This window comes from Lolium perenne, chromosome 2 (assembly GCF_019359855.2).
Source record: "Lolium perenne isolate Kyuss_39 chromosome 2, Kyuss_2.0, whole genome shotgun sequence".
Lineage (NCBI taxonomy): Eukaryota > Viridiplantae > Streptophyta > Magnoliopsida > Poales > Poaceae > Lolium > Lolium perenne.
The window spans coordinates 16721087-16790729 of NC_067245.2; the positions used below are offsets into that span (position 1 = coordinate 16721087).

Genomic DNA, 69643 nt, shown 5'->3' on the forward strand with positions numbered 1-69643 from the left:
TCGGCAAGGGTTAGTTCATCACGACTGTATAACAAGGTGTCTTGAAAATTCGCAAAATAATTAGGCAACGAGACTAACAGTATAAGAGATAGATCCTCATCATCATATTTTACCTCCATGGACAGCAAATCAGAAACGATCTCTTTAAAGATCGAAAGATGATTCATCATTGACGCACCTTCTTGCAGCTTGTGCGAAAACAACTTCATCTTCACGTGCATCTTACTGGTTAGATCTTTGGACATACAGATTGATTCCAGTTTCAACCATAGCGCCGCTGCGGATTTCTCAGCCAGCACTTCCTGCAAGATATTGTTGGATACATGAAGCTGAATTAATGAAAAAGCCTTACGATCTTTCCTCTTTTCATCGTCGGTCCAGGTCTTGGCATCTTTCTTGCCAAAACCATCAAGAGCTTCATCCATATCAGAAGATTGGTTTAGTATCGCCCTCATCTTCACTTGCCACAGAGAAAATCTCGTGGTATAATCCAGCTACGGTAGATCAAACTTCAAGGAAGACATGTTGCAAAACCCTAGATTGAAACACGGGCTCTGATACCACTTGTTATAAAAGCGACAAGCAAATAACGAAGAACGAAACAAGAATACACGCAGGGGACACAAGATTTAACGTGGAAAACCCCTTCCAACACAGAAGGGGAAAAACCACGGGCGCCAGCCAGCAAAACTTCACTATATCGGGAGGTGTTTACAAACGCCGTGGGTTATCTTATAATCTGATAAACCCTAGCCGGCGGCTTACAAGATGTATATATAGGCGGTGCCAACGATCCGTCGCTCGTCAGAAGTTAGCCTCCCTTTAGTATATGAGTTTGGATCACAATACAACATAGTTGCCCGGACAAGGTGAGCGATTTCATATCGGATGAAGGGGGTACGTGTAATGAGGAGATGGTCCACCATCACTTCTTCGATCTGGATGCCGCTGACATGGGTATCTGTGGGAATTGCGGTGACTGGATTTTGTTATCCGGACGGGATCCTTCATCATCAACAAAGCGTGGATCATATCCGGCTGTATTGTCTACTGAAGCCAGTCTAATCTCGTTAAGAAGCCGTTCATCCGTCGTCGCTGATGATGGTCAGATCGGTTTGTTCGCCGCTCAACTTGTCGACAATACACTGCATCGACTTCGTGAAGAGACACATCGGGTTCTGCACCAATACTGCCCCCGCGTGTGGAGGCTATCAAGTCTGCGCTATACGTGTCTGCGCTATACGTGCGGTGGTCAAGTTACCATACAGTTGTGTCACGTGCGCAGGAAAAAAGACATATTTCATATGGACGGGAGTACATGGAAGAAAATGGCTTGATCGTACATCTTTCATGGCTGCGCGAGTTAGGCTAGCAAGGCCAATTTTTTCTTTAAAAAAAAACGAATCATTCAAATCACCTGCACTTGGTGACATCCAACATCAACAATCATCAGAACGGAGTAAAGTTTCGACGACTTCGCCGCGTACAGTCGCCACACTTGGGGGCTTATCCGTCGCGGATCCGTTGGATCGACTACGTTATCTTCATCGACTATGTCAGTCACATCTACTACTTCGGTTAGGCGTCGCGTAACTACACTGCGTCCGAGGCATGACTTGTGTCCACATCGGCTTCGCCGCACCCGATAAAAAGCTAAATTTTCCTCTTCCTCCAAGATTTAATTATTTATTTACTTTCGCCATACCCGAATATTCGGGGGGCTGCAACATTGCATCATTACAGCAAATTCACCCGACATCCGGCGCTGTGCCATTATATTGTTACCGCAAATACACTCGATTACTCGGTGAATTTATTTTGTTCGGCTTAGTAAAATTATATTCTTCGGCTCAGTGGATTTATCTTCTTCGGCTTACTGGGTTTTTCTTCTTCGGATTCCTTTTATAAGGTTATCGTTGGTTTCCTCTAATATAATACTATCCAACGCATTTCTGGGACAGTGGATTTATCATCTATGATTATTTTCTTGGGTCAATAAATTTATTTTATTCGGATTCATCTATATGGATATTATTCTAAAATACTACCCGATGAGTTTCCGGGACAATGGATTCATCTTCTATGGTTATTACTGGATCTATTTTCTTTGGGTCAATGGATTTATCCTCTATGATATCGGCGGATCCATCTTCAATATATGCTTCATGTTTAATGGCGTAATCTTTAATATGGATTCATATCAAATATTTCATCTTGGATTCATCTTCAATGACTTTATCTCTCATGGCGTAATCTTCAATGGCTTAATATTCAAATGTCTTCAGCTTCAATGGGGTCGACAATTTCATTGAATTCTCTAGCGGAAGTAAAAAAATGAGTTGAAGATGTCGCAACTTTCGTCGTGACCCAGACGTGTATGTGGTCATGATTCTCTAGGTGAAATAAAAAAAAGGTCACATAGCCATGGAGCAAACACTCGGGGCTCGACAACAACTTCGCCCCCGGGTCACAACTGTGACACGGCGTCTAAGCAACAATCATGATGTCACCCTACCAGCGCTCGGGGCCTCGGCTATTTCTTCATCAACAATTCGGCGCCATCTATTTTCGCTATTTCATGGTTTCTACTTCGGCTCGACTCCTTCTCTGCACTCGAAGACTTCATCGTGCGTCGACTCCGTCGTACCCAATAAGCTAAGTGTTCTTTTATTTTACACAAAGTTGATTATCATTTACTTTCACCACACCCGACACTCGGGGGCTGCGCCATACTTCTTCACTTTACATCTCAGGTCGACAAAAGAAGAACTACTCTTACAAAAAATTCTTCAAGGATGAACCCGACGAAATCTTCTTCAGGGAGGAACCCGATGAAATTGTCTTCAAGTATGAACCCGACAAAATCTTCTTCAGGGAGGAACCCGATGAAATTATCTTCAAGGATGAACCCGACGAGATCTTCTTCAGGGAGGAACCCGACGAAATCTTTTTTAGGGAGGAACCCGATGAAATTTTCCTCAAGGAAGATGATGACCCACAAGTATAGGGGATTGCAACAGTCTTCGAGGGAAGTAAAACCCAATTTATTGATTCGACACAAGGGGAGCCAAAGAATATTTGTAAGCCTTAACAGCGGAGTTGTCAATTCAGCTGCACCTGAAAACAGACTTGCTCGCAAGAGTTTATCAGTAGCAACAGTTTTATAGCAGTAGGAGTAGAGAAATATAAACAGCAGTGTAATAAAGACAGCATTACTGATTATAGTAAACAACATGATTAAAATACTGTAGGCATAGGGATGGATGAACGGGCGTTGCATGGATAAGATAACTCGTGTAATAATCAAGACAAGGCATTTGCAGACAATAATAAAACCATATCCAAGTACTAAATAACCATAGGCATGTGTTCCGTATATACTCGTACGTGCTCGCAATGAGAAACTTGCACAACATCTTCTGTCCTACCAGCCGGTGGCAGCCGGGCCTCTAGGGAAACTACTGGTAATTAAGGTACTCCTTTTAATAGAGTACCGGAGCAAAGCATTAACACTCCGTGAACACATGTGATCCTCATATCACAGCCTTCCCCTCCGGTTGTCCCAATTTCTATCACTTTGGGGCCTCGGGTTCCGGACAGCAATATGTATATACAACTTGCAGGTAAGATCATAAAACAATGAATATCATCATGAATCAATAACATGTTCAGATCTGAAATCATGGCACTCGGGCCCTGGTGATAAGCATTAAGCATAACAAGTTGCAACAATATCATTAAAGTACCAACAACGGATACTAGGCACCATGTCCTAACAATCTTATGACTATTATATGAACAATCTCATCCAATCCCTACCATCCCCTACAGCCTACAGCGGGGATTTACTCACACATGGATGGGGGAAGCATGGATGGTTGATGGAGAGGCATCGGTGGTGATGATGGCGATGATCTCCTCCAATTCCCCATCCCGGCAGGGTGCTAGAACGGAGTTTCTGATCCCGAGATTGAGTTTCGCGACGACGGCGGAGTTCTGGATGTCTTCTGGCAAATTAGTCGAACCCCCGTACGTTTTTAGGTCAAAAGCTTTAAGTAGTCCAGAGGGGAGCGCCGGGGGCTAGCCGAGGCAGCGTCACCATAGGGCGGCGCGGCCTAGGGGCCCACCGCGCCTCCATGTGGTGTGCGCCCCTCGTGGCCCCCCTCCGTCTCGTCTTCTGGCTCCGTAGGTTTTCTGTGAAAATAGGCCCATTGCAATTATTTCTGGGGATTTTCCTGAAAGTTGATTTTTTGCACAAAAATAAGACACAAGTGCAATTCTGCTGAAAACCAAACTACTTTGCCCCAACTTACAGTGAGGTTGTCAATCTTACTGGTTTTGCTGAAAACAAAGCATTACACGTATAGTGTGGAAAGAGATGTTTGTTTGCAGTGAAATAAAGATAACAGTGCTTGCAGTAAGGAAACAAAACATGTATTTGCAGTACATGGTTTTATCAATGTAAAGAAAGGACCGGAGTCCACAGTTCACTAGAGGTGTCTCTCCATAAAGATAAATAACATGTTGGATAAACAAATTACAGCTGGACAATTGACAGAATAAAGATCATACATGACAAGATGATTACTATGAGATTCATTTGGGCATTACAACAAGATTCATAGACCGTAATCCAACTGCATATACTAATAATCCACCCTTAGGTTATCATCCGAACAATTTTGGGTATTAAGTTGCAAGCAACATATTATTGCATTACGTAAAGTGTGTAAAGTAAACAATAAAATTATTCTTGGATAAAACATTGTTGTTTTCTCCCTAGTAGCAACAACACATCTACAACCTTAGGAGTTATTATCACTCTCCGAGATTTCTAGAGGCATGAACGCACTATCGAGCATAAATACTCCCTCTTGGAGTCACAAGAACATACGTGGCTAGAGCATCTACTAGCAACAAAGAGCATGCAAGTTCACAAATAACATATAAAACAGATCTATAATCAACTCAATCATATTATTCAATATTTATCGGATCCCAGCAAACACACATGTAGCATTACATAAAGATGGTCTTGATCATGTTAGGCGGCTCACAAGATCTAAACATGAAGCATACGGAGGAGAAGAAAACCATCTAGCTACTGCTATGGACACGTAGTCCAAAGATGAAATACTCACACATCATTTTAGAGGCGGGCATGGTGATGAAGAGGCCTCCGGTGTGATCTCCCTCTCCAGCAGGGTGCCGGGAAGAGTTTTAGAACCCTCCCGAACTAGAGTTGACGATGGCGGCGGCTACAGAACTTTTCGTGGATGAAGCCTCGGGTGTTTAGGTTTTTCCCGAGGATGTCAATTTATAGGCGAAATGGCGATATCGGTGGGCGCCCGAGGGCCCCACACCATGCCTAGGCGCGGCCGGGGGGGGGGGGGCGCCTCCCGGCTCTTCTCCGTCTCCCCCATCTTTTCTGAAATACAAAACAACAGAAAACAGGAACTGACACTGTGACATCTTGTTAATAGGTTAGTTCCAGAAAATGCATAAAAATGCGACGAAGTGTAAATAAAACAAATAACAATTGGTGTAAAACAAGCATGGAGCATCAAAAATTATAGATACGCCTGCAACGTATCAGTCCTCCAAACCGAGTCCAGATAAAGCGCCAGATCTAGAATTTAGGAAACGCCTCGCGTGGTGTTGATTTTGGAGCGCGTCTGTTTCTAGCCGTGTCCGCAAACGAGGCTCTAAAACATGTTAGTAATGCAAAATTTTAATTTTTTCATTCAAATTTGATTATATTTTACAATTTTAATGAAAAAAATGCTAGGTGATCACTCCTAGCCTACTTGCCGCCCCTCGGAGCTCTTGACAGCCCCGCTAGGTAACCTAAAACAATATAGCTATCAGCAGTGGCATATGTGACCAAGTGCATGAAGGGTGCATCCACGTATAAAAAGTATTTGTAGGGGGGTATTAAATTGGATTCATTCAAATTGACTTTTGTTTGAATAATATTTTTTTATCAAGTCTATTAATTAAACAGGATATAGTTCCTTTGACATGGACATTAATTGATAGGGATGCCTAAAAAATACTTTTCAATGATAAGGTGCGTTATCTTAGAGATAGTTCTTCCATTCGAAAAAAGTTAGTTCTTCTTTTACACGACCTCGTGGCGGTGACGTGTTTTTTCCTGGAAAAGAAAAAGCAGCACCGAACGGCTCCGGTCCCTGGCCTGCGCACGACACGTTTGAACCGGAACCCACCGCCACCGCTTCTGGAGTTTTGACCTGACCCCAAACCCATTCCTTCCTTGCCTTCCTCCTCTCTCTCGGGCTGCGCCGCGTGGCACCCTTTCCCAAGACATAATCTCCAGAGACGAGGACCAAAAAAAGGAAAAAGGCAAAAGAAACCCACCTCCTCCCTTCCATTCCTTCCTTCCTTGGACATCGACGAGGGTTCCACCGACCCGCCGCCGTCATCCATCCATTGACCGCACAAGGTTCGCTCCGATTCCCTCCCTTCCCCATCGATCTGCCGTCCTCCGGCGCCATTGCTCGATTTGTCGATTAATTTTCGATTCGATTTATCAGGAGGAGGAGCGCAAGGGGAGGAGGACAACAATGATGTGGTTCCGCGCCGCCACAGGCGTGGCCCACCACGCCGCGAGGCGGGCCCTCATCTCCCGCACCACCGCAGCTCCCGATCTGCGGCCTTCCACACCTCCGCGCCGCGCCTCCGGGCCGCGGCTCCCGCGCCCCGCGCCGTGCCGCTCTCCCGGCTCACCGATAGCTTCCTGGACGGCACCAGCAATGTCTACCTCGAAGAACCCCACATCACCATCAACTGGGCCGCCCGATGGGCCACATGCCACATCACCATCTGTGGATCACCCGGGCTTGCCGGATCTAGGCCATGCCGTTGATATGCCCATAAAGTATACCCACAACATTGGTTAAAACAATATGTGAAAGGTCTGTGACAACCTAAAGTTGAGTAGCAAGAGGTGTAACCCTTAGCACCAGGAGGTTGAGGCAATAACTACTATATTATTTGGGAACAAACTTCTTTCCTGTGAGAATTTTGAGGCCATTTCAAGAGGTTATGACATGGTGACACGTGTTGTGTTGTGTGGTTGATTTTCCCTGTTTTTCCCCTGTGTGTGTTTTAGGGTGTGGCTAGCAATTAGGTGTGGCTGACAATTGCAGTGTTATTCTGGTACCACTTTTGTTCTTGGTGCGTGTAGTAATTTCATTTTTCTGGTTCGTTATCATGTTACTGGTTTCCATGTGGTGGGCTCCATGCATGTGCTGGTTTTGTGGGCATGCCACGCGTTTTCCCACGACATCTTTCACCGCTTAGCCTAATCTCCTTAGAGCATCTCCAGGAGCTCATCCAAATTTGGTCCTCTATATCTCCATATAGAGGATCATCTATAAAGATTCCTTTTTAGATGTCCCTAGTTTTGCAGCAAATCATCCATAACCAGGACATCTATATTCTCTCTCCTATATTTTAATACTATCCTATAACTACCATTTAACAGATTTCCTGACCCCACCTCCTCCAAACCCCACCTCCGCCTCCTCCATCGGCACCGGCAGGGCGCCCTCCCTCGCCGTCCTCCTCTCACCACGGCCATGGCCCCAACTCTCCTCCGCGGCGGCGCCCCCAACCACAAATCCGTCCGCCCCGCCCCCATGCCCTCCGCCGGCCCCTGCTCCCCTGCTTCCTCCCAGCACGACGCCCGACGGTGGCTCCCTCCCATGCCCTCCGGCTCTCTCCTCGTCGCATGCAGCTTCCGATTCGCGCGGTAGGCGAGCGGAATCGCGCGGGAGGCGCGCGGGCGAGGGAGCAATGATCCTGGCTTGGTCACCCAGATGTGGAGGACGCACCCAAGAGCTGGATGGACATCTATCGACCCATGTTCATATACATATGCTGCTGGAGACGGTTTTTTAGACTCGGTCCTCTATATGTCATATAGATGTTCATTTGGATGATCTTCTGGAGATGCTCTTATCTCTTTCCCTCTCTCTAAAAAAATATCGCATGGGACACAAAAGAGGACATGGAGGAGGCGTATCGTGGGATGCCCCGCCAGGCCACCGCCACCACCGACGAGCGCATCGTGGGAGGCTCCGCCACGCCGCCGCCGACGAGCACGAGGATGCGTATCGCGGGGAGGGTGGCGTCAGTCTGCCGTCGAATCCGTGACCTCACGCCAACGAGCATGAGCCTTGAGGAGGAGGCGCGTCGCGGGGAGGACTCCGACAGGATGCCGTCGTCTCCGCCACGCCGCCACCGAAGAGCTCGAGGAGGAGGAGCGATGTGGGGAGGGTTGCACAAGGCCACCGTCGACTCGGCCACGCCGTGAAGAGCAGCTCCAATGGAGCCCGACCGCCTTGGCATATCCTCTGCGAGTTGAGCGCTCCGGCCAGGGCGCCATCTCGATGGCGGCTCTCCTACAGGTGTGTAGCACTGTAGCCTCTCTCTGTCCCCTGAGATTCTCCAACCCATTAAGATCCTTCAAACACGGCAATGCCTCGATATCGATTTTGTGGCTGGATCTCATCTCATCACCTCCCATGTGCTGCATCCACGGCGTGATGACTGCGGAGGCGAGGCTGAGTATCAGACAACAACAACATCACTAGAGTTACGGCCGCACGAGCAGCACTAGAGCGACGACTGCCATGGTCCGTGCTTTTCTTTGCTGCCCCTCGATCATCTATCCTCTGTTCTTCCTGCACAAAGGCGAGCCAAATCTGTTGTTGCTTCACGAATCCAAGCCGGCTACACTTTTTTCCTGCTCCTGGAAGCGGCACTCGATGGGGGCAATCAGAGTAGTACGGTGGTTGTTGTTGTTGCTATGCTTCTTCCTTGAAAGACCTGACCACAGAGATGCCTGATATGTTCTTGCTGCTTCTTCTTTCATGTTTTAGATAATAGCAGATCTTGGTGGATAAACATATCCGTGTTGGTTATTTAGTTCATGTATTTTGCCTTGATTTGTTCCTCAAATCGCTAGAATGCTATTTTTTTTTGTGCAAGCATTTTTCTTGTTCCAAGTTCAGACTCCCCCACGGGCCAACACCACCAACACATGTGTATTTGGCCATTGGGGGCTTTGCTTTGTAGTCATCCCTTGAAGTTATTTATTTATGATGGAAAGTGGAAATAAGTTTTTTCGTGCAAAATGGTCCGGTACTTGTTTTTGAATCCTACATAGAAGAACTGAATTGAAGTATATGAAATGGAAGAGATCCAATTAATTTATTTGTTCATCCTACAGACTAAATTAGACACTAATTGTAGGATAAATGTTAATCGTAAAATAAATCATGAGTTTTATCTGTACTCGAGTTACAAATCTTTCAAAAGACTGGATAGAAGATAGATTACTAGGAATAGAATGCTCCAGTTCATGCACAGATGGTGAAAACTGTTTTTTAAATCTGAAATGGATTATGTAAAAATATAAATGAATTTGAGAACTGGCAATATTCGTTGTACAAAATAACATGGAAAAAATATAGAAACACGGTATGTATAATTGATAAAGGTGCAGTGCAGAATAATATAAAGAAGAAGCATGTGCTGTGGTCTGTAGAAAAGGGGAACGGCTGGAAAGAAATGGACGCCTGTTCTAGGACAATGGCTTGAGGGGTTATATGGATAGTGTGAATAAAAGTAGACCTATCAATTCATATGCAGGTTATACTTCTGATTCTCTATCCCTTGTGATTTATATAGCATACATTGTTTTGGTGTGTTTCTCTAGCCAGTGTGAGCCTATAAAAAATTAAATATATAATTTCAGTTGCCCGGCTTTTTGTATGACAATAGTTTAGTTCCCTGTTCTGCATTTTAAGAGTGCATAATAATAGATGCCCTTGTTCAATATTGTAGTGAGGTTTTTTGTTGAATCATTCTCTCTCTCTAGGAAGGATACATTTTTGGCCCTTTTAATAACATATCCATCATATGACATGGTTGAGTGAAGTTTCTCTAACAATGGTTATCTATTCATACATAAAACTATCTAGACTGTAAGGATGTGTTCGGTTTTGGAACCGGGAGGAATGGAATGGAACGGTTCCATTCCCAAATGTGTTCTTTTCTGGAATGGAGTGGAATGGAATGGTTCCAGAAAAGGGAATATTCCCTCAATATGCGGAACCGACCGGTCCGGCCGATTCGGCCGGACGAGGTGGAACGGCACAGTAATGCTGGGCGATTAACTCTAATTTAATCAAGTTTAGCAATAATTAATCAAGATTAATTATAATTAATCAAGATTAGGAATAATTAATCAAGATTAGCAATAATTAATCAAGTTTAGCAGTACTAATCAAGTTTAGCAAATAATTAATCGAGTTTAGAATAATTAATCGGGTGACTAATCTCACCCATTCCATTCCATTCTCATCCCATTCCAAAACCGAACACAGGGATGGAACCGTTCCGTGACAATTTTTTTGTCCAAACCGAACACAGGGATGGAACGGTTCCGTGATAGTGGAATGGAATGGTTCCATTCCATTCCACCTAATTCCCAAACCGAACACACCCTAATAGTAGTGAAATATAACCAGTTTGATTTCAGAGATGCAATATATGGATTCCGTTTGCAAGTTCCCTGCCAATTTTCTACCTCCGCCTCCAAATCTTATCCTCAATATAACAGTAATTGTCACATACATATAAGTTCAGCAAAACCTGTTTTTCACTATTTCCAAAAGGCTGGGGGAAGTTGATTCTTAGTCTGTCAGATGACACCTGCCAAACATACACTATCCCTGAAACTATCTCCTTAGAAAATTCTCTTAGACTAGATTGTGATCATTCTATGTCGTTTAACACATTCACTCCAATCTATCTATATAATACCTTCAAATTATTACTTTAATTTAACTTTATTGTCTTCTCTAAAATTATTCTTACTTCCATGTTGTGGGTTTGTCTTTTGTCATAGAGTTGAAGGCGCATGCTAGCTAGAGGTCAGCTTCATCTGCCAATCACAGTCTGCACTGCAGCGCCTAGAGGAGACGAACTGGTGTTGCATCGGCTCCTGAAGTGCGGCCTGAATCCCAATGAATCGGGTAACAATAATCCAGCACACGCTGTTGTTAATTAGTTCTTGTTATATTGTATTTTGGTATCTGAATCTTAATTTTTAGGTGGGTAATGTGTTGGGCTACTGCTAGAGAATGGCGCTGATCCAAATCCTACATGTATGCTTTGCAGATTTTGAATTCGGATACAAATTTGTTAATTGATATTTCTTTTATGCTAATTTCATATTCAGAATTTTGTATCACGGTTTGTGACTTTTTCTCTAATAATTTGAATTCCAAGTATTATAGTTAGTCTCATTTAGATCTCTTGCAATGTACATGCAGATCCATGAGGAGTTCCTTTATGGAGGCCTTAAGCAGGAGGCACAAGCCTGTGGCGGATCTGCTAGCGGAGGCTGGCAACGGCCTGCCTGTGAGCGACCCGGCCATGTATGCACGCGCCACCGTCGAGGAGTTCGATACCGCATTGCTTGAGGAAATCATCTGGCGGGGATGTGACCGTTGTGTGTTGCAGCGACAGCTGCAGCGCGCAGTCCAGGACGACAACATCTGGATTATCAGATAGCATTGGCTGCAACATCTAGCTCAGGCTAAGGATGAGGGCTGCTATTGTTCTCAACAGTGGTCAAGGTGCACACCCGAATTGGCCATGCTGCACCGAGCTGAATGTCATGACCTGGTTGTGACGGTGAACCAAGCTGTTCGGCTTTCAGAACTGTGGATTTTGTGTCAATGAAATCTCTTGAAGAACAACATGGTACATACTGTAAGCATCCCATTAATTTGGCCATCCTCATGTCAGTTTGGGTGGTCTAATGGAGGTAAGGGAGTTTGATAGAATAATTCATTTGAGCAATTTTTTTGTTTGAACATGTATTTCATACGCAATATAAATATAATACCATGATGTTATGTACAAAACTAGAAGAATGACAATATTAAATTGCGTTACTATGCTGATGATTAACTTGATATACGAAGAGTCAAGAGTATGTGTGCGTTTTCACTGTCAGAATGGTGCTGCCGTATCAGTGGTATCAACGCTATAAATTTTTGTTCTGCCATCATAAGCTTCTGCTAGAGTAAGAATAACTATTTTTGTTCCTACGCACAAACATATCCTGGCCTGCCGAGTGTATATTTTGTATCATACAAACGTACTATACAATAGACGGAAGTACATTATTCTTTGGCTGAAGATTGTCCACTGCTTTATCCTGTAGACTGAGATATGGTTTTCATGAGACTTTTGCCAGTTCTTTGAGGCCTTGGTTAGGTAGTTGACTGCTAGCAGCACAATTTCTGTCGGATCGAGAAATTCTATGGTGCTTAGCCTCTGGTTTGTGTTTTTTTAGTAAATCATTCGCTGACAGAGTTGGCAGCTATACTTAGAATGTAGATCAGGAAGAAAGTTCAACCTTTTGTAATAGAAAGTCTTGAGCTTTGTTTTTGATATGTTGATTCTTTTATCAGAAAAAGTGAGATAATCATCCAATTTCTTATGCTTGGCATCGAGTACATAATTTCTGAAATGCCTCTTTTAACAAACATTGTTGTTTACTTCATGTTGGCCAACTATTTCATCAAGGAAGATACATAGATAGATAGACTCAATTCATGTGCAAAAAGTAAGAATTGACTGTTTGTGCATAAGGAGGTATATGGTCAGGCAATTAGTCCCACAAGTCTCTGGGTGAAAGCTAACATATGTTTATCTGTAAACTCTTGCAGATGCCAGCTGGAGGGAGTGAGTGTTTGAGGACCTAATATCAAATTCTTGCAAACGGTGCGATCTGCCAACACCAAACCATTGCAGACGGTGGCTGTAGCTAACCAGTATCTAAATTGCCTTCAACAGCCGATGCGTGTATAAATAAGACTTATTTAGTGTATGTTGTATTACTATCATGCTATGTACCTTTTCACTGCCTGCTAATATTGTATTGTACTATGGTATGTGGTTCCTTTTTCACGCTATATAATGCTCACAAGATCATACCTATTCTATTGTTGTCTCACTCCATGCAGTGCGAAGATATAATTTCCTACTCTACGTAGTACTAGGTACTGTTCAAAAAATCGTCCGATTCAACGATTAATCGCCCGATTAATCCCTATTCAGTGGTCATCGATTAGCCGATAAATTTATTTATCGTCCGATTAACTCATTTATCGCCCGATTAATCATCCAATTTACCTATTAATCGTTTATCGTCAGCCGACCGAGTTGGACCCGATAAACGATTTTCTCAACATTGGTACTAGGACATGGTTTGTAATATAGAAAACGGAATACAATATACCAAACAAACTAAAGATAGAGCTGAAGGCTTTACAGTTTTTGCATTCTCTCCAATGAAGCATACGAACCAAATTGCTCTCAGTAACCTAAGAGAGGAATATACCGATTAGTCGCACCTCCCATGCCTTCCACCTCCTCCGTGATGGCTATTGAGCTGATGCCCACGAAGAGCCACATCTCCCTCCAGCTTTGGGCTCCATCACCTAAATCTGAGGGCTCTCTCCGCTAGCGCCACTATATCTCTTCCACACCTTTTAAATGCCACCTACACTGTTGCGGAGCAGCGACGCTATCCAGGTGGCCATCGAGTGCAACACGTACGTCCATAGAAGCTCTTTCACAACACCCCCACTCGCGTGTGACGGGAGAAGAGAAAGTCAACACGTGAAAGAAGAAGAGCACACCGAAACAGCGGTGTCTATAGAGGGGGGCAACATCAATTTTTTTAGGCTTAATTGCGAAAACCATGTGAAAGCCAGGATTTGAACTTGAGACCTGGGGCTCTGATACCATGTTAAGCTTCATGCACTAGCCACTTGAACCAAAAGTCCGAACTGATGGAAAGAGCTAGCCAATCCACATATACACTTCACAACACCCAAAAGATTAGATCCTCCGTGGTAACAAGAATCCATTTCTCCATGTCCGAGCAGAACGAGCTTCTTTTCTTTCTCTTACCCCTATGTTGTACTCACCCCAACGGATGAAATTCTAATACTTTATATGCGGGCGCTATAGCATACTAAAGGTTATACATTTTGAATGAAAAAAGAGTGCAAACCGCTATAGCTACGAAGGCCCAACACTCTTCGAGAGAAAATGTTTAATAGTTTAACTAACTTATCAATTCAGTATAATGTTAATATATAACAAAGGCGCGGTGTGTCTCGATCACCCACTTACTCAATGCAAACATATAAAATTTCTCTATCAGACACAACCAATCCACTAAGACCCGTTTTCACCTTTGTTTCTAAAACATGCACCGAGATTAGCCAACAACCAAATGACAATACGTAGGAATCATATCTAAGCACACAAAAAAATACTAGCCGATTATAGAGCAACCATATAAAAAAACCTAGCCTTAAAAAATTGGACTATACGTAATTCTAAATGGAAAAATATTAACTACAACCCACACACATTTACCACCGCAAAAAATTACTATCAACTAGCCACCACATAGCGCGGCGTGCCGCCGCGCCAATCATTGCTAGTATTTACTTATAAGAGGTCATACACGGGAGTGGTGTTTTGGAACATGGGAGCATATGCTCTCTATATTTCGAAATGCATCTTACACATATTTTAAATTTTAAAAAAATTGAAGCAAAAAATTCGCATTTACATCTTCACGTGCTACACGCTCACAAAGTCGTTTCATAAAAAATAAACTTATCATGTGACGTGTGTAAAAAACACAAAATTCAGTGCTGAAAACAATGCTTTTCACAGGATAAGTTTTCTCTTTTTTACATAGGCCACAAAAAATATTATTTTTTCGTGAAACTTGACGCATACACATATATTATGGAGATGTACATGTAGAATTTTTTATCAAAATTTCTCCACACTTCGAAATATGTTTTGTTGGTAGAGGGAGCATACGCACCCGGGAGCCGAATTGAATTTCCCGTCATACACATGAATCATAGATATATATCCCTGAAACAAATATATGCATGGTACCCCATCATTATAAGTATTGTTGCCATGAATTGCATATCTCAAAATCTCATTTTATGCTCTATTTATCTTTTTGTTTTGTTGGAGGACTATCACATATATTTCCTATTTACTTTATTGTGTCCAAGCGTCAAGAGTACCAAAAGAATCAAAAGAGAGAACAATGAGCCTTCCAAACAATTCTATAGGATTCTCCAAAGCATGCTTTATGGTTCATAATACTTGTCATTCATATTTCTTAAAATGCTATTTACTGTTATGCATGCTTTGTAGGATGTAAGAAATAACACTCTATACTTCATATTGCTTATTGTCATTCTTTACTGACTAAATCTTGTAAGACTCTGCATGATTACATAGAAACAACACAATAAATTTTAAAGATCATGTTAGTTTTATCCCCCTTTATGCTCGAGGACGAGCATAGGTTAAGCTTGGTGATGTTGATGCATGTAAAATGCATATATAAACTTTGCACCTTATTGCCACATATTATCACCTATTTGCATCATACATACTATTATTTTAATATTTTACATTGTTTTTGGAGATTTTTCTAAACAATCCCCTCACCTCCGGTTCTAACTCTGTCTGGCAGAAAGCGCCTCTCTGCAACTTACATTTCAATGATAAGCCGTGACATCCTTAAGATAGTTCGTCTTGTGTACGACCTCGTGGCGGTGAATATGTGGCAAGTAATTTGGATGAGACCTCTTTTTTTTTTTTGCAAAGAATCCCTCTATCCAACCAATGTATGCATATATTTGTTGTAACAAAATCTTATATTACGAGAAGAAGAGAGTATAAATTAAATTTGGATTCATCAAATGGATTTTTTTGCAAATAATATTTTTTTCATCAAGTCTACGAATTAAACAAGAAATAGTTCCTTTGCCGTGGATAGTAATGGATAGGGATGACCTAAATAAAATACGTTTCAATGATAAGCTGTGATATCCTAAAGATAGTTCTTCTTGTACACGACCTCGTGGCGGTGACGTGTTTTTGCGTGGAAAAGAAAAGGCAGCGCCGAACGGCTCCGGTCCTTGCCCTGCCCCTGCGCACGACACGTTTGAACCGGAACCCACCGCCACCGCTTTTGAGTTTTGACCTGACCCCAACCCAAACCCATTCTTTCCTGGCTTCCTCCTCTCTCTCGGGCTGCGCCGCGTTGCACCCTTTCCCAAGACATAATCTCCACAGACGACGACCAAAAAAAAAGGAAAAGGCAAAAGAAACCCACCTCCTCCCTTCCATTCCTTCCTTCCTTCCCTGGACACCGACGAGGGTTCCGCCGACCCGCCGCCGCCGCCGCCATCCATCCATTGACCGCGCAAGGTTCGCTCCGATTCCCCCCCTCCCCCACCGATCCGCCGTCCTCCGGCGCCATTGCCCGATTTGTCGATTAATTTTCGATTCGATTTATCAGGAGGAGGAGCGCAAGGGGAGGAGGACACCAATGACGTGGCTCCGCGCCGCCACGGGCGTGGCCCGCCACGCCGCGCGGCGGGCCCTCATCGCCCGCGCCACCGCCGGCACCACCCGATCCGCGGCCTTCCACACCACCGCGCTCCGCCGCAGCGCGGCCTCGGCGCCCGCGCCGCGCGCCGTCCCGCTCTCCCGGCTCACCGACAGCTTCCTCGACGGCACCAGCAGCGTGTACCTCGAAGAGCTCCAGCGCGCGTGGGAATCCGACCCGGCCTCCGTCGACGAGTCCTGGGACAACTTCTTCCGCAACTTCCTCGGCCAGTCCTCCTCCCCCACCGCCGCCGCCCTCTCCGGGCAGACCATCCAGGAGAGCATGCAGCTGCTCCTCCTGGTCCGCGCCTACCAGGTGAACGGCCACATGAAGGCGGCGCTCGACCCGCTCGGCCTCGACGACCGCGCCGTGCCCGACGACCTCGACCTCGCCAACTACGGCTTCACCGCCGCCGACCTCGACCGCGAGTTCTTCCTCGGGGTCTGGAAGATGTCGGGCTTCCTCTCCGAGAACCGGCCGGTCCTCACCCTCCGCGAGATCCTCCGCAAGCTCGAGCAGGCCTACTGCGGGCCCGTCGGGTTCGAGTACATGCACATCCCGGACCGGGACAAGTGCAACTGGCTCCGCGACCGGATCGAGACCGCCATCCCCACCCCCTACCCCAAGGACCGCCGCCTCGTCATGCTCGACCGCCTCGCCTGGAGCACCCAGTTCGAGAACTTCCTCGCCACCAAGTGGGCCACCGCCAAGCGCTTCGGCCTCGAGGGCGGCGAGACGCTCATCCCCGGCATGAAGGAGATGTTCGACCGCGCCGCCGACCTCGGCGTCCACAACATCGTCATCGGGATGCCGCACAGGGGGCGGCTCAACGTGCTCGGCAACGTCGTGCGCAAGCCGCTGTCCCAGATTTTCAGCGAGTTTGCCGGCGGGACCAGGCCCGTCGAGGGCGAGGATGGGCTCTACACGGGCACCGGCGACGTCAAGTACCATCTCGGCACCTCCTACGACCGCCCCACCCGCGGCGGCAAGAGGATCCACCTCTCGCTCGTCGCCAATCCCAGCCACCTCGAGGCTGTCGACCCGGTTGTCGTCGGCAAGACGCGGGCGAAGCAGTTCTACTCCGATGATGCTGACAGGACGAAGAACATGGGCATTCTCATCCACGGTGATGGCAGCTTTGCTGGCCAGGGCATCGTTTACGAGACGCTCCATCTGAGTGCCCTTCCAAACTACACCACCGGAGGAACCATCCACATTGTTGTCAACAATCAGGTTGCCTTCACCACTGATCCAAGAGCTGGCAGGTCCTCGCAGTACTGCACCGATGTTGCCAAGGCCGTGAACGTCCCTATATTCCATGTTAATGGTGACGATCTGGAGGCTGTTGTACGCGTCTGCGAACTTGCCGCTGAGTGGCGCCAGACTTTCCATTCTGATGTCGTCGTCGATCTCATCTGCTACCGTCGATTCGGACACAATGAAATTGATGAGCCATCTTTCACACAGCCAAAGATGTACCAGGTAATATATAATCCTCATGCTACAGGTTCTCATTACCTTGCACACTTTTATTACTGATCATTTCTGCATAGTTTGCTACCCAATGCAATATATACAGCTCGATGCCCATATCATTTTGAGCCTGTCCTCTATATTACCCTTTCTACCGTGTTCATGTTTTCTGTCCAATTCATGTGCTTTTTTTTTTTTGCTGATATGTATGCTTTGAGATTCTGGCACAGTGAATGTTTCTGATGAAAATTATTCTGTGGCAGGTCATTAAGAACCATCCCAATTCATTGAAGCTTTATGAGGACAAACTGCTTGGAACAGGCGAAGTCAGCAAAGAAGATGTTCAAAGGATCCACGACAAAGTGAACCGAATCCTGAATGAAGAATTCGCTAAAAGCAAAGATTATGTTCCTAACAAGAGGGACTGGCTCGCAGCTTACTGGACTGGCTTCAAGTCACCTGAGCAAATTTCACGGGTCCGCAACACCGGGTAACAACATCAGCTGTGTTGATTAGGCTTATAACTTATGTCTTCCACACATATATCATCCATAACCATTGAAATGCTTGCTTTGCAGGGTTAAGCCGGAGGTACTGAAACGTGTTGGTCAAGCAATTACTACTCTGCCTGAAGGCTTCAAGCCCCACAGAGCAGTGAAGAAGATTTTTGAGCAGCGCGCTGCAATGATTGAAAGTGGTGAAGGTATTGATTGGGCTGTGGCCGAGGCCCTTGCCTTTGCAGCACTCATAGTTGAAGGCAACCATGTTAGGCTGAGTGGACAGGATGTGGAAAGGGGAACTTTTAGCCACCGCCATTCGGTTCTACATGACCAAGAAACTGGGGCCAAGTACTGCCCACTCGATCATGTTGTGATGAATCAAAATGAGGAGCTGTTTACTGTTAGCAACAGGTAAGTCTGCTCATGGAACTATTACTTGTATCATCGTACTGATTGCTGTGATATTATCTAGACTTGTTAAATTTGGAAGTTCATAAGATCATCCATGTTTCCCTGTTCTTTAGGGAGAAATTATCTTGGGTACTGTAGGAATGTTTGGCTTGTCTCCGCTTTGGACTATAATTGTTCAGTATAGGTTCAATAAGCTCTAGTTTTTCTTGCTGCCTTGACTGTCCTTTAGACAAGAATGGAGATACTATATCGGTTCTTGTAGGATCGTTCGGCCTATCTCTGCTTTGAAATATAACTGTTCAAGTATAAGTTCATTAGAACAATAAGCTCTAGTTTTACTTACTGCCTTGACTGTCAACTTAACTTTCTTAAGTTGTCGCCTTGCATATGCAACCTTGGATCATTCCTACATTGTTTGAGATAGGTCCTGTTTTACCTGTAATAAGTTTCAACTCGAATAAGAAGTATACTTTGATTTTCTTGGGTTTGAGGACAAGAATTTTCCTTTTTGCAGTTCGCTTTCAGAATTTGCTGTTCTTGGGTTTGAATTGGGTTACTCCATGGAGAATCCTAATTCACTAGTGCTCTGGGAAGCTCAGTTTGGTGACTTTTCCAATGGTGCGCAAGTGATGTTCGACCAGTTCCTGAGTAGTGGAGAGGCAAAATGGCTGCGCCAAACTGGCCTTGTTGTTCTACTGCCTCATGGTTACGATGGCCAAGGTCCTGAACACTCCAGCTCCCGTTTGGAGCGCTTCCTTCAGGTAATTTGCAGGACATAATTTTACTTGTCTTTTCTATATCATGCGTGCAATTAATGCTGTCCAGTCAGAAGCAGCCTCCTGCTTTGTGTCCTTGTTCTTTGATAGCTTTCTAGCATGCTATAGTTGTTTGTTGAGTTGAGAAGAAAATATCCTGTCATTAATAAAGAATGAACCATATGCTTTACAACTTCTGATAGCTCGAGTTATTATGGTGATGGTTTGGCATTCTAAATTTTCCATAACTTCTGGATGTATGGTATGCTTGGTTCTTTAATGTTTTGTTGCTTACTAGAGATTATCAATTTGCTTCACAGATGAGTGATGACAATCCTTTTGTCATCCCTGAGATGGACTCAACACTTCGCAAGCAGATACAGGAGTGTAATTGGCAGGTTGTGAATGTGACAACCCCTGCAAACTATTTCCATGTGTTGCGTCGTCAGGTTTGTTTTTTTCACTATGCCAAAGTTTTACTAGACACCAAGCATGTGGGTCACCAGCGTGAATTAATCCTTACTTTTCTGCGGGATCTAGATACATAGGGAGTTCCGGAAGCCGCTGATCGTGACAGCCCCCAAGAACCTACTTCGGCACAAGGAGTGTAAATCCAACCTTTCTGAATTTGATGATGTTGAAGGCCACCCAGGATTCGACAAGCAAGGAACACGTTTCAAGCGTTTGATAAAGGACCGTAACGATCACAAGGAAGTCGAGGAGGGTATCAACCGCCTTGTATTATGTTCTGGGAAGGTATATGTTCGCTTTTAACAAATCAAGCCAAACAAGTTACCAGTTCAGTGCTAATATGAACTTCCTTTGAAATTGCCATATTTGCAGGTGTATTATGAACTTGATGAAGAGCGGAAAAAGACTGAGCGCAATGATGTTGCTATTTGCAGAGTTGAGCAGCTTAGCCCATTCCCCTATGACCTTATCCAGAGAGAGCTAAAAAGATATCCAAGTATGGTTCCTTTTCTCAAATAATTTAATCAAAAGCATGCATTAACAATGTTTCCATGTAGTTCTTTATAATTATAACATTGTTATGTAACTTATGTTGTGGCATTGCTTCTTTCACAGTGAGCTTTAGTTTTGTTGCACCTGTATTCCTGTAACTATATGCCTGTAGAACATGATAGTAGAACATTATTTTAGCACTTGTAGATGGCACCACACCTCGCTGGGTGCTGAACAGGTAGGAGGACACCACTGCTGGGCAACTAGCAGTTGTTGTCCAAGCTGTTATGTGTCTTGAGTATATTTTGTTGTACAACTATTCATGTTTGCTCTATGTACGCAGATGCGGAGATCGTCTGGTGCCAAGAGGAGCCTATGAATATGGGTGCATACACCTACATCTCCCCTCGCCTGTACTCGGCCATGAAGTCCCTTGGGCGGGGATCTTTCGATGACATCAAGTACGTGGGCAGGGCACCATCGGCTGCCACAGCCACTGGTTTCTTGACCGTTCATGTGCAGGAACAGTCAGAGCTAGTGAAGAAAGCATTACAGCCAGAGCCGATCAAGTTCCCCTGATGGAAACTGTTTGCAACGTAACTCTTTCGAGGCTCAAGTTGTCAAGCCTGAGCACACCATCTTAAAGTTTTGGTCTGTAACAAGTTCTTTTTTCTCTCCGTTTTTCTTTGAGGCGTTTCGCTCTGAAGGTCGTGAATAATCAACTCTTACTGAACCTTCTTGCTGTTGAAAAGGTGTGAGACCTATCTCAACATGAGCAACAATTTTGAATCGTTATGCTAGTTTTACTGACTGTATGGTGATATGTCCTTGTTTTCCTCGGGAAGCTATCTGGACAAATATTACCGTTCTGAATATGAGCAATAACATCGTGTGGTTCTACTCTATAGTCCTGTATTCTTCCATGGATGGTTCACAGTACGCGTTTACAGCAATATTGTTTCCGATATGTCTGGCAATTTGCAGCTGTGTATCTTATGAGGTGACACATTGCATTGCCAGTTGATTCATTTCTGAAGAAACTAATGATCGATTGGTGTTTTTGAACTTACAATTTTGGAATGTAAAAAATTAGTGAAGCAAGCCAGGTAAAGCTCAGGCTTGGCTTAAGAATCCAGCGCCTGGCGGGATTCGTTCAAGCTCCAACTAAAGGCAAATCTGCTTAGTATCTGTTGCAGTACAGGGATAAATGCACACAATTCCCAGCGAGATTTCATTCCTCTCTGCACAATATTTCAACATCTTTCTTGCAATCACTCGAGGCATCTTACAGCTACAACACTAACAACTGCTAAAATATATTCTACTGAAAATATAACCTAGTTTGGCTATCCTGTAGACTGTAGTGCACTACAGAACACGAAGTCAGATTTGGCTATCCTGTCCGCCAAGGTAATCCCAAGCAGCATTCAACCTATCTACCTCTTGGATCCAATATTTGTGAGAACACTGTTGTCCCTACGGTGGCATCAGTCACATCACCAACAATGCTGCAACCCTCATCCAATGCATCACCGCCCGCACGACGAGTCCGACCTAGAAATCCCTGAGTGCCATTTGTGCCGCTGCTGCTCGCTTCACCGGCATAGCGAAGAAACGACTCCTGCTGTTGAAGGGCACACTCCAAGTTCCACAGCACGTCACCCATCGTGGGCCTATCGACGCCGTACTCCGCTAGGCATTTCTCTGCGGTTTCGCCAAACTTCCGCAGCGAACCAATGCTGACGCTGCCCACAAGGCGGGGATCCATGAGCCTCTCCAATTGGCCAAGCTTCTGCCATTTCATCGCCCAGTCCACAATGTTCACCTGTTCGCGAGGAAGGGCCGGGTCGATGGCAGGCCTAGCGCAGAACACCTCCATGAGGACGACACCGAAGGAGTACACGTCCGACTTGTCAGTCAGCTGCTGCCTTCTGAAATAGTCGGGGTCGAGGTAACCGAAGCTACCTTTCACTGCGGTGCTGACATGTGCCTGGTCAATAGCCGGTGCTGACATCGATAGTCCGAAATCAGAAACCTTGGCAGACAGATTGTGGTCAAGGAGGATGTTGGTGGTCTTCACGTCTCGATGGATGATCGTCTCGGAGACTCCTGTATGAAGGTAGTGCAGACCCTTTGCCGCCCCAATGCAGACCTTGAGCCTCTGCTTCCATGATAGCGCCGGGAGGGCAGAGCCATACAGGTGCTCCCGGAGAGGCCCGCCTGCCATGAACTCATAGACCAGCACCATCTCACCGGCCTCATGGCAGTACCCGATGAGGGACACCAAATGGCGGTGCCGAAGCTTGGACAGCATTTCGATCTCGGTGCGGAACTCCAGCAGGCCTTGCTGTGACCGAGGGTTCCCCCGCTTAACCGCAACCACCGTGTCGTTCCACAGAACCCCTTTGTACACCTTGCCAAACCCGCCGACGCCTATGACCAAACCCTCGTCGAAGTTGTTGGTTGCCTGCATTATCTGGCCGATGCCGAGAGAAGGCCCCGAGGATGGGCAGCTTCTAGCTGCTGAAACGTTGGACGCAGAGATGCCAGTGTGCGTGTCAAGGCCTATGGAGGAGGACGGCTGTCTAGCGAGAGACCGGTGTTTCTCCTTTCCCTTCCGGCGGCGCCTCAAGAACAACAGCATGCCCACAATGCAGATGATGAACATTGCTCCACCGGCAGTCACAGCAGCGATTACTGCAACCTTCTTCTTGTGCCCCTTCAATGCTGGTTGATCAGCGGTGAGGGCATCCACACGGCGCACGGTCTGCTGGTCGCCGAGCTTCATGATCTCGACGCCATTGAGGATGGCATTCGGCTGCGAATACGACACACGGGGAGGCCCAACCTGCAGCAGGATCCTCCCCAGTCCCGGCGGGACAGCGACGACGAAATCCACAAAATAGGCGTCGAACAAGCCGAGGCTGCCGGACAAATCGAAGCTGCTGAGCACGGTGTCGTTGTTGAGGTAGACGTCGAAGACGAGGTCCGTGGAGTTGCGGCCGACGATGTCGCAGAAGTGCAGCCTGACGGAGTAGCGGAAGCCCGGGTCGACGGGGAACGCCCACGACAGGTTGAAGCGCTGGCTGCCGACGCGGGCGTCGGCCATCTCCTGCGCCTGCGCGTACACGGCGGCCGGGGCGGCGTACGGCGGGGCGGCGCCCTGCGGGTAGCGGACGCTGGCCGGGTCGGCGGAGACGGAGCTCGCGGCGGCCGCGTTGAGGAGGTAGGCGGCGTCGCTCTCCCAGAGCCGCCAGAGGGAGTCGTTGAGCGAGGACGCCGCGCCGTGCGCACCGGCGTTGACGCGGTAGAAGGTCTCGGCGAGGCGGAGTGGGTTGAACGGGAGCGGGAGCAGGGCGTTGGGGGCGGGGAAGAGCTCGACGGCGTTGAGGAGCGCGAGCGAGCCGGGCCGCGGGGAGAAGCGGAGGCGAAGGAGGCCTCCGCCGCGGTGCGGCAGCAGGTACTCGCGGTAGTTGTAGCGACCCCAAGCTGCGGGAGAGGCCGCACGGGAGTCGGAGATGAGCTGGAGGTCGCCTGCGGCGACGGCGAAGTGGGCGGATTGGAGTAGGTGGAGGCGGAGGAGGAGGTGGCGGTGCGGTGAGCGGGGGACGGGGAGAGAGTAGGTTGCGTCGGCGGAGAAGGCGCGCGCCGTGGAGTAGAGAGGCGAAGAGGCCGCGGTGGTGGTGGTGCGGGAGGCGTGGGCCGGGGAAATGGAGATGTTCGAGTCCGGGAGGAAGACGCGGCCGTCGGGGAGGGTGATGGGGGCTGCGGCGCCGCACGCGAGGAGGAGCGGGTCGTCGCCGGCGGTCACCACCGCCACCACAATGTGGAGGAGGACCAAGCCGGCGGCGGCGGCGTAGATGGCGGCCATGGCGCAATCTCTCACTCACTCCTCCACATTGCCATCCCAGTCACCGAGCTGCTGAACTGCACATGGAACCTGTTGGGCCCGGCCCAGCCCAAAACCCAAACCGAGCCCAACCTGAGAAAGACAAGGAAGGGGCCCGCCGCCCCCGCGACGGCGACCCAGCACGATGCCGCCGCTGGCCGCCGCCGACGCCTTCCTCGTCCTCGACTTCCTCGCCGGCAACCGCCGCGTTCCACTCCCCGCCTTCTCCGCCCTCGTCGCCGCTCTCCCGTCCGTCGCCGGCCACACCTCCCACCGCCTACGCAAGAGCGTCGGGCTCCGAGCCCTTGACGCCGCCCTCTCGGACCCCGCCTGCGCCGACGCCTCCGCCCCCCTCCGCAGGGCGCGGGCCGTCCTCGCCGAACCCGACCTCGCGGACTGCTTCCCGGACAACCTCGCCGTCTGCGATGACCTGCCCGCCCTCAGGCGGCTCGTCGACGCCGAGTGGACCAGCCTCCCTCCCTCCGTGCTCGAGGCCGCCGCCGACCGGATCGTCGGCGACGGAGCCCTCCACACGTGGGCCAAGGCCGACCAAGACACGCGCGGAAAGCTTCGTGTGCTCGGTGAGCCTCGCCTCGCCTTCCCTTCCTCTACCTCAGTTACCCTAGGAATTTCAAATCTCAGAATCTCGCATTGAAAATTTGAAATAGCTCCAAAACAACATTTTATTAAACGAAATTTTGGTTGGTTAATGCAGTTGGCGAGTCCACGGAGCGTGAGATTTTAGGCAAGCTTGGGCAAGACCCAGCCCCCAATGCGCCCAGCACGAGCGGCGGTAACGAAGCCGGTAGTGCTCAGCAAGAGGATGAATCCCAGCTTGGTAGGGAAACTGGAAAGGCTAGTCATGTTCAGGAGGATTGCACCCGACTCCAACAAGAGCCAGTAGAAAGAGCAGCGGATGTTCGACTTCCTGAGAAGCCTGTAACAAGGGCAGCAATCAGAGGCAAGGACAAAGCTTCACCTTCTCGTGTCACTGGAGAGATTGGCCCTGGCAGTGACAAGAGCCCTCCAGCAATGAGAGGTTCTAGGCCTGGTCTCATGGAGAGGAATCCTACTTCAAGCGTTTTTGAGGTGATAATTTTCTCTTTATCTCCTATGATCTTCTGGTATTAAGATACATTATCGTGAAGATTACGCTTTATTAGACTAGCCTCATATATACTTGTAGCATATAAGTTTTAAAATTACCCAGCTTCTAGCAACTTTGATGTGGGCAATGTATCAACATTATTAGCTCTTCATCTTTGTTGATAAAAAGTGCTCCTACTTGTATCTTCTTTGCAAGGGGTGATCTGGTGAATCTAATGCCTGTTTTATAAAAGTGTAATCCCTGCTATCTGTAGATTCTTTTTTTACTAGTACCAGTTGTACAAGTGCACGTAAAATTCCATTTAGTTTTGATCTTCTTCAATGTTGTTTTTCTGCAAGATTGAGCAAGATCCATCTGGGGTTCCTCTAGCTGATAAAGCGGCTAATGCACCCAGCACGAGCGGTGCTAATGAACCCAATCGTGCTCAGCAAGATGATGAAGTTCATCTTGGTACAGAAAATGGCAAAGCTGACCATGTTCAAGAGAGCTGCGCTCGACAACAAGAAGAGCCAGTAGAAAGATCAATGGATGGCCGACTTCCAGAAAAGTCGGTAACAAGCAAAACAATCAAAGGCAAGGACAAGGCTACACCTTCTAATGTTACTGGAGAGATTGCCCCTGACAATAACAAGAGCCATCCAGTAACAAGTTCTAAGCCTAGTCTCATGGAGAGGAATCCTACTGCAAGCGCTTTTGAGGTGATAATTTTCTCTTTATCTCCTATGATGTTCTGGTATTAAGATACAACATCGTGAAGATTAAGACTAGTCTCATATACTCGTAGCATGTAAGTATTAAAATTACCCAGCTTCTAGTTCTAGCAACTTCGTTTTGGGCAATGTATCAGCATTCTTAGCTCTTCATCTTCGATGATAAAAATTCCCACGTTTTGGCATGAATGTTGCTGTCTTGTTGTGTGCTGCTCTCCCGACATTTTGCTAATTATCACTTCAAGAGAACAATTTTGTTAACTGCTCCTACTTGTATGAGTTGTATCTTCTTTGCAAGGAGTGATCTAGTGAATCTGATGCCTGCTTTATCATAGTAATCCCTGCTATCTATAGATTCTTTTTTACTAGTACCATTTTAAGTATACAAGTGCACGGAAAATTCCATTTAGTTTTGATCTTCAATGTTGTTTTTCTGTAAGATTGGACAAGATCCATCTGGGGTTCCTGTAGCTGATAAAGCGGACAATGCACCCAGCACGAGCGGTGCTAATGAAGCCAATCGTGCTCAGCAATATGATGGAGTTCATCTTGGTACAGAAAATGGCAAAGCTGACCATGTTCAAGAGAGCTGCGCTCGACAACAAGAAGAGCCAGTACAAAGATCAACGGATGGCCGACTTCCAGAAAAGTCTGTAACAAGCAAAACAATCAAAGGCAAGGACAAGGCTACATCTTCTAATGTTACTGGAGAGATTGCCCCTGACAATAACAAGAGCCATCCAGTAACAAGTTCTAAGCCTAGTCTCATGGAGAGGAATCCTACTGCAAGCGCTTTTGAGGTGATAATTTCCACTTTAGCTCTTATCGATGTTCTGGTATTAAGATCCGGTATCATGAAGGTTGCACGTATTAGGGCACTCTCATATGATTGGAGTGCTCTCATATAGCATATAAAATTATCCAGCTTCTAGCAACTTTGTTGTGGGCAATGTATCAGCGTTCTTAGCCCTTCATCTTTGATGATAAAAAAAAATCAAAATTTCGGTATAGATGTTGCTGTCCTGTTGTGCATTGCTCCCTCTACATTTTGCTAATTACCAGTTCAATAAAACACTGAGTTAATTGTTATACCGTTTTCTGCAAGGGGTGGTCTAGAGATCTCATGTTTGTTTCATCAAAGTAGCCCCTAATGATTAAAATATCAACATTTCGGTATAAATGTTGCTGTCTTGGTGTGTATTGCTCTCTCAGCATTTTGGTAATTACTAGTACAATAAAATACTTTGTTAATTGTTATGCCCTATTTGTATGTTCTTTGCAAGGGGTGATCTAGCGGATCTCATATGATCTTTATCAACCCCTGATATTGGTAGAAATTACAAATTTAAAGAATCACATAAATGCCTGATCACACGTTCATTAAGAAGCCTCATTGAAAATGCACATGTCTGGTTGTTGGCTTGTTTTACCAGTTTAAGTATGCTAGTGCACAGATAATTCCAATTTGGTTTTGATCGTCTTGAAGATTGCTTTTTGGGTGCAATATAAAGATAGCACCTATATATGTATGCAGTATTCTGATGGTATGTCATCATCCTGTAAATCTAGTGGGATGATTCAAGTGACTCTGACCCTGGAAGGCCGCCACATAAGCGCCAGTTACCCACTTATGAAATGAAGCGGAGACCCCCACCTACATTTCCAAACAAAAGAAGAAAGAGGTGGAGCGAGATAGAAGAACAAACCTTGATCGAAGGGGTTGAAAAGTACTATCTTTCTTTTCCCCACTCCCACATTTTATATTGAAGAAGTTCCTGAAAGAAACCCTTGTTTCATTTGCTTCCTGATGATGGTATTTACTGTTTTATTTCCGTCCGCTGCTGATGTGTGCAGGTATGGCAAGGGAAGCTGGAAAGACATCAAAACCGCGTACCCTAGAGTGTTTGCAGACAGATCCCAGGTACGCATTCTGATTGACATACATTTTGCTTCTACCTCGACGCCACGACCATCTCCTGTCCATAAACCTGAAAAATCATAACGTTGGTTTCTTTCTTCGCGCAGGTTGATTTGAAGGACAAGTTCAGGAACATGGAGAGGTACAACATTAATTAATTAACGTTGTCTGAACATCGAAAGCCATGCAGCCGGTAGATAGCTTTTGCAGCAGCAGGCGTATATATAGGCGGCATGATGTCGCCGTCCTGCCAAGGGCGTGAGATATCTTGGCCTTCTGGTTGTTGCAAGCTGCAACTAGCAGGTAAGAGAGGCCAGCTCTTTTCCATGTACAGGGATACGTGGGCTATCCCTGGTAGCACAATGATGGCCCGGTGTTGTTTGTAACTAAGTTACTGATTAGGTTTCTTATGATGATGATGATGATACGTGCCTGGCTCGAGTCTGTATTTCTTCTTCTCTTGGTGTTGTCGCTGATGCCAAAATCTTTTTTTGGAGGGCAGGCAGGCAGATGTCTGCGTCATCTGGTGGGTGGGTTATCGTCGGTGTGGTAGATTTGGATGATTAAAATTAGATACACCTGTTGGTCTGGCAGAAAATGCATATCCTAATTAATTTGCAGGTGCAGATATACTACTTTTGCAGCAGATTACTGCTGCTTAAGCTTGAGAAGGGACGTCTTTGGCATGGATCACATGAGAGGGCCGAGGATGCATGTGATCGACGTTTCTGTTGCTCTCCTGTTAGTTGTACCAAACAAAAACCGTCTGTGGACCGTGCTTGCAGCGTTAACGTACGTGCGCACTGCAGCCAGTTCAGGCGGATAGTGTGTATGCATGTGAGTCCAAAATGAATCAACATGATTGGGTACCTGGATTTCTTTTTTAATTTGATGATTACAGCTCTGTGGCTGACCTCATGATGCTGCTATGGTGCTTTATCTCTTTTGTTCATGGAGTATGAAACTGGATTGATCATTGCTGATTATGGATAGTGATGATGGGGAAGAAAAAAGGTTGATGTAAGGTCATTTTTATACGAGAGAATTGGAGATAACACCTGGTAAGACATGCAATGTTTAACTTTGCACCACCCGTGGTCGGATGGTTAGGAGGGCAGTGGCACCCTCAGCCCACTGGCAATCCCCATTTGATGGCTAACACGAATGCCATCCTTCGGACACGTACCCCTCTCTATTCTATTGGTAGTTATTGGCCGAGCCCACTTCACCTCCACGATGATTCTAGGAAGAAGAGAACGACGGGGAGAACGTGGTTGGCCGTGGCGTTGCCGGCGAAGGTGAGGCCAGGAACTTAGGGTTAGGGTGGAGGTGTGGGAGCTTAAGGTTTTTGGGAGACGGACCTTGCTGGCGGCAAAACTTTGGGTTTTAGGGTGCAAGGAGTTGTTGGAGTCGGAGATGGGGGCAGGGTTTAGAGGGAGGCCAGGTGCGGCGGTGGACCGACGGTGGGCATCCGTCGAGGAGGGTGGGGCAGCGAGGCAGCACGGGAGCACTGCTAGCCGAGGGTGACAACGACATGCGGCCTGGCCTGAGGAGTAAGTGAGGGATGAGTTAGGAATGGGAGGAATAAGAAAAGAGGACGATGATGGGAGGAAGAAGATGACCAGGTGTGGGGAAAAAACCCGCGGCCGATGGCCACTCAATGTGGCTGCGTCAAGAGTCAATTAGGAGAATCCACGTTCACTAGGGATTAAACCTGAGATTTGATGCTCTGATGTCACATAAAGATGAAATATTATTTCGATGGGAGGCGATATTTTTTTGTCGATAGCGATGCGCTGTCTACCAGACTCCGCATTTCGATAGTGGTCAGTTGGTTAAGGGGTAGAGATGTGCATGCATTCGTAGAGATGAGTGTATATACCGTATTTCGTAAAACAAATAGATTGTTAACGCAAGTTTTTTTTTGAAATGTAGGATATTTGGTGGCGCAGAGAAGGGAGAGGAGGATAGCAGAGCAGTACTACTGTACTAGGAGTAACATAATATAAGAACCAACTTAATCGCCTCCACACTGACGAATCATTCCCCCCTCTCCCCTCTCCCTCCGTCTGCTCCACCTTGAGAGTCCCCTGCCACCTCCCGGCTCCTCCCTCCCTCTTCTCCAGCGGCTCCACCGGCTGGAGGCGGCGGGAGGGAGGAGGCTGGTCTGTATATAGTAGATCTAGGTCTAGTAGTAGTGTTCAGGCTTTGTCCCGGTTTGGCGTTATGCCGGTGGAGACTCGGTGGCCATGGCTTGTGGGCAGCTCATGGCGGTCGGAGGAGGTTATACCCCAGTTCGTCAAGCTCCAGAGGAAGGAGCTGATAGCGAGCAGTGGTGCTGCTCTTCCCTCCACAAGAGTCAATAAAGCCCTGTGCTGCATCTTGTTTCTGATCTGTGCAACATCCCCCCCTTCTCTGGCCGGCCATGGTGGCGAGGGGAGAGGGCGTGGAGGTGATGCTTGGTGGCAGCACGGAGATGTGAAGCTTCTGCAGCGGAAGCTACCAAGCGTCGGAGAGCTACGCCGCCGCTATCTTTGGCCGAGGGGGCCGCTCCGCGCCTCTGGAGCTCTTGCTCCAGATCTTCGATCTGGAGTTCACCAGCGTCAGGCATGGCTTGCCGGCGCTATCTTCGGCGTTCTGAGCCACTCCAAGCCGGCTACTTCGTCGGCTATTTATCCTCTGCATGAGGATTTCCCTCGACCCTGCTCCAGGAAGCAACGCCATCGACGCCCCAAGTGGCAAAGTCCCCGGCGACGACGATGGTGCCTGAGGTTGGAGGTCTCTGACCGGCGGCGACGACGATGGTGCCTGAGGTTGGAGGTCTCTGACCGGCGGCGGCGACTGAGGACTCGATCGCGTTTCTGCAACTTCTTTTAGGGTCCTGGTTGTAATATTCAAGGCCTACTTTTCATCATCTTTTTCTTAGAGGGCCTGCTTGTAAAATGTACCGACCGCTTTGACTAAATGAAACTTCCTAACCTTCGGGGTCTCTCCTGTTCAAAAAAAAAAAAATCGCCTCCGCACGATCGTATCCCATTGCATTTAGTGCAAACTTTTCTTGTAGAGTCAGCTTGAGACACACACTATCGTACAATGAGTTCTTTTGTGAGGGAACTATCGTAGTACAACGAGCTATTTTGCCACCGATTCATACGAGGCGACGAGACTGCATGCGCTCTCACACCCCTGGAAAGAGATTATTTAGCCATATATACCCAGAGTTTTTTTGTGTGCTTATTTAGCTATATACGCAGAGTTAGAGGAAAATTTAATTTAATCACAAGTCACCCAGAGGCCAGAGGTCGGACGAGGACCAACTGCCGATCAAAGACATAGTACAGGGGCTTAAGCGATAAATGCACAGTCACTAGCTTCTCTACCGGCCACAGATTCAGGGGAGAGAGAAACCCAACGGAGCAGAGCACAGTTTCTTGCCCGTGCTCGCTCTCAGCAGCCGAGTTCCCTGTCTTGTCCGAAAGATCCCTGGCCCGGTGGCCCCTGCCAAGATGGGGGGAGCTCGCCGTGGCGGAGACACGGACGGCCTCCACTCCCGCTGCCGCCACCACCACCACCGCCCTAGCCACAATGCTCTCCCCAATCTCGCTGATGGTGCCGGTACGGTACACTTCCTTCCCAACCCTCCCCGTCTCTCTTGCACTTTTCATCCCAGTTTCTCTTGAAATCTCAGGGCTCCTTCCGTTCTTGGATTTGCTCATGGATGCTACAATCCCGAGTTGGTTCCCTGTACTTTTTACTGCTTAGATTTCTCGAGATTTCGCTTTTTCCGCATTTGGGGTGCCAGCTTGGGATTCTTGTGACTGGCTCCCATCAACATTACCTACTGACAAAAATAGCTTTGCTTTTCCCCTTTCTGTTTTGTTCCTGCTCCCTCCTCTTTGTTTCTGAAAACAATGGTGGTTTCTCGTGAGGAGAGTTCTAGTCAGGGTCGTCTTCTTGCATCAGGGAGGAGACAAGACAAAAAAGGATTTGTGCTCCTGCCTGCCTTCTGACCTGCACACAAAATTCATTTATTTTTGAGTTAAAATTGGTCTATTCAAATCAATTTCTCCGCTTATACCCAGCAAATGTATGGTGATATGCTTCGGATTCTTGGCTGGCACTTAAATTATTCCCACCAGATCACGCAAAACAAGCCTTATTTCATGGAACATGGCGCCATTCTCAAGGTCAAAAACCCCTATATTATGTTAGAGCCCACATGTTCACGAAGCACCATGAAGCTTCGTTGACAATAGGGATGCGTATTCTACTCAGTAAATAGTAAATTAACTTATTAAACAAACTCGAGTTATTTTTTTTAATCTCCTAACACTTAAATTTTACTATGTACCAGCTGGGCCAAGTAATGTAGTAGTACAATGTTGGAACTTGGAAGTAGTAAATTTGTAGTACAAAAAGTTTTGTCTGGTGATTGTGTCGGATCCAAGTTAACAGTACTACTACTCTCATGCTAATGTACTATCCGTTGGATGGTTGGTCGTACATAGCTTGGCTTGTATATATCTTCCATCCTGATCCTTGTGGATCCACTCGTCGCTATCAATACGGTGTACCCATCAGCTCTAAAATTTACTGGAAAGTACAGTGCTCGCAGCAGTCCGCAACAAATATAATCCATTCTTACCATGTCTCTCCCTTTTCATAATAATACCTCTATTGCAGATGTGTCAAGTGCCTCCCCCTGCTTAATCTGTGCCTTTTTTTTTTTACTTTTGCCAGTCTGAACTTTTCATGTGCAGTTTATTCATCTGTATCTTTATCTTTGATTCAGGAGTTGGATCCTTGAGAAAACAAGGAGGCGAACCTGGGATGCATTCCAATTCCTTGGTGAGTGGTGTAGTATTATCCTTAAACCTTCTAGCCTACAAAAGTCATATATCAATATCAATTAACTTAAATGTGGTAACCTTTTGCACAGCCTAAAATATAAGCGGAATTATTTCTTACTTTGTTTTGTAGCAAGTAGTAATAAGTTTAAGCATGTCAAAAATAAAAGAAATTCCATTTTTTATTTGCTCAGAAACAATTTCTTGTAATGCGCAGATTTTGATCAAATGCTTCACAGTCATTTCTCTGTTGTCTTTTGCTACTATAGCTATATCTTCATTTGTGCCCTCGTAGTTCAGTTGCTATATCATTTCAAGAAAGAGCTAACAATTTCAGATGTACTGTTTTGTTGTTTTCTCAGTTTGGTGGGAACAGGCTTTGTACACCTAAAAGGGCTGGTCGCACCCCGATGAAAATGTTAATAGATGATGAAGTCTCTAGATATGCCACTCCTAGGCATACAGTGCCTGGTATTGTAGGAAGGCTTATGGGCCTTGATGTAATGCCTTCATCTGGGGTGCATAGCCAAGATACATGCAATGGGAACCATTTACAGGGCATGTCACCTGGGAGCTGCAGCCATAAATCAGGGAATTGTAGTGACAAATATGCTCTGTCGGGAGATGTTCCACACCGGACATGCACTGACGAGGTTCCAGAATTCAAAGATGTGTTCGAAGTAATGGAGACCACAAGAATGAAGAACCTAAACCGTAATACTTGTTCTGGACATGACAGGGTTAACAATGCTGACCTTAATTTTGTAAGGCAGAAATTTATAGATGCAAAACGGCTTTCCACCGATGGGTCTTTTCAGAAATCGGAAGACTTCAATGATGCGCTAGAGGCGTTGGTATCAAATAAAGATGTTCTCATGGAAATTCTTCAAGGATCCAACAATGTTGCTGCGAGTGATCTGTCCGGTCTCAGTTGTTCTCCATTGTCTGGTGTAAACCGCATCACACTATTAAAACCATCCAGAAGGAATAAGTTCATTGACACAGATGTTGTCTATCCACCAGAAAATGACACTGAAAGGTGTTTCCGCACACCAAAAGAAGCAAAGCATTCTCCAAGGAAGCTCCATATTAAGCCCCATACTCCCAAAGAAGAAACTGGTTCTTTCAGACAAAAGTTGTCTAGGTCAAGCTACAGGGATTGCATTGATAAGCGCATTTCTCCTACCCGGATTGTTGTTTTGAGACCATACCTTGATAAAACTCAGAACGTGGAAGGAGCATTTCCACTAACTGATGACATATTTTGCTCTAGTGACAGAAGGACTGAAGCATGCCTAGATGATGGCATTCAAAGGCAATATGCAGAAGAATCCATGCCTCAGGCCTCCACAGGATATTCTGATGCAAAACGCCATAGGGAAAAGGGGCCAAGAGAAATTGCTCGAGAGGTTTCATTGCACATGAGGACAGCTGGCAGGGGAGGTGCAAGTGGGAAGCAGAAACTCAACCCAGATATTGGGACGTCTAAGCAGGATGAGCAGGTTTCTTTACTGGCATCTATGGCTAAGCTAAAGAGTTCAGCGGCATTGGAAAGATCTCCTGTTCTATGTGATTCTTTGGATGCTCCTTCCGTAGCAACTTCACCAACACATTCAAGTAAGAGATCAATTAGGAAGGAAGCAAAGAGACGCTTATCTGACAGATGGAAGGTGGCCCACCAACATCAACATCCATCTCGAGAAGCAAATACATTCAGCACACTTGGGGACATGCTTGCTCTATCTGATAAAGAGGTGTCAGAGCTTACTGCAGCAACTCGCCAGCAATGTCCAGAGGGAAAGTTACATAGGGATGTGATACCAGGATCATGTGGTTATCCTCTTGGTATAAGTAGCAATGATGGTTGGAAAGACGAGAACATATGTAACATATCAAGGTTGGAGTCTATTTCCACTTCATCCATCAACCGAAGGAGTCAGAACTTGAGCAGCACAAAAGCAAGTTTCACGCATGGTGAATCTTCTATGGTCGAGAACATCATCAGATCGGGACCTTATGATTCTGAAGTTCTGCATCAGGACAGACAAAGGAGATCATTGATCAGAAGTTCAACATATCACTGTGATGAAAGTGACGTGCCATGTCTGGACAAAGTGGAATGTGAGATACATGTGAATTTTGAAGAACCAACTTACACTGGTGGAGTGCCAGAGCTATCTGAAACTGGAGGAAGACTTGTACATGCTGGAAATTCTTACCATAGTTTAGGTTCTGAACGCTATATAAATTACAGTCCCGCAGTTCCAAGCTGGCAAGGTGAGGCTCAGTCTTCTGGACACAACAAGATTATTAACCAACACCAGGCATCCACACTAGACGATAATCTTAGTCTTGCAGATTCTGCATCTCAGGTATGCTAATTTGATGCTAGTCTCTGATAAGCATGGCTAAAGCATTCATTGCATATAGTATATGGACATGTGATTTCCCACCCCTCAGTCCGGTGTACTGAAGTTCGTGATTTGTCTAAGACTTACTAATCTATAATACTATACTATATCCTTTCGAACAATGATCTATAAACTGACTCTTTCTGCCGCACCCAGACTGAGGGGAATGAGCACGATCGATGTGAAGATAATCAAGCTCCATCCGATCATCTGACAGAATTAGTATCCGTTGTAAGTTCCAATGAAGACGATCACCCAAGTCCAGTGTCTGTCCTCGAATCTTCCTTGGACGCGGAAGACTGTTGTTCAGGAGGTTTCGAGAAAATAAGTGCAGATCTTCAAGGCAAGTGGACAATTTGTAAATCGCCAATTAATTTCCTACCACTCTTCAGATTACTGACTTGATTAATTTTGGCTGCTACAGGGCTCAGGATGCAACTTCGACTGCTCAAGATGGAGGCAGCAGGCGATGCAGACGAAACCGAGCTTGCTTTATTTAGCGACGATGAAACTGCTGCAAGTTGTGAATTAGCAAATGAAACTGCACCGACATCAAGCACTTTCTGGGATGAAGATGAAAGGGATTTTTCTTATGTGGTCGACATGCTCACCTGTGTAGGTATTCAGAGTGCTGAGCAGGATCTTTTAATCGAGACACGCTGCTTATTGAGATCTCCCGCGTGCAGTGATGTGTATGATAATCTCGAAAAGAAGTACAGCAAGCTCATTCTGTGGCCACAGTCTGAGAGGAGGCTCCTTTTCGATCTGACAAGTGATGTCCTTGTGGATATCATCACTTGTTTGACACAATGTGGCAGTCAGGGGTTGATGATGAGGTGTCACTTGAGCATGAAGTGGGGCAAGGAGGAGTTCGTCCAGGAGGTGTGGGAAAGGGTGTGCCGACAACGGCGAGAAACAGAATGCTTCCAGGAGGAAAAATTGATGGGTGTAGGGTGGCTGGACTGTGAGGATGTCACTGAGCAGATTGCGGCGGACTTTGGGGGTATGGTATGCGAGGATCTACTGGAAGAAGCTATAGCTGACCTGAATCTGTTGAAGCTTTTTGGTTAGGAAGGCTGTTTATTTCGCACACCGGAAATGTCAACAATTTGCGAGTTGTGTACAAGTAATGCTAGTGTTTTGCGTCTAGTTCTTATAAGAAAGAAAGTTCTGCAGCTTACTCGTGCCTGCCCAGGCAGTGGCTGCTGTAAGCCTGCAACTCTCAGTGTAATAGTCCATTTCCTTCCATAGTGATGATAAACAATGGTAAAAAATGTAATTATTATATATGCAGTAGCCTCTTTCTTCTGATTGATGTGCATTTTTTAGTATGAATTAGTAATATATATACTGGTGGGATGTTGATGTTGTAATAAGAAGTTTGTTTTGTTCGTTATGCTGCATATCTGTTTGGTCTGATTGGTTTTCCCACTTCAGTGGGTATTCTAGTGCACAAGGCATTTGAGTGCATGTAGTGACCGCATAGCGCAGTGGATTAGCGCGTCTGACTTCGGATCAGAAGGTCGTGGGTTCGACTCCCACTGTGGTCGCACGTTTTTCCATTTTAATATATTATTGCATTATCCAGTGATCTATCTATTCTCCTTCGTTCATATTCTTCTGTCGCTTTTTTTTTTCCCATCTACTCCTTCAGAGCAGGCCACTCCCTTACTTTGTCCATACAAGCTAGGTCAGCTCGATACGCCAGTCAAAGCATTCCGACAGTGAACTGTCATCATTCCCGCATGTACAGTTTCTCCCACTGTGGTCGCACGTTTTTCCATTTTAATATATTATTGCATTATCCAGTGATCTATCTATTCTCCTTCGTTCATATTCTTCTGTCGCTTTTTTTTTCCCCATCTACTCCTTCAGAGCAGGCCACTCCCTTACTTTGTCCATACAAGCTAGGTCAGCTCGATACGCCAGTCAAAGCATTCCGACAGTGAACTGTCATCATTCCCGCATGTACAGTTTCCGCTAGTTAGTCAATCACAAATTGAAACTTTTCATTTTAATATATTATTGCATTATCCAGTGATCTACTATTCTCCTTCGTTCATATTCTTCTGTCGCTTTTTTTTCCCCATCTACTCCTTCAGAGCAGGCCACTCCCTTACTTTGTCCATACAAGCTAGGTCAGCTCGATACGTCAGTCAAAGCATTTCGACAGTGAACTGTCATCATTCCCGCATGTACAGTTTCCGCTAGTTAGTCAATCACAAATTGAAACTTTTCATCTTTCCTGCCCAACAGCCCCGTGAATCAGGCCCATGAAATCCTAAGGCAAAGGGGCGAGAAATCCCGGTGAAGCACTTAAGGAAAGCAATCATGTTGCAATCAATTTGTGTTTAAAATTTCAAATTCCTCGCTCCAATTGCTACATGGAAGGAAATTGACGTAGCCAAATATTTCCATCTTTTCATCGCTAATCTCTTGTTCTATAGGAGAGCAGAACTACACCAGATTTTCCTACCGGTTATTTCGTGATTCTCTTTCAATGCTCCACGCTGAACAGGTGGGATTCAATTGATTTTGTTCGGTTGCAAAGTCGACATAGACCAACAAACGCGACGGAGATCTTCACCTCCACCATACGACCCCGGGTTGGATCCTCATGCCCTCGCCTTCGTAGCATGTCGCGTAGAAGTGTAGAACCAAGGTTTTAAATAGCACACTATTTCATTTAGCGAGGACATTCTCTAAACGCTATGCACATTATAGCGCGCTATAGCGCGCTATTTATAAAATAGCGTTTTGCAAAAAGACATGCAAATGTTAAGGATTTCGGCAACGAAAATCTTGTCTAGCAGACAAATTGCATAACCAGATTGTTCAAAATAGATTCCCAGGAACCAAATTGAAGACAACATTTTTTCACACATACTAACATTATGATTTAGAGCCAAGGAGGCAACAACAAAGGTGAAAGCAGTCACTCAGAATTTTTTGAAGAAGAATGCATAGCTTCATCTACAAATCGCGGGATAGCTTGTACACTACCAATCTAGTCATCTACACATCAATAGTTCAATACATCTACGCATCTACAAATTAGGATGAGGAGGAGGTTCTAGCCAGCTCTAACCTGGTGGGTGATTTTCCTGCGGCGTCTCCGACATCGGAGCCGCAGGAAGTAGGCGACGGAACCCTGTGGGAGGAAGCAACGGACGCGACATCACGCTGGAAGAGGCAGCCGCCGTCGTCGCTTCCGTGCGGAACTGCTAAACTGAGATTTAGGCTAGGTTTTGCCATACGTATACGGGTTTTAGGTATTTAGCTTTGTTGGGAAAATTGGACTTTTGGACGGATGGGTTGGTATGCAGTTTTGGACCTTTGTTTTTTTGCAGCCAAACGTTTTAGCGCCGCTACGTGTTATGTGTTTAAGCGCGATTTAGCACGATTTAGCGTGTTATTTCGTGTTTAGCACCGTAGCGACCATTTTCTGTCAAATATAACGTGGAGGGTCCAAATTCACTATTGCGCGCTAAAACCGGTGAAATTGCGCGCTATTTAAAACCTTGTGTAGAACACGTAGGAGGCCTCAAGCGCGGCGACGTCTCCAACCGCTGGGAGCGGCAATGTGGCAGCCGCTGGCTTGCATGGACGTCAGTGGATCCCCATGAACGTCTGTGTTAGGTGCTCGTTTAACTAGTAACACAAAAACATCCATTTGGAGTACTTTTGGTGACAAATAATTCATATTATGTTGGTCAAATTATTAGTTATAGTTTTACCTTCAATACGTGGTGGCCTTATAATATATAAGGACAGAGGAAGTAATACTTTTAGGAGTCAGCTAACTCAGTCAACGCACCATAAGACCATTGTTATTCATCCCGATATATGTACAGCTACTGGAGCTGGTGGGTCAATGGACTGAGAGTAATCCAAGAAGAATCCGGTGACCGACATGCTGCAAAGGGTATATAAGGAAGTACTAATTTTAGGGGTCAGGTAACTGTCGACGCACGATAAGACCATTGTTATTCATCTCGATATATGTATAGCCACTAGAACTGGTGGGTCAATGCACTGCGAGTATAATCCAAGAAGAACCCGGTGACCGACATGCTGCAATCAAGGGTTTAAGCAAAGGAAAAACATTTTAAGGAGGCAAAATATTTTAGGGAGTCAGCTAACTCAGTCAAAGCACCATATACCACTGTAATTCATCTCGATATATGTACAGCTACTGGAGCTGGTCATCAGATCAAAGGACTGAGAGTAATCCAAGAAGAATCCGGTAACCGACATGCTGCAATCAAGGGTTTAAGCAACAAAAGGAAGAGCATTTTAAGAAGGCAAAATATAGTGAGTGAGATCCACAAAAATTCACAGCTTCCCAGAGCATGGCATACAAATTATAGCAGAATCGAAGATAGACAGTACTTCCCTACACACAAAGTCGACACACAAATAGTTGCTAGATCAAATATAGCAGGCCGATACACAAATAGTTTGTGGGACATCTTAAATAACTGGACAGACACATAAATACTTAACACCACTTATACATAGCTAATGGATACACAAATATTATCAGATAAGATAATATTTGCTCTTTAGCATGACCGACCAAGCAATGATAATCTCCACCTTGGAGTTGCCAAGGACACATTCAACTCGACTTGTGTTGCTAAGCTTGGGCCTCAACTTGACATGAGCGTGATCAGCAACATCACCGGACGGCGAGTAGGCTTCTATGACAACTTTCAGGCTTTCTTCATACTGTTCAGAGTAGTCATACTGTTCAGAGGAGTCATACTGTTCAGAGGAGTCATCGCACTGATATATTGGTACAGAGACAACACACCTTCCAAGATCAAGGAGACCAGTGTCATACATAGGCAATTTTCCACCCGCGCAATCACGAGAATCAATCAACACAAACTGGCTGGAAGGGGGGTCAACAATCTCAACATTGCCTTTGCTATCCATGACCGTAGCCTCGTGAGCAAGTGCGCTGCAATACACTCGGCCACCATATTTGAAAGTGCATGGGCCGCCTTCAACAACACAGACACTCAAGAAAGTGGCCTGAACTGAATCACCTAGTTGCTCCAGGCTTAACTCAGCTTTGCAAAGGCAGTTGCTAAAGTCAATAGTATCGAAACCATTGTAAGAGCAGGAGTAATTGGCACCTTGCTTCAGCAACAGTATGTCCCGAGACTCTGTTCTGCCCTTAAGCTTTAGCTCTATCTCAAATTTGACAGGGTCAACAGCAGAGACTGCCCGAAACGGGCCAAACAAGCCCAACGAGGGTTCCTGCAAGCACCACCAACCATCAACGTTACAACAGGGACAAAACATCTTACATTATGCAGGAGAGGTAATAGCAAAGGAAGGGAGGGAATACATACATCTCGGGTTACCAACTGGGCGCTTCTTCTCCTCCGCTCAAAGAGGATGTTGCGGTGGTCATCCACCTGGTCTCGCACTGCTACAAGACCATACACGTAGAGCGGCCAGCTCAACTCGCAACTCACAATCTTGAAGGAGAAGATCTGCAGGGTGGCCTCAGTGCTAACAATACCGAACGGGATCTGTCTGGGTGTGTGGTGGGCAAAGTACATGGAGCTCAATGTGGCTGCACAACCAAATCAAGGCAAACAAGCGTGTAAGAAGAGATTAACATCCTAACATGAAATGGTACAGGGAAGGGAATCTGCATGTATATGGAGCAAATTAAACAAACACTTACTCCTCTGCTCAAATCTAACCCTGTACGAAAGTTCAATAGTTCGACTGTATTCGGCATACTCCTCCTCCTCCTGGTTCATCTTCTCCTTGTCCTCCATGGTGAGCTCAGTATCCTCCTCCATGGAGTACCGGTACTTGGGGGGATTGGGGGTGATCAGCTGCAGTTTCTTCTCAGCAATCTTCTTCAACTGATCCGCATCCTCACTGTGACCCCTGGCACACACCGCCACCTCATCGTCCCCCTCAGACTCGTCTTCGCCCACAGGAAGACATCCAGATTCAAATGACGGCTTGTTAGAAAGCCCCACTTTCCTGGCAAGAGGAATCAAACTCACAACACCGGTGGAAGAAGCCACAGGCGGCAGCACCTCTTCCCTGCGGACGCCAGGCGGCAGCACCTCTTCACTACGGCGGACGCCATCAGCCATCGCCCTTCTTTCTTTGGTGGTTGAGATTGCTATACTCGCAACTCGCAAGCACTCGTCGGGAGTATTAGGGTTTGTGAGGAACGGCTGGGTTGGGATGCTTGCGCTTATATTCAGTCTCACGCGCAGCCCAGCACAGCACGGCCCGGCCCGTTCTGTCCGCCGCTTCACCGTAGAAGCTCGACGCCATCGCACCTCCTGCTTCCGCTCCGGCCGCCGCTTCCCCCTACGAGCTCGACGTTGTGGCGCCTCCTGCTGGTCCTCGGGCTGCTAGTTCCTCTGTGAAAAACGTGAAACATCTCAACCCTTTGAAGCGGCTCGCAGCCAAGTTGGCGGCTACTGCCAAGGCGCTCACTAGCTGGAGTGACCGCTTCATTGGCAACAACAAGAGACAGATCCTGCTCGCCAACGAGCTTATTCTCAGGTTGGACGTGGCTATGGAGTCCAGACAGCTCTCGGTGGAAGAGAGGGCCTTTCGTCGTCTCCTCAAACGTAAGCTGCTTGGGTTGGCCTCTCTGGAGCGCACGATAGCGCGTCAGCGGTCGAGGATCACGTGGCTTGCAGAGGGGGATGCATGCACGAAGTTCTTCCACCTACACGCCAATCATAGGCGGAGGAAGAACTTCATTGCGCAGCTCAGCGTGGACGGGACCCTCGTGGCGGAAAAGGACAAGAAGGCCGAGGCCGTGGACTCTTTCTATGGCGATTTGCTGGGCGCGGCGCCGGAGCGAGACTTCTCCTTGGACCTTGACTTTCTCAGGGTGCAGACTCATGACCTCTCGGAGCTCGACAGGCCTTTCACCGAGGAGGAGATTTGGGATGTGGTGCGCTCTCAGGAGCTGGACACGACGCCAGGGCCCAATGGTTTTTCGGGTAGGTTCTGTTAGATGTATATATCTGTCTATTGTAGTTTCCCCATATGTTAGGGGGCTTTCTGCATATGTGCACCTGTACATGTACTATATATTGTGGCCTTTGGCCCCCTGATAATATAACAAGCATATTTCTCCTAACATGGTATCAGAGCAAAATTGATCCTCTAATTCCGGCAGACGTTACTTGTTCCGTCGCCCGTTCCGTCGCCCGTCTCCGTTCGTTCTCTGCCTGCTCCGATCGATCGCCGCCCGTCCCGCGTGTGGCGCCTCGCCTGGATCCGCCCCCGATCGATCTTCTCCCGCCCGTCTGCTGCTTCTCTCTGCTTCGTGAGATCGATCCGTGTTGCCCCCGCGCCGCGTAAGGCTCTGCTCGCTCTGCTTGCCCGGCCGCCCGGCGCCCGATTCTCCCGGCGCCCGCCCGATCCGTGCTGCCCCCGCGCCGCGTAAGGCTCTGCTCGCTCTGCTTGCCCGGCCGCCCGGCGCCCGATTCTCCCGGCGCTCGCCCGATTCACGCCAGATTCTCCCGGCGCCCGCCCGATTTCTCTGCTTGCCCGGCCGCCCTACCCCCGATTCCCCCTGCTTCCTCGGCCGATTCCCACAAGCCGGATCGATTCGGCTCTCCAGCGCCGCTCGGCCTAGTATCTCTGACCGTCCTGCCGTTTCTGCTTCGATCTGACTTCCACGAGCCGGGCTGTTTCTGCTTCGATCGCCCTGCTGCAATCTCCCTGGAACATTAGATCGATCTGATTCCGTCTGAAGCAAAAGCAAAAAAAAAAAAAAAAAAAAAAAAAGGCAAAAAAAAAGGCAAAAAAAAACGGAGCTATGTCTTCCGCTGATCCCGCCCCTTCTTTGGGCCCACCTTCGGTACTTGGTATTTGTCCGCTGCCTCCGTGCATGACTGCTAGCTATTCTTCGTCGCCGTTTGCGGCCTCTTCACGCGGCTCTGCCCGCGCTTCACCGACTCCGTCTACGTCGGCTCGCCGCTCTTCACCGACATTTGCGGCCTCTTCACGCGACTCTGCCCGCGCTTCGCCGACTTCCTCTATGTCGGCCTGTCGCTCTACATCGACTTTCGCGGCCTCTTCACGCGGCTCTGCTCGTGCTTCGCCGACTTCGTCTATGTCGGCCTGCCGCTCTACATCGACTTTCGTGGCCCCTTCACGTGGTTATGCCCGCGCTTTGCCGACTCTTTCTTCATTGGCGTGTTGCTCTCCGTCGCCCCCTTTGGTGGCCTCTGTGCGTGTCGGTGATAGCTCCTCGTCGGCACCTGATTGTACGTCGACCTCTCCAGTCGCGCCCCTCTCTGCGCATGAGATAGCGCAGCTTCACCGCCTGCTTGATGCTTGGGATTCCAGTTTACGTCAGCAGCCTCGTGGTTCGAGTCTCCGCTCTCGTCCTCATTGCACCTACTGTGGCAAGGTTGGCCACACTTCCTCCACCTGCTGGACGCGGGATCCCAGTTTACGTCCGCAGTTCCAGGATCGTCAGCAGGCTGGCTCTTCAGGATCTTCTGCAGTGGCACTCTCTGATCAGGACATTCTCAGGGGTCTTCGTGGTCTGCTCGCTACTCCTGCACTCTTCCTCGCCGGCGCTGCTAGTTCTCGTGGATCGGCTCTTACGGCACCGCGCGACCACCACTTTCTACACAGTCAGGTACGTCCCCGTGGTATTTGGATTCTGGAGCTTCCTTTCATATGACCTCCGAGTCTTCTATTCTGTCTGCTCTTCGGTCTCTTATTTCTCCTGTCCGTGTTGTCACGGCTGATGGTACCTCTATTCCTGTTTCTAGTTCAGGCACCCTTTCTACTCCCTCTTTCTCTGTCCCTGATATTTCTCATGTTCCTCGCCTTCAGATGAACCTTTTCTCTGCTAGCCAGCTCACCGATTTTGGTTGTCGCGTCATTCTTGACGCTGAGTCTTGTGCGGTTCAGGATCGTCGCACACATGCCCTGGTTGGAGCTGGCCCTCGTAGCCGTCAGTCTCCGGGGCTTTGGGAGTTAGACTGGCTTCGTGTTCCTTCCGCTGCCACTTCATCTCGCGGTTCTCCTCCGGTTGTTGCCTCTGTCACCGGCTCTTTTCAGCAGTGGCATCATCGTCTTGGTCACCTTTGTGACTCTCGCCTGTCGTCTTTGGTTCATCGTGGCCTTCTGGGTTCTGTCTCTGGAGATGGGTCGTTACACTGTCAGGGTTGTAGGTTAGGCAAACAGATTCAGCTTCCCTATCCTACTAGTGTGTCTGTCTCTCAGCGACCGTTCGATTTAGTCCATTCAGATGTTTGGGGTCCGGCTCCCTTCGCTTCGAAAGGGGGCCATCGATACTATATCTTATTCATTGATGATTTTTCACGGTACACCTGGGTGTTTTTCATGCACTCTCGTAGTGAGGTGCTCTCTATTTATCAACGTTTTGCGGCCATGGTCCGCACTCAGTATTCTTCACCCATCCGCGTGTTCCGTGCTGATTCTGCTGGTGAGTATATCTCTCAGCACCTTCGTGGTGTCCTTGCTGAGGAGGGCACCCTCGCTCAGTTTTCTTGTCCCGGCGCGCATGCTCAAAATGGCGTCGCCGAGCGTAAGCATCGTCATCTTCTTGAGACCACTCGTGCTATGATGATTGCCTCTTCTCTTCCGCCACATTTCTGGGCTGAGGCTGTCGCTACGTCGGCCCACCTCATTAACATTCAGCCTTCCGCTGCTCTACAGGGTGGCATTCCTCTCGAGCGTCTCTCTGGTGTTTCTCCAGACTACTCGACTCTCCGTTCATTTGGTTGCGTCTGCTATGTCCTTCTGCCTCCTCGCGGACGCACCAAACTGACCGCTCAGTCTGTTGAGTGTGTTTTTCTCGGATACAGTGATGAGCATAAGGGCTATCGCTGTTGGGACCCCGTTGGTCGTCGGATGCGCATCTCTCGTGACGTCACATTTGATGAGACGCGTCCCTTCTATCCGCGCCCCACCTCGGGTACTTACCCGGTGGATGATATCTCTTTTCTTCTTTTTCCGGATGCACCCCTTGCTGTCCCTCCTCCCCTCCCTCCTACTTCTGATGCGCCCCCTTCGGCGCCATCCTCTCGTTCGTCTAGTCCACCTAGTACTCATCGTTCTCCAGCTTCGGCTCCTTCCGATGCTGTCCCTTCTTCCTCTTCTTCTGATGACTTGTCTTCTGCTGATGAGCTTCCCCCTTCCCGGCCTGTTCGTCAGCGTCGCGCTCCAGTTCGTTACTCTCCTAGTCAGTATGGTCTCTCTGTCGTTTCCGAGCCGACTTCTTATCGGGATGCCGAGCGTCATCCTGAATGGCAGCTTGCCATGGCTGAGGAGATCGCTGTGCTTGAGCGCACTGGCACTTGGGATCTTGTTTCTCCCCCTTCTGGTGTTCGTCCCATCACGTGTAAGTGGGTCTATAAAATTAAGACTCGCTCTGATGGATCTCTTGAGCGCTATAAAGCGCGTCTTGTGGCTCGTGGTTTTCAGCAGGAGCACGGCCGTGACTATGATGAGACTTTTGCCCCTGTGGCTCATATGACTACTGTGCGTACCCTTCTTGCTGTTGCTTCTGTTCGCCGCTGGTCTGTCTCCCAGCTTGATGTTCAGAATGCTTTTCTTAATGGCGAGTTGAGTGAGGAGGTTTACATGCAGCCTCCTCCTGGGTATTCTGTTCCCGATGGGATGGTTTGTCGTCTTCGACGTTCTCTCTATGGTCTCAAACAGGCCCCTCGTGCCTGGTTTGAGCGCTTCGCCTCTGTCGTGACTGCTGCTGGTTTCTCTCCTAGTCTTCATGATCCAGCACTTTTCGTTCACACTTCTCCTCGTGGACGTACTCTTCTTCTTCTCTATGTTGATGATATGATCATTACTGGTGATGATCCTGAGTATGTTGCCTTCGTCAAGGCTCGTCTTCGTGATCAGTTTCTTATGACTGATCTTGGTCCTCTTCGCTATTTTCTTGGCATTGAGGTTTCCTCCACTTCTGATGGCTTTTCTATCTCTCAGGAAAAGTACATTCAGGATCTTCTTGCTCGTGCTGCTCTTGGGGATGAGCGCACAGTCGATACTCCTATGGAGCTTAATGTTAAGCTTCATCCTACTGATGGTGATCCTCTTCCTGATCCCACCCGTTATCGCCATCTTGTTGGGAGTCTTGTTTATCTTGCTGTCACTCGTCCAGATATTTCTTATCCTGTTCATATTCTGAGTCAGTTTGTCTCAGCTCCTACCACTGTTCACTATAGTCATCTCCTCCGTGTTCTTCGTTATCTTCGTGGCACCATCACTCGTCGCCTTTTCTTTCCCCGTTCCAGCTCTCTCCAGCTCCAGTGCTATTCAGATGCTACATGGGCGAGTGATCCTACGGATCGTCGTTCGCTTTCTGCTTACTGTGTGTTTCTTGGTGGTTCGCTTGTTGCTTGGAAGACGAAGAAACAGGTCGCAGTTTCCCGTTCGAGTGTTGAGGCTGAGTTGCGGGCTATGGCTTTGTTGATTGCTGAGGTGACTTGGTTACGGTGGTTGCTTGCAGATTTTGGGGTCTCTGTTACGACACCCACTCCACTTTTGTCTGACAGTACAGGTGCTATCAGTATTGCACGTGATCCGGTCAAGCATGAGCTGACCAAGCATATCGGTGTGGATGCTTTTTACACACGTGCCCAGGTACAGGATGATGTTGTTGCGGTTCATTATGTGCCTTCAGATTTGCAGGTTCTACGTGGCTTGCTGGCCCATCATCAAGCGTGATGTGATGGCGGCCTTTCAGTCCTTGTGGGAGGGGGACTGCCGGGGGCTCCATGTGGCAAACCAAGCTTTGGTGTCCTTGCTTCCTAAGCGGGCGGATGCGGTGGAAGTGAAGGATTTCCGACCGATTAGCCTCATCCATAGTGTGGCTAAGCTCATGGCTAAGGTGTTGTCCTCTCGCCTTGCACCCAGGATGGGGGAGTTGGTTGGCCCTCAGCAGAGCGCTTTCATACGTGGGAGGTGCCTTCATGACAACTTCCAGTTGGTGCATCATACGGCCCGAAAGCTGCATGCGCTTAAGCGCGATGCCATCCTTTTGAAGCTCGACATCACCAAAGCTTTCGACACTGTGGATTGGGCATTCCTCTTAGAGGTGATGGCCCAGTTAGGCTTTGGCCGTAAGTGGATCACCATGGTAGGCGGGCTGCTTAGCTCGGCTTCCACCCGTGTGTTGGTCAACGGTCAGGCCGGGGCGCTCATCTTCAACCGCCGGGGACTCCGCCAGGGTGACCCGCTCTCCCCTTTGCTCTTTGACACGGTGATGGATGTTCTCCACCTCATGTTTGTGAGGGCGGCGGACGTGGGCTTGCTCACGGAGCTTTCCCCTAGTGGTTTCCGGCATCGCACCTCGATGTATGCCGATGATGTGGTCACCTTCATCAGACCCACCAGGTTAGATCTCAAGACCTGCGCCCAGATCGTGGAGGACTTTGGGGTGGCATCGGGCCTGCGCACTAACCTGGCCAAGTGCTCGCTTCACCCCATCCGTTGCTCTCAGGAGCAAGTGGACCTGACCAGTTCTATCCTTGGCTGCGAGGTGGCCTCTTTCCCTTTCAAGTACTTGGGACTCCCCCTTGGACTTAGAAAGGTGACAGCGGCTCAGCTACAGCCCGTGGTGGACAGTGCGGCCAATAGGCTGCAGCCGTGGTGCGCCAACCTTCTCACCCGGGGAGGGAGGACCATTCTGGTCCAGACAACTCTCTCGGTGATTCCGGTTCACGCCATGATGTCTCTGGACATCCCTCCGAAGGTCATTGAGGCATTGTTGAAGTTTTTTCGCGCCTTCCTTTGGAAAGGGCGGCGGGAGATCTCGGGTGGTCACTGCTTGGTCGCGTGGGACAAAGTGGCTTCCCCAAAGCTGCTTGGGGGCCTAGGTATTCCGAACCTTCGCCTCCTTAATCTTGCTCTTCGATTGTTGGGGGGATGACCCCCGGTATGCCAAAGGCATGCCAAACCGGATGGTATGAGCCATCAAGATACCGGTTTAATATTGATACCGGACATGGTCGTCTCTAACCAAAGATACCGGATAAAAGAATAAGATACCGGATTGAAGAGTAAACCGGATTATGATGGCTGAGTTCAACAGTGTTGGATGAAACAATCCGGTATACCATGAGGGGTATACCGGAGTAAAGGCAACCGGTGATATCAAAGATACCGGATCAAAGATACCGGATCAAAGATACCGGTAAAAAGATACCGGTAAAAAGATACCGGCATAACAGGCAAAGGTACCGGAAAACCGGTACCAGGGTCACTGTAGCACGTCGGCAAGACTGGTCAAAGATTCTCTTCAGAGCAAGAAGACAAGGATGAGCTAAGCAAAGTGGCTTTAATCAGAGCCCTGGCGCCAAAGAGAGGGGTGACGTCCAAAGAAGCCGGAGGACATCAGCAGCCCTGATTAAAGAGGACTCCGGCGTCACCCATGATTAAAGTAGCTTTGTACAGTAGCCTTGTAAAGTAGTTTGTCCAGTCAAAGATGCCATTAGGGTTTCGTGCACTGTAAGCCACCCTCTCCCCTATATAAGGAGAGGGGGCAGCCCTTCTTCACGGGGATGTATGTACGCGCGAGACCACAAGAAGGATTAGGCAATCGAACTTGTAACCATGTTGAGATCAATGAAGCTAGCGATCTAGTACAGAGTTCTTCCTCTTGTCTCTCTTCTTGTATACCGGCCTCTGGTTGTGTTCTTGAGGAAAGCATCCGGAAGTTCGTCCCATCAGATCGCAAACCCTCCCCCGAATCCTCTAGCGTCCATTCGGCCCCAATCTAAGCCATCCTATGGCATCTGTCTGTTCACCACGACGACAGTTGGCGCCCACCGTGGGGCATGAAGTGGCGCTTGCTGGAGTACATATTCGGGCGGGCCTCCTCACCATCGACGGCGAGCGTGTCGTCACCGCGCTCATCGACCGCGTCCTCGACACGGACTTCATCAACGACAACGCGGGCTGCTTCGCCAACGGCGGCATCTTCCCCAAGAACGGCCGCATCATCGAGTTCGGCAGCCACCGCGTCTACCTCGGCACCGTCTCGGAGCGCCAGTACCTCTCGCCGGTACTGGAGGCGCCAAGACCCGCCAAGATCTTCACCAACTCGCGGGCTGCGCACCGACCGCGCAGCCGGCAGCGTCGAGGTTATGATGGCCGGCGCAGGAGGCGTTGGCGAAGCGGCAGCTGAGGAGGGCGCTGGGCCCGTCAAGTTCGGGCACATGGCAAAGCATCCAACGGAGCCCGACGGGATCATCCCGGCACCTCTACCGCGCCACCGGCAGCAACCCTGCTGCAGGCCGCCATTGGCTCGTTGGCCACGCCTATCGCTATTAACCCCGGTAATGTAAGGAGTTCTTTTCTCTGCCTGGTTTGCTGTCTGTAGTATGCCGGTACCTCGAATGAATCTCGGGGACTGCCTCTATCGAAACTGCATGCAATATGTTTATTCTTTCCGTATACCGGTTTGTTTGCTTAAGGTTCGCTCTTCCGGTCTGGTAACGTGCTAAACCTACCGGAGTCTTCGACTTTGCTGCTGTCCGAAACCCGGCTTCATGGCAAGCAAGATAAACCGGAAGGTCCTAAGCACGTGAAAAACGAAAAAGGGACCGAAAACGAACAATCCAGAAGAAAATTTAACTAACCCCGGTCATACCGGTTTTTTGTGAAACATTTCGAATTATTTCTAAATTCAAGAAAGTGCTCGCTTGGCAAAAGAACTTTGAGTCTCATATGCCGAACGCCCAAAAGAGGTAGGCAGAGCCAAAGCAAAAGAACCAAGTGTGCATCGGATTGGATTCGGAAACAAATCCGGAATCTTCACCATGCAAGGATCAGAGCAAAACCAAAACAAACCGGCAAGGTCTTAATCATGTAAATACCGGCTCAACTTATAAGCCTACCGGTGTACCGGTTAAAGTCAGCACCACCAAGAGGGCTTAACGCATTAATACAACTCCCACCCGGTATACCGGGAAAATTTCACAAGGTTGCTTTTCATGAGACAGGAACGGAGTTTTCACAGGTAAAATGGAGATGAGCTCTCCGGGGCTTGGGCGGAAGTAGCAGGTATTTCTGTGGCTTGTTTAGGGGCAGTGAAGCTCGGACAAAGCCGGGCTCGAGCAAAGCCGGGCCGACCTTCCGGTGCGTCGACTTGCAACTAAGGTAAAATATTTATAATGTATATGCATTGACTAACCCTGTCTTCAGGCACAACTGTTTTCCGATGAAAATTCATCGCTACCATCATTTTTCTTAGCTCATAATATATCCTGGCACCATCTAGTATCTCAGATCGCCGTTTATCATGGCATCATCCAAACTCTCAGATCGCCGTTTATCATGGCACCATCTAGTATCTCAGATCGCCGTTTATCATGGCATCATCCAAACTCTCAGATCGCCGTTTATCATGGCACCATCTAATATCCCAGATCGTTGTTTATTCTGGTTGGCCAAAGTATCACGCCAAAGTCAGCTACATCATGTCACAAGTAACGTGGCATTGACTACTAAGTCAAACCACTGCATATCTGGGTTGACTAGTGGCCATAGCTCGTCGAATATCATCTTGACATAGTCCAAGAGGGCAAAATGTCAAACATGCCAAGATGGCAAAATTTCAATCCGGTATACGCCAAGAAGGCTATACACACCGGTATATGACAAGCCCAAGAGGGCAAAATGTCAAACATGCCAAGATGGCAAAATTTCAATCCGGTATACGCCAAGAAGGCTATACACACCGGTATGTGACAAGTCCAAGAGGGCAAAATGTCAAACATGCCAAGATGGCAAAATTTTCAATCCGGTATACGCCAAGAAGGCTATACACACCGGTATATGACAAGTCCAAGAGGGCAAAATGTCAAACATGCCAAGATGGCAAAATTTCAATCCGGTATACACCAAGAAGGCTATACACACCGGTATATGACAAGCCCAAGAGGGCAAAATGTCAAACATGCCAAGATGGCAAAATTTCAATCCGGTATACGCCAAGAAGGCTATACACACCGGTATGTGACAAGTCCAAGAGGGCAAAATGTCAAACATGCCAAGATGGCAAAATTTTCAATCCGGTATACGCCAAGAAGGCTATACACACCGGTATGTGACAAGCCCAAGAGGGCAAAATGTCAAACATGCCAAGATGGCAAAATTTCAATCCGGTATACGCCAAGAAGGCTATACACACCGGTATGTGACAAGTCCAAGAGGGCAAAATGTCAAACATGCCAAGATGGCAAAATTTTCAATCCGGTATACGCCAAGAAGGCTATACACACCGGTATATGACAAGTCCAAGAGGGCAAAATGTCAAACATGCCAAGATGGCAAAATTTCAATCCGGTATACGCCAAGAAGGCTATACACCGATATGTGACAAGCCCAAGAAGGCAAAATGTCAAACATGCCCAAGATGGCAAAATCTATTCCGGTAAACGCCCAAGAAGGCTATATACCGGTATTAAAAAAAAAAAAAAAAACGAAACTCGGGGACTGGCTATGCCGGTTTTTTTTTGTTTCTAGCAAAGTTTCGCGCTAAGAACTGCGTTCTCAACCCGAAACTCGGGGACTGGGAGGATGTACATATAAGCTGGGAAGTTGAAAACCGGCATAGATTTGAAAGATGAAGCTTTGAAGTTTAAGGTGTGCGGCTTACCACCACGTTGCCGCTGGCATCGTGCCAAGTGGTGTCAAACTCCTTGACGACGCGCGTAAGCCGGCTCAAGTGCTGCGCCGTGCTCCGCGAACCGGAAGTAACAACGACCGGAAGCTTGTGCTTGCCCGGGCCGCGGGTAGCCGGAGACAACTCCGCCTGGTTCCACTTCTCAGCGTTTTCTAGCAGCAGGCCCAGGTTGACCCCGCCGCGATTGAGCTCAGTGATCCGGCCCGGCTGCGCTGAGACCTTCTCGCCGGCTTCCCTTGCGACGCGCCCAGTATGGGCAAATGCAAGGGTGCAAACCGGAAGGCTGTGATGATAAGGTTCACCCGAAGGAGACCGCAATCTGGTTCTTCCTCTTTCGGCCTGAGGGCGCTTGGCATCCGGAGCAGTGGCCGGCATCAAAAGCCGAAGCCTTCTGCACTATGGAAGCCGGAGGATCCCCGACTTTGGCACCAATGGAAGTCACGTGCTATAGCACCGAGGGTTACCAGTCGGCTGAAATCGGCGCCACAAAGAAAGCACAAGATAACGCAAGTGATGTAAATACCTCAAGCACAACACAGTCGTTGTCATCATAGCCGGAACCGGCGGCCCGAGTTCCGGAAGGGTCACATGGATCCGGTGCGCCACATTAACTGCGCGAGGGAGACGAAGGATTTGAAGCCTGACGCTGGCACGCCAGGTACAGTGCGCATGTCTCTCACAGGCACAAGTTTCGGGGTATTCTGGACTTCGTCAAGACAAGCATTGAAGACCAAGGAACCGACAGAAAGAAGCCGGAGGTGTTCAATGATGGTTGTTCAGCTAAGTGGGTTCGGCAAGGAGCCGGATAAGTTTAAATGGAAACCGGAAGGATTAATCCGGTACGGGAACCTGGCATGACGCGTCAGAAACAGTGCGTATGTCTCCTCGATGTGCAATCGCTCCCACATATTCTCGACTTCACCGAGAAAGTTTTTGACGACAAAGATACCGGAGCAAAGATACCGGAGCAAAGATACCGGAGCAAAGATACCGGAGCAAGTATACCAAAGCTGAATTCGGTGTGATGAGATGGTTTCGGTAGAGACGCCGGAAGGTTTTCAACTAGACGCCGGAAGGTTTAAACCGGTACCTTGAGAAAATAGAACCTGGCATGGTCCGTTGGGTAGGATCCACCGGACTATACCAGCTTCGGGGACTAATGTTGGGGGGATGACCCCCGGTATGCCAAAGGCATGCCAAACCGGATGGTATGAGCCATCAAGATACCGGTTTAATATTGATACCGGACATGGTCGTCTCTAACCAAAGATACCGGATAAAAGAATAAGATACCGGATTGAAGAGTAAACCGGATTATGATGGCTGAGTTCAACAGTGTTGGATGAAACAATCCGGTATACCATGAGGGGTATACCGGAGTAAAGGCAACCGGTGATATCAAAGATACCGGATCAAAGATACCGGATCAAAGATACCGGTAAAAAGATACCGGTAAAAAGATACCGGCATAACAGGCAAAGGTACCGGAAAACCTGTACCAGGGTCACTGTAGCACGTCGGCAAGACTGGTCAAAGATTCTCTTCAGAGCAAGAAGACAAGGATGAGCTAAGCAAAGTGGCTTTAATCAGAGCCCTGGCGCCAAAGAGAGGGGTGACGTCCAAAGAAGCCGGAGGACATCAGCAGCCCTGATTAAAGAGGACTCCGGCATCACCCATGATTAAAGTAGCTTTGTACAGTAGCCTTGTAAAGTAGTTTGTCCAGTCAAAGATGCCATTAGGGTTTCTTGCACTGTAAGCCACTGATACGTCTCCAACGTATCTATAATTTCCGATGTTCCATGCTTGTTTTATGACAATACCAACATGTTTTGTTCACACTTTATATCATTTTTATGCGTTTTCCGGAACTAACCTATTGACGAGATGCCGAGAGGCCAGTTGCTGTTTTCTGCTGTTTTTGGTTTCAGAAATCCTAGTAACGAAATATTCTCGGAATCGGACGAAATCAACGCCCAAGTTCCTATTTTCATCGGAAGCATCCAGAACACCCGGGAAGGACCAGAGGGGAGCCCTGGGGGCCCCACACCACACCCCGGCGCGGCCAGGGGAGGGGCCGCGCCCCCCTATAGTGTGGGCCCCCCAGAGACCCTCCGACTCCGATTCTTCGCCTATTTAAGCCGTCGTGACCTAAAACTTCGATACCAATTGACGAAACTCCAGAAAGACTCCAGGGGCGCCGCCACCGTCGCGAAACTCCAATTCGGGGGACAGAACTCTGTTCCGGCACCCTGCCGGGACGGGGAAGTGCCCCCGGAAGGCTTCTCCATCGACACCGCTGCCATCTCCACCGCCATCTTCATCACCGCTGCTGCTCCCATGAGGAGGGAGTAGTTCTCCATCGAGGCTCGGGGCTGTACCGGTAGCTATGTGGTTAATCTCTCTCCATGTACTTCAATACAATGATCTCATGAGCTGCTTTACATGATTGAGATTCATATGAATTTTGTATCACAATTCATCTATGTGCTACTCTAGTGATGTTATTAAAGTAGTTCTATTCCTCCTGCACGTGTGTAAAGGTGACTAGTGTGTGCACCGTGTGGTTCTTGTCGTAGGCAATGATCATGATCTCTTGTAGATTGTGGAGTTAATTATCATTATGATGGTATTGATGTGATCTATCTGGTTATGTTGATCTATCTTACACTATAAGGTTACTTAAATATGAACAAATTGTGGAGCTTGTTAACTCCGGCATTGAGGGTTCGTGTAATCCTACGCAATGCGTTCATCATCCAACAAGAGTGTAGAGTATGCATTTATCTATTCTGTTATGTGATCAATGTTGAGAGTGTCCACTAGTGAAAGTATAATCCCTAGGCCTTGTTCCTAAATACTGCTGAGTTACTACTGCTTGTTTACTGTTTTCTTTGCGTTACTACTGCTGCAATACTACCACCATCAACTACACGCCAGCAAGCTATTTTCTGGCACCATTAGTACTGCTCATATATATTCATACCACCTGTATTTCACTATCTCTTCGCCGAACTAGTGCACCTATTAGGTGTGTTGGGGACACAAGAGACTTCTTGCTTTGCGGTTGCAGGGTTGCATAAGAGGGATATCTTTGACCTCTTCCTCCCTGAGTTCGATAAACCTTGGGTGATCCACTTAAGGGAAAACTTGCTGCTGTTCTACAAACCTCTGCTCTTGGAGGCCCAACACTGTCTACAGGAAAAGGAGGGGGAAGTAGACATCAAGCACTTTTCTGGCGCCGTTGCCGGGGAGGAAAGGTAAAAGGTACTCACACTCCGGACCTCGGCTACCAAGCTATTTTCCGCCATTGTAAGTACTCGAAGCTATTTCCTTTAGATCCTGCAATTGCAACTTTTTGTTTCTTGTTTACACTAGTTAGGCATAATGGAAAACAACAAAAAAATTGGTGAGCTTTTTAGTCTTTTTCCTGATTTAGAATTGTTTGATTCGAAAATTAAAAAACCTATGGAACCTTATTTGCATGCTAGTAGCGATGTTATTAGTATGAATGCAATTACTGCTAATGCTATGAAGAAGTCTAAGCTTGGGGAAGCTAGTTTTTGTGGTCTTTTTAGCTTCCCATCTTTAGGGGAGAAAATTTGTTCTGATAATGCTTTATCTCCCATATGCGATACCGCTAATGATGCTCCTGATATTTTGAATCCACCTGCTGAAAGTATTCCGTATAAAATACCTATGAAAATTATTGAACGTGTTATGGACAATCACTATAAAGGGGATGGAACTGTCCATCCTAGAGATCATTTACTATTTTTGCACGAATTATGTGGGTTATTCAAGTGTGCAGTATCTCTATGGATAAAGTGAGGAAGAAGCTACTCTCTGCTTTCGCTGTCCGGTAAAGCGGCGCATTGGTATAAATTATTGGAGAATAGACATTCTCTTGGTTGGGAGGAAATTGCATCTCTCTTTTATTCTAAATTTTATCCTCCGCATGAAGTGCATATTGATAGGAATTATATTTATAACTTTTATCCTCGTGATGGAGAGAGTGTTTCTCAAGCGTGGGGGAGATTGAAATCTCTAATGCTCAAATGTCCCATTCATGAGCTCCCCCGTAATGTTATTGTTAATAATTTTTATGCGAGGCTTTCAGGACAACACAAGGACTATCTGGACGCGTGTTCGGAAGGATCTTTCACAAGCAAAGAGGTTGAAGCTAGGTGGGATCTTCTTGATCGGATTGAGGACAACGCTGAAGGATGGGAGAACAATGAAGGTAAAGAGTCGGGTATAAATTATGATTATGAATGCATTGAAGCTTTTATGGATACCGATAAATTTCGAAATATGAGTGCTACTTATGGTCTTGACTCTCAAGTTGCTGCAAATCTTTATAAAGCCTTTGCTTCTCATTTTGAATTGCCTAAAAATAATTTTGATAAGTATCATGAACCTTTTAAAGAGGCTTGCATGAAGAATGAAATTGTTGTTAATTATTGCAATAAGCATGCTCAAACTCCTAAGAATGCTATTTCCTATAAGCATGTTAATTTTTGTGGAATGCATAGGCCTTGTGGAATTAATCAAGTCAAAGATGAATATTGCATCCATCATATTAATGAAAAAACTAGAAAGTGGTTTAGGGCTCTAGATGATCTTGGTAAAAAAGTTTGTGCCCTCTATCCTTTTATTTGTGAAGTTTGCCATGAAGTGGGTCATTTTAATTTTCAATGCTCCTCCAATGATAATTTGAACCCAATGAGTGCTGCAAATTTGTATTGTGATGATGAAATTTCTCCTAATCAGCATGATGAACTTACTTTATTTTTGGGGTGTGAAGAACTATCGAGAAAAATCTCTTTGTTACATATGAGTGATCTTGATATTGATGATGTCCTGCATGGGTGTTTTTCTTATTGCATTGATAATAGCCATACAAATACTTACATACAAAATATTTTAGAAGATGACACCTTGCCAAAATATGATAGGACCGCTGTGTGTTTTCAACTAATTAATGAAAAGGAGGGATCCTCCCAAGTTTCTTCTATTGTTTCTGAAAGTAAATCAGGTTATGCGGACAAGCCACCCTTCAAGCCTCTTCCTCCTGAAGAAGGGAACGAGGAGAAGGAAGAGAAGAAGAAGAAGAAGAAGAAGGGAAAGAAGAAGAAGAAGAAGAAGAAGAAGAAGAAGAAGGAGAATAAAAAGAAAGAGGTAACGGCGTATCCCCGCGTGAATGAGATAACGCTAGGTAACCGTAAGTATGTTGCTCCTAATGATTATTGTGATAATGAATCTGAATATGATGATCTTCCTATGCCCTTTACATACATTAGAAATCATGATTTGAATGAGCACACTACTTTTGATATTGCAAATCTCTGGGAAATTAATTCTGAAAATGATGATGATAATAATTGCCATAGTGTCAGTGCTATCCATGCTTCCTCCCATAATGATATAGAAAGCTCTAAGCTTGGGGAAGAGGTGTTTGAAAATCCTTTAGCTACTGGTCATTATGTTCTTGATACATCTCCTTCCAATAACAATGATGGTATGGATACAGATAAACCGACTGTGAAAGATAACTATTTTATTTCCTATGATGACAATGTGCCTCCGATCTCTGATGATTATTACAAAGAATGCTATGATATAGGTTCTAACTATCCTTATGAAACTTGTCATAGTCATGATTGGGTTACCAAAAACAATCCCCTTAATATGCAACTTGTTTACCATGTTCAAATTCTTGACAATAATCTTGCTCCAATTACTATTAATGAGAATAACTCCTCTTATGCCAAATTTAATGATACTTCTATGCATATGAACCATGATAAGAATGTTTTAAGTGATGGGTATATTGTGGATTTCATCAATGATGCTACTGAAAGTTACTATGAGAGAGGGAAATATGGTCGTATGCATCTTAATAATATTAAGTCTCCCCTCTTTATGTTGAGAATCTTGAAGTTACTCGTGTTTTATCCTCTTATGCTTGTCACTTTGTTCTTCATGAATTCATTTGTGTACAAGATTCCTCTTCATAGGAAGCATGTTAGACTTAGATTTGTTTTGAATTTGCCTCTTGAAGCTCTCTTTTGCTTCAAATACTATTTCCCGCGAATGGTTTATTAAAACTGCTGAGCCCATCTTAATGGCTATAAAGAAAGAACTTCTTGGGAGATAACCCATGTGTTATTTTGCTACAGTAATTTGTTTTATATTTGTGTCTTGGAAGTTGTTTACTACTGTAACAACCTCTCCTTATCTTAGTTTAGTGTTTTGTTGTGCCAAGTTAAGCCGTTGATAGAAAAGTAAGTACTAGATTTGGATTACTGCGCAGTTCCAGATTTCTTTGCTGTCACGAATCTGGGTCCACCTCCCTGTAGGTAGCTCAGAAAATTAAGCCAATTTACGTGCATGATCCTCAGATATGTACGCAACTTTCATTCAATTTGAGCATTTTCATTTGAGCAAGTCTGGTGCCATTTTAAAATTCGTCAATACGAACTGTTCTGTTTTGACAGATTCTGCCTTTTATTTCGCATTGCCTCTTTTGCTATGTTGGATGAATTTCTTTGATCCACTAATGTCCAGTGGCATTATGCAATGTCCAGAAGTGTTAAGAATGATTGTGTCACCTCTGAATATGTTAATTTTTATTGTGTACTAACCCTCTAATGAGTTGTTTCGAGTTTGGTGTGGAGGAAGTTTTCAAGGGTCAAGAGAGGAGGATGATATACTATGATCAAGAAGAGTGAAAGCTCTAAGCTTGGGGATGCCCCGGTGGTTCACCCCTGCATATATCAAGAAGACTCAAGCGTCTAAGCTTGGGGATGCCCAAGGCATCCCCTTCTTCATCGACAACATTATCAGGTTCCTCCCCTGAAACTATATTTTTATTCCGTCACATCTTATGCACTTTACTTGGAGCGTCTGTATGTTTCTTGTTTTTGTTTTTGTTTGAATAAATGCTTGTGTGGGAGAGAGACACGCTCCGCTGGTTCGTATGAACACATGTGTTCTTAGCTCATAATATTCATGGCGAAGGTTGAAACTGCTTCGTTAATTGTTATATGGTTGGAATTGGAAAATGCTACATGTAGTAATTGCTATAATGTCTTGGGTAATGTGATACTTGACAATTGTTGTGCTCTTGTTTAAGCTCTTGCATCATATACTTTGCACCTATTAGTGAAGAAATACATAGAGCTTGTTAAAATTTGGTTTGCATGAGTGGTTTCTCTAGAGTCTAGATATTTTCTAGTGAGGTGTTTGAACAACAAGGAAGATGATGTATAGTCTTATAATGCTTGTAATATGTCTTTTATGTGAGTTTTGCTGTACCGGTTTATACTTGTGTTTGCTTCAAACAACCTTGCTAGCCTAAGCCTTGTATCGAGAGGGAATACTTCTCATGCATCCAAAATCCTTGAGCCAACCACTATGCCATTTGTGTCCACCATACCTACCTACTATGTGGTATTTCCTGCCATTCCAAAGTAAATTGCTTGAGTGCTACCTTTAAACAATTCAAAATTTATCACCTCTGATTTGTGTCAATGTTTTATAGCTCATGATCAAAGATACCGGATCAAAGATACCGGTAAAAAGATACCGGTAAAAAGATACCGGCATAACAGGCAAAGGTACCGGAAAACCTGTACCAGGGTCACTGTAGCACGTCGGCAAGACTGGTCAAAGATTCTCTTCAGAGCAAGAAGACAAGGATGAGCTAAGCAAAGTGGCTTTAATCAGAGCCCTGGCGCCAAAGAGAGGGGTGACGTCCAAAGAAGCCGGAGGACATCAGCAGCCCTGATTAAAGAGGACTCCGGCGTCACCCATGATTAAAGTAGCTTTGTACAGTAGCCTTGTAAAGTAGTTTGTCCAGTCAAAGATGCCATTAGGGTTTCTTGCACTGTAAGCCACTGATACGTCTCCAACGTATCTATAATTTCCGATGTTCCATGCTTGTTTTATGACAATACCAACATGTTTTGTTCACACTTTATATCATTTTTATGCGTTTTCCGGAACTAACCTATTGACGAGATGCCGAGAGGCCGCTTCTTGTTTTCTGCTGTTTTTGGTTTCAGAAATCCTAGTAACGAAATATTCTCGGAATCGGACGAAATCAACGCCCAAGTTCCTATTTTCATCGGAAGCATCCAGAACACCCGGGAAGGACCAGAGGGGAGCCCTGGGGGCCCCACACCACACCCCGGCGCGGCCAGGGGAGGGGCCGCGCCCCCCTATAGTGTGGGCCCCCCAGAGACCCTCCGACTCCGATTCTTCGCCTATTTAAGCCGTCGTGACCTAAAACTTCGATACCAATTGACGAAACTCCGTAAAGACTCTGTGGGCGCCGCCACCGTCGCGAAACTCAATTCGGGGACAGAACTCTGTTCCGGCACTCTGCCGGACGGGGAAGTGCCCCCGGAAGGCTTCTCCATCGACACCGCTGCCATCTCCACCGCCATCTTCATCACCGCTGCTGCTCCCATGAGGAGGGAGTAGTTCTCCATCGAGGCTCGGGGCTGTACCGGTAGCTATGTGGTTAATCTCTCTCCATGTACTTCAATACAATGATCTCATGAGCTGCTTTACATGATTGAGATTCATATGAATTTTGTATCACAATTCATCTATGTGCTACTCTAGTGATGTTATTAAAGTAGTTCTATTCCTCCTGCACGTGTGTAAAGGTGACTAGTGTGTGCACCGTGTGGTTCTTGTCGTAGGCAATGATCATGATCTCTTGTAGATTGTGGAGTTAATTATCATTATGATGGTATTGATGTGATCTATCTGGTTATGTTGATCTATCTTACACTATAAGGTTACTTAAATATGAACAAATTGTGGAGCTTGTTAACTCCGGCATTGAGGGTTCGTGTAATCCTACGCAATGCGTTCATCATCCAACAAGAGTGTAGAGTATGCATTTATCTATTCTGTTATGTGATCAATGTTGAGAGTGTCCACTAGTGAAAGTATAATCCCTAGGCCTTGTTCCTAAATACTGCTGAGTTACTACTGCTTGTTTACTGTTTTACTGCGTTACTACTGCTGCAATACTACCACCATCAACTACACGCCAGCAAGCTATTTTCTGGCACCATTAGTACTGCTCATATATATTCATACCACCTGTATTTCACTATCTCTTCGCCGAACTAGTGCACCTATTAGGTGTGTTGGGGACACAAGAGACTTCTTGCTTTGCGGTTGCAGGGTTGCATAAGAGGGATATCTTTGACCTCTTCCTCCCTGAGTTCGATAAACCTTGGGTGATCCACTTAAGGGAAAACTTGCTGCTGTTCTACAAACCTCTGCTCTTGGAGGCCCAACACTGTCTACAGGAAAAGGAGGGGGAAGTAGACATCAAGCACTTTTCTGGCGCCGTTGCCGGGGAGGAAAGGTAAAAGGTACTCACACTCCGGACCTCGGCTACCAAGCTATTTTCCGCCATTGTAAGTACTCGAAGCTATTTCCTTTAGATCCTGCAATTGCAACTTTTTGTTTCTTGTTTACACTAGTTAGGCATAATGGAAAACAACAAAAAAATTGGTGAGCTTTTTAGTCTTTTTCCTGATTTAGAATTGTTTGATTCGAAAATTAAAAAACCTATGGAACCTTATTTGCATGCTAGTAGCGATGTTATTAGTATGAATGCAATTACTGCTAATGCTATGAAGAAGTCTAAGCTTGGGGAAGCTAGTTTTTGTGGTCTTTTTAGCTTCCCATCTTTAGGGGAGAAAATTTGTTCTGATAATGCTTTATCTCCCATATGCGATACCGCTAATGATGCTCCTGATATTTTGAATCCACCTGCTGAAAGTATTCCGTATAAAATACCTATGAAAATTATTGAACGTGTTATGGACAATCACTATAAAGGGGATGGAACTGTCCATCCTAGAGATCATTTACTATTTTTGCACGAATTATGTGGGTTATTCAAGTGTGCAGGTATCTCTATGGATAAAGTGAGGAAGAAGCTACTCTCTGTTTCGCTGTCTGGTAAAGCGGCGCATTGGTATAAATTATTGGAGAATAGACATTCTCTTGGTTGGGAGGAAATTGCATCTCTCTTTTATTCTAAATTTTATCCTCCGCATGAAGTGCATATTGATAGGAATTATATTTATAACTTTTATCCTCGTGATGGAGAGAGTGTTTCTCAAGCGTGGGGGAGATTGAAATCTCTAATGCTCAAATGTCCCATTCATGAGCTCCCCCGTAATGTTATTGTTAATAATTTTTATGCGAGGCTTTCAGGACAACACAAGGACTATCTGGACGCGTGTTCGGAAGGATCTTTCACAAGCAAAGAGGTTGAAGCTAGGTGGGATCTTCTTGATCGGATTGAGGACAACGCTGAAGGATGGGAGAACAATGAAGGTAAAGAGTCAGGTATAAATTATGATTATGAATGCATTGAAGCTTTTATGGATACCGATAAATTTCGAAATATGAGTGCTACTTATGGTCTTGACTCTCAAGTTGCTGCAAATCTTTATAAAGCCTTTGCTTCTCATTTTGAATTGCCTAAAAATAATTTTGATAAGTATCATGAACCTTTTAAAGAGGCTTGCATGAAGAATGAAATTGTTGTTAATTATTGCAATAAGCATGCTCAAACTCCTAAGAATGCTATTTCCTATAAGCATGTTAATTTTTGTGGAATGCATAGGCCTTGTGGAATTAATCAAGTCAAAGATGAATATTGCATCCATCATATTAATGAAAAAACTAGAAAGTGGTTTAGGGCTCTAGATGATCTTGGTAAAAAAGTTTGTGCCCTCTATCCTTTTATTTGTGAAGTTTGCCATGAAGTGGGTCATTTTAATTTTCAATGCTCCTCCAATGATAATTTGAACCCAATGAGTGCTGCAAATTTGTATTGTGATGATGAAATTTCTCCTAATCAGCATGATGAACTTACTTTATTTTTGGGGTGTGAAGAACTATCGAGAAAAATCTCTTTGTTACATATGAGTGATCTTGATATTGATGATGTCCTGCATGGGTGTTTTTCTTATTGCATTGATAATAGCCATACAAATACTTACATACAAAATATTTTAGAAGATGACACCTTGCCAAAATATGATAGGACCGCTGTGTGTTTTCAACTAATTAATGAAAAGGAGGGATCCTCCCAAGTTTCTTCTATTGTTTCTGAAAGTAAATCAGGTTATGCGGACAAGCCACCCTTCAAGCCTCTTCCTCCTGAAGAAGGGAACGAGGAGAAGGAAGAGAAGAAGAAGAAGAAGGGAAAGAAGAAGAAGAAGAAGAAGAAGAAGAAGAAGAAGAAGGAGAATAAAAAGAAAGAGGTAACGGCGTATCCCCGCGTGAATGAGATAACGCTAGGTAACCGTAAGTATGTTGCTCCTAATGATTATTGTGATAATGAATCTGAATATGATGATCTTCCTATGCCCTTTACATACATTAGAAATCATGATTTGAATGAGCACACTACTTTTGATATTGCAAATCTCTGGGAAATTAATTCTGAAAATGATGATGATAATAATTGCCATAGTGTCAGTGCTATCCATGCTTCCTCCCATAATGATATAGAAAGCTCTAAGCTTGGGGAAGAGGTGTTTGAAAATCCTTTAGCTACTGGTCATTATGTTCTTGATACATCTCCTTCCAATAACAATGATGGTATGGATACAGATAAACCGACTGTGAAAGATAACTATTTTATTTCCTATGATGACAATGTGCCTCCGATCTCTGATGATTATTACAAAGAATGCTATGATATAGGTTCTAACTATCCTTATGAAACTTGTCATAGTCATGATTGGGTTACCAAAAACAATCCCCTTAATATGCAACTTGTTTACCATGTTCAAATTCTTGACAATAATCTTGCTCCAATTACTATTAATGAGAATAACTCCTCTTATGCCAAATTTAATGATACTTCTATGCATATGAACCATGATAAGAATGTTTTAAGTGATGGGTATATTGTGGATTTCATCAATGATGCTACTGAAAGTTACTATGAGAGAGGGAAATATGGTCGTATGCATCTTAATAATATTAAGTCTCCCCTCTTTATGTTGAGAATCTTGAAGTTACTCGTGTTTTATCCTCTTATGCTTGTCACTTTGTTCTTCATGAATTCATTTGTGTACAAGATTCCTCTTCATAGGAAGCATGTTAGACTTAGATTTGTTTTGAATTTGCCTCTTGAAGCTCTCTTTTGCTTCAAATACTATTTCCCGCGAATGGTTTATTAAAAACCGCTGAGCCCATCTTAATGGCTATAAAGAAAGAACTTCTTGGGAGATAACCCATGTGTTATTTTGCTACAGTAATTTGTTTTATATTTGTGTCTTGGAAGTTGTTTACTACTGTAACAACCTCTCCTTATCTTAGTTTAGTGTTTTGTTGTGCCAAGTTAAGCCGTTGATAGAAAAGTAAGTACTAGATTTGGATTACTGCGCAGTTCCAGATTTCTTTGCTGTCACGAATCTGGGTCCACCTCCCTGTAGGTAGCTCAGAAAATTAAGCCAATTTACGTGCATGATCCTCAGATATGTACGCAACTTTCATTCAATTTGAGCATTTTCATTTGAGCAAGTCTGGTGCCATTTTAAAATTCGTCAATACGAACTGTTCTGTTTTGACAGATTCTGCCTTTTATTTCGCATTGCCTCTTTTGCTATGTTGGATGAATTTCTTTGATCCACTAATGTCCAGTGGCATTATGCAATGTCCAGAAGTGTTAAGAATGATTGTGTCACCTCTGAATATGTTAATTTTTATTGTGTACTAACCCTCTAATGAGTTGTTTCGAGTTTGGTGTGGAGGAAGTTTTCAAGGGTCAAGAGAGGAGGATGATATACTATGATCAAGAAGAGTGAAAGCTCTAAGCTTGGGGATGCCCGGTGGTTCACCCCTGCATATATCAAGAAGACTCAAGCGTCTAAGCTTGGGGATGCCCAAGGCATCCCCTTCTTCATCGACAACATTATCAGGTTCCTCCCCTGAAACTATATTTTTATTCCGTCACATCTTATGCACTTTACTTGGAGCGTCTGTATGTTTCTTGTTTTTGTTTTTGTTTGAATAAATGCTTGTGTGGGAGAGAGACACGCTCCGCTGGTTCGTATGAACACATGTGTTCTTAGCTCATAATATTCATGGCGAAGGTTGAAACTGCTTCGTTAATTGTTATATGGTTGGAATTGGAAAATGCTACATGTAGTAATTGCTATAATGTCTTGGGTAATGTGATACTTGACAATTGTTGTGCTCTTGTTTAAGCTCTTGCATCATATACTTTGCACCTATTAGTGAAGAAATACATAGAGCTTGTTAAAATTTGGTTTGCATGAGTGGTTTCTCTAGAGTCTAGATATTTTCTAGTGAGGTGTTTGAACAACAAGGAAGATGATGTATAGTCTTATAATGCTTGTAATATGTCTTTTATGTGAGTTTTGCTGTACCGGTTTATACTTGTGTTTGCTTCAAACAACCTTGCTAGCCTAAGCCTTGTATCGAGAGGGAATACTTCTCATGCATCCAAAATCCTTGAGCCAACCACTATGCCATTTGTGTCCACCATACCTACCTACTATGTGGTATTTCCTGCCATTCCAAAGTAAATTGCTTGAGTGCTACCTTTAAACAATTCAAAATTTATCACCTCTGATTTGTGTCAATGTTTTATAGCTCATGAGGAAGTATTTGGTGTTTAGCTTTCAACCTTGTCATTTACTTTTGACGGACTCTCATATGGACTAGTGGCACGTCCGCTTATCCAATAATTTTGCAAAAAGAGCTGGCAATGGGATTCCCAGTCCCAAATTAATTAACAAAAACAGACACTCCTCCATGGTATGTGATTGTTGGACGGCACCCGAAGGATTCGGTTAGCCATGGCTTGTGTAAGCAAAGGTTGGGAGGAGGGTCATCATAATAAAACTAAAATAAAAAGGCACTCCTTCATGGTATGAGATTGTTGGCAGGCACCCGAGGATTCGGTTAGCCATGGTTTGTGAAAGAAAGGTTGGAAGGAGTGCCAAATAAATATGCAATAATTCATGGGAGCCGCTCTTGAAAGTCCGGTTGGCGAGGTAGTTAGTGTACCCATTACCATTCGTTGACAACAACAAACACCTCTCAAAACTTTACTTTTTATGCTCTCTATATGTTTTCAAAACCAAAGCTCTAGCACAAATATAGCAATCGATGCTTTCCTCTTTGAAGGACCATTCTTTTACTTTTATTGTTGAGTCAGTTCACCTATCTCTCTCTACCTCAAGAAGCAAACATTTGTGTGAACTGTGCATTGATTCTTACATACTTGCTTATTGCATTTGTTATATTGCTCTGCATTGACAACTATCCATGAGATATACATGTTACAAGTTGAAAGCAACCGCTGAAACTTAATCTTCCATTGTGTTGCTTCAATGTCTCTACTATGAATTTATTGCTTTATGAGTAACTCTTATGCAAGACTTATTGATGCTTGTCTCGAAAGTATTATTCATGAAAAGTCTTTGCTATATGATTCAATTGTTTACTCATTGCATTTACATTGTTTCGAATCGCTGCATTCATCTCATATGCTTTACAATGGTATGATTAAGATTATGTTGGTAGCATGTCACCTCAGAAATTATCTTTTATCGTTTACCTACTCGAGGACGAGTAGGAACTAAGCTTGGGGATGCTGATACGTCTCCAACGTATCTATAATTTCCGATGTTCCATGCTTGTTTTATGACAATACCAACATGTTTTGTTCACACTTTATATCATTTTTATGCGTTTTCCGGAACTAACCTATTGACGAGAGGCCGAGAGGCCAGTTGCTGTTTTCTGCTGTTTTTGGTTTCAGAAATCCTAGTAACGAAATATTCTCGGAATCGGACGAAATCAACGCCCAAGTTCCTATTTTCATCGGAAGCATCCGTAACACCGGAAGGACCAGAGGGGAGCCCCGGGGGCCCCACACCACACCCCGGCGCGCCAGGGGGCCGCGCCCCCTATAGTGTGGGCCCCCAGAGACCCTCTCGACTCCGATTCTTCGCCTATTTAAGCCGTCGTGACCTAAAACTTCGATACCAATTGACGAAACTCCGTAAAGACTCTGTGGGCGCCGCCACCGTCGCGAAACTCCAATTCGGGGGACAGAACTCTGTTCCGGCACCCTGCCGGGACGGGGAAGTGCCCCCGGAAGGCTTCTCCATCGACACCGCTGCCATCTCCACCGCCATCTTCATCACCGCTGCTGCTCCCATGAGGAGGGAGTAGTTCTCCATCGAGGCTCGGGGCTGTACCGGTAGCTATGTGGTTAATCTCTCTCCATGTACTTCAATACAATGATCTCATGAGCTGCTTTACATGATTGAGATTCATATGAATTTTGTATCACAATTCATCTATGTGCTACTCTAGTGATGTTATTAAAGTAGTTCTATTCCTCCTGCACGTGTGTAAAGGTGACTAGTGTGTGCACCGTGTGGTTCTTGTCGTAGGCAATGATCATGATCTCTTGTAGATTGTGGAGTTAATTATCATTATGATGGTATTGATGTGATCTATCTGGTTATGTTGATCTATCTTACACTATAAGGTTACTTAAATATGAACAAATTGTGGAGCTTGTTAACTCCGGCATTGAGGGTTCGTGTAATCCTACGCAATGCGTTCATCATCCAACAAGAGTGTAGAGTATGCATTTATCTATTCTGTTATGTGATCAATGTTGAGAGTGTCCACTAGTGAAAGTATAATCCCTAGGCCTTGTTCCTAAATACTGCTGAGTTACTACTGCTTGTTTACTGTTTTACTGCGTTACTACTGCTGCAATACTACCACCATCAACTACACGCCAGCAAGCTATTTTCTGGCACCATTGCTACTGCTCATATATATTCATACCACCTGTATTTCACTATCTCTTCGCCGAACTAGTGCACCTATTAGGTGTGTTGGGGACACAAGAGACTTCTTGCTTTGCGGTTGCAGGGTTGCATAAGAGGGATATCTTTGACCTCTTCCTCCCTGAGTTCGATAAACCTTGGGTGATCCACTTAAGGGAAAACTTGCTGCTGTTCTACAAACCTCTGCTCTTGGAGGCCCAACACTGTCTACAGGAAAAGGAGGGGGAAGTAGACATCAGCCACCCTCTCCCCTATATAAGGAGAGGGGGCAGCCCTTCTTCACGGGGATGTATGTACGCGCAAGACCACAGGAAGGATTAGGCAATCGAACTTGTAACCATGTTGAGATCAATGAAGCTAGCGATCTAGTACAGAGTTCTTCCTCTTGTCTCTCTTCTTGTATACCGGCCTCTGGTTGTGTTCTTGAGGAAAGCATCCGGAAGTTCGTCCCATCAGATCGCAAACCCTCCCCCGAATCCTCTAGCGTCCATTCGGCCCCAATCTAAGCCATCCTATGGCATCTGTCTGTTCACCACGACGACATCGATGTCATTGGGCGTGGCTGCAAAAGGTGGACCCGTCAAAGGCTTGGGCGGAGTTCAACATTCAACTCCCCAGCCTCTGCACGGCGATCTCGGACGCTGCTATTTGTTTCACGGTGGGCAATGGCGACCGGGCTAGATTCTGGACGGATCGATGGCTTGACGGGGCCAAAGTGGCGGAGATCGCGCCGAACGTGGTTAGCATGGTCTCGAGGAGGAGAGCAGCGGCATGCTCGGTTAGGGAGGGCCTCTCGGGCCAGTGGCTTCGCGATTGTGGCCCCGACATGAGTGCTGAGGCTCTCCCAGAGTTTTTCGTTCTCTGGCAGAGGCTGGCCAACTTCCACTTGGACCCCGAGCGAGAGGATTTGCCTCTGTGGAGATGGTCGCCTGACGGTTGCTACTCCGCCAAGTCGGCGTATGGAGCCTTCTTCGCGGGGCAGGTGAGGGCTCCTATCTCCGATGAGATTTGGCTCTCCCGGGCTCCCTACAGCTGCAAGTTCTTTGCGTGGCTCGCCGCGAAGAACCGGTGTTGGACGGCGGATAGACTTCAGAGACGTGGCCTGCCTCGCCCACCGGCTTGTCCTTTGTGCGACCAGGAGCCGGAGTCCCTGCAGCATCTGCTCCTTGGCTGCGTGGTGTCGCGGGAGGTCTGGTTTTGGGCCCTTCGCTGTTGGGGCAAGGAAGACTGGCTCCCAGCGGCGGACACCGAGCTTCTGGAGTGGTGGTCTTCACGTACCTGGCCGGCGGCCCATGATACGTCTCCGACGTATCGATAATTTCTTATGTTCCATGCCACATTATTGATGATATCTACATATTTTATGCATAATTTATGTCATTATTATGCGTTTTCCGGAACTAACCTATTGACGAGATGCCGAAGGGCCAGTTCCTGTTTTCTGCTGTTTTTGGTTCCAGAAATCCTAGTAAGGAAATATTCTCGGAATCGGACGAAATCAATGCCCAGCATCC

General features: G+C 46.3%; 6 protein-coding genes, 1 long non-coding RNA gene and 1 other non-coding gene across 10 annotated transcripts; 6 read left to right on the forward strand and 2 right to left on the reverse strand.

Moving 5' to 3' along the window:
• The first annotated feature begins 7987 nt into the window (after nucleotides 1–7987).
• On the forward strand, nucleotides 7988–13035 carry LOC127331310 (uncharacterized). 2 transcript variants are annotated; one of them, XR_007869708.2, is made up of 5 exons: nucleotides 7988–8432; nucleotides 10940–11066; nucleotides 11145–11198; nucleotides 11367–11863; nucleotides 12774–13035. It is a non-coding gene; the product is annotated as an uncharacterized lncRNA (long non-coding RNA). The 2 variants fall into 2 exon arrangements; XR_007869707.2 differs by having other exon boundaries at nucleotides 11367–13035.
• A 3180-nt stretch (nucleotides 13036–16215) lies between these two features.
• LOC127331311 (uncharacterized) lies at nucleotides 16216–21557 on the forward strand. Its single transcript, XM_051357425.2, has 9 exons — nucleotides 16216–16371; nucleotides 16463–18034; nucleotides 18289–18515; nucleotides 18604–18936; nucleotides 19451–19697; nucleotides 20012–20140; nucleotides 20232–20447; nucleotides 20535–20658; nucleotides 20998–21557. Exons 2-9 carry the CDS (start codon nucleotides 16493–16495, stop codon nucleotides 21231–21233), a joined length of 3054 nt encoding a protein of 1017 aa, XP_051213385.1. The 5' UTR covers nucleotides 16216–16371; nucleotides 16463–16492; the 3' UTR covers nucleotides 21234–21557.
• A 305-nt stretch (nucleotides 21558–21862) lies between these two features.
• On the reverse strand, nucleotides 21863–24616 carry LOC127331313 (receptor-like protein kinase THESEUS 1). The gene has a single exon (XM_051357427.2). The coding sequence runs from the start codon at nucleotides 24523–24525 to the stop codon at nucleotides 22087–22089; it is 2439 nt and encodes an 812-aa protein (XP_051213387.1). The 5' UTR covers nucleotides 24526–24616; the 3' UTR covers nucleotides 21863–22086.
• Nucleotides 24611–28706, forward strand: LOC127331314 (uncharacterized). The gene is made up of 7 exons (XM_051357428.2): nucleotides 24611–25124; nucleotides 25259–25632; nucleotides 25990–26349; nucleotides 26802–27161; nucleotides 27931–28088; nucleotides 28216–28282; nucleotides 28387–28706. Exons 1-7 carry the CDS (start codon nucleotides 24689–24691, stop codon nucleotides 28435–28437), a joined length of 1806 nt encoding a protein of 601 aa, XP_051213388.1. The 5' UTR covers nucleotides 24611–24688; the 3' UTR covers nucleotides 28438–28706.
• Nucleotides 28707–31661: 2955 nt separating this feature from the next.
• LOC127331315 (uncharacterized) lies at nucleotides 31662–36848 on the forward strand. 2 transcript variants are annotated; one of them, XM_051357431.2, is made up of 5 exons: nucleotides 31662–31894; nucleotides 33072–33127; nucleotides 33489–35498; nucleotides 35694–35880; nucleotides 35962–36848. In XM_051357431.2, the coding sequence occupies exons 1-5, from the start codon at nucleotides 31786–31788 to the stop codon at nucleotides 36606–36608; spliced, it is 3009 nt and encodes a 1002-aa protein (XP_051213391.1). In that variant the 5' UTR covers nucleotides 31662–31785; the 3' UTR covers nucleotides 36609–36848. The 2 variants fall into 2 exon arrangements, with proteins under 2 accessions (XP_051213391.1, XP_051213392.1); XM_051357432.1 differs by having other exon boundaries at nucleotides 31763–31899.
• A 165-nt stretch (nucleotides 36849–37013) lies between these two features.
• On the forward strand, nucleotides 37014–37087 carry TRNAR-UCG (transfer RNA arginine (anticodon UCG)). The gene has a single exon. It is a non-coding gene; the product is annotated as a tRNA-Arg (tRNA).
• Nucleotides 37088–39940: 2853 nt separating this feature from the next.
• On the reverse strand, nucleotides 39941–41668 carry LOC127331317 (uncharacterized). Its single transcript, XM_051357434.2, has 3 exons — nucleotides 41242–41668; nucleotides 40901–41127; nucleotides 39941–40805 (listed from the first exon to the last, which is right to left on the reverse strand). The coding sequence occupies exons 1-3, from the start codon at nucleotides 41666–41668 to the stop codon at nucleotides 40080–40082; spliced, it is 1380 nt and encodes a 459-aa protein (XP_051213394.2). The 3' UTR covers nucleotides 39941–40079.
• A 94-nt stretch (nucleotides 41669–41762) lies between these two features.
• On the forward strand, nucleotides 41763–42552 carry LOC139835403 (uncharacterized). Its single transcript, XM_071825252.1, has 2 exons — nucleotides 41763–41837; nucleotides 41980–42552. The coding sequence occupies exons 1-2, from the start codon at nucleotides 41763–41765 to the stop codon at nucleotides 42550–42552; spliced, it is 648 nt and encodes a 215-aa protein (XP_071681353.1).
• The last annotated feature ends 27091 nt before the right edge of the window (nucleotides 42553–69643 follow it).

Excerpts from the sequence above, each read along its gene's own strand:
- LOC127331314 (XM_051357428.2), top strand. The coding sequence starts at position 24,689 with ATGCCGCCGCTGGCCGCCGCCGACGCCTTCCTCGTCCTCGACTTCCTC. Across the intron at positions 27,162-27,930 it reads CTACTGCAAGCGCTTTTGAG|TGGGATGATTCAAGTGACTC; the intron begins GTGATAATTTCC and ends CTGTAAATCTAG. Across the intron at positions 28,089-28,215 it reads TTGATCGAAGGGGTTGAAAA|GTATGGCAAGGGAAGCTGGA; the intron begins GTACTATCTTTC and ends TGATGTGTGCAG.
- LOC139835403 (XM_071825252.1), top strand. The coding sequence starts at position 41,763 with ATGCTTGCGCTTATATTCAGTCTCACGCGCAGCCCAGCACAGCACGGC. Across the intron at positions 41,838-41,979 it reads GTTCTGTCCGCCGCTTCACC|CGGCTCGCAGCCAAGTTGGC; the intron begins GTAGAAGCTCGA and ends AACCCTTTGAAG.
- LOC127331317 (XM_051357434.2), bottom strand. The coding sequence starts at position 41,668 with ATGGCTGATGGCGTCCGCCGTAGTGAAGAGGTGCTGCCGCCTGGCGTC. Across the intron at positions 41,128-41,241 it reads GGTTAGATTTGAGCAGAGGA|CCACATTGAGCTCCATGTAC; the intron begins GTAAGTGTTTGT and ends TTGGTTGTGCAG. Across the intron at positions 40,806-40,900 it reads CCCAGTTGGTAACCCGAGAT|GAACCCTCGTTGGGCTTGTT; the intron begins GTATGTATTCCC and ends TGGTGCTTGCAG.
- LOC127331315 (XM_051357431.2), top strand. The coding sequence starts at position 31,786 with ATGGGGGGAGCTCGCCGTGGCGGAGACACGGACGGCCTCCACTCCCGC. Across the intron at positions 31,895-33,071 it reads CAATCTCGCTGATGGTGCCG|GAGTTGGATCCTTGAGAAAA; the intron begins GTACGGTACACT and ends TCTTTGATTCAG. Across the intron at positions 35,881-35,961 it reads AATAAGTGCAGATCTTCAAG|GGCTCAGGATGCAACTTCGA; the intron begins GCAAGTGGACAA and ends TGGCTGCTACAG.
- LOC127331311 (XM_051357425.2), top strand. The coding sequence starts at position 16,493 with ATGACGTGGCTCCGCGCCGCCACGGGCGTGGCCCGCCACGCCGCGCGG. Across the intron at positions 18,516-18,603 it reads TCACGGGTCCGCAACACCGG|GGTTAAGCCGGAGGTACTGA; the intron begins GTAACAACATCA and ends CTTGCTTTGCAG. Across the intron at positions 20,659-20,997 it reads AGAGCTAAAAAGATATCCAA|ATGCGGAGATCGTCTGGTGC; the intron begins GTATGGTTCCTT and ends CTATGTACGCAG.
- LOC127331313 (XM_051357427.2), bottom strand. The coding sequence starts at position 24,525 with ATGGCCGCCATCTACGCCGCCGCCGCCGGCTTGGTCCTCCTCCACATT.